General features: G+C 33.2%; 8 protein-coding genes, 1 long non-coding RNA gene, 1 other non-coding gene and 1 pseudogene across 14 annotated transcripts in view; 10 read left to right on the forward strand and 1 right to left on the reverse strand.

Moving 5' to 3' along the window:
- The first annotated feature begins 1,528 nt into the window (after positions 1–1,528).
- On the forward strand, positions 1,529–2,713 carry LOC102666622 (uncharacterized). The gene has a single exon (XM_006597677.4). It carries the CDS (start codon positions 1,529–1,531, stop codon positions 2,711–2,713), a length of 1,185 nt encoding a protein of 394 aa, XP_006597740.2.
- Positions 2,714–7,094: 4,381 nt separating this feature from the next.
- LOC102666739 (uncharacterized) lies at positions 7,095–9,075 on the forward strand. The gene has a single exon (XM_006597678.4). It carries the CDS (start codon positions 7,257–7,259, stop codon positions 8,442–8,444), a length of 1,188 nt encoding a protein of 395 aa, XP_006597741.2. The 5' UTR covers positions 7,095–7,256; the 3' UTR covers positions 8,445–9,075.
- Positions 9,076–14,035: 4,960 nt separating this feature from the next.
- Positions 14,036–15,881, forward strand: LOC102666855 (uncharacterized). Its single transcript, XM_014767425.3, has 2 exons — positions 14,036–14,858; positions 15,787–15,881. The coding sequence occupies exons 1-2, from the start codon at positions 14,036–14,038 to the stop codon at positions 15,879–15,881; spliced, it is 918 nt and encodes a 305-aa protein (XP_014622911.2).
- Positions 15,882–19,589: 3,708 nt separating this feature from the next.
- Positions 19,590–22,971, forward strand: LOC102661928 (uncharacterized). Its single transcript, XM_041010045.1, has 2 exons — positions 19,590–19,695; positions 20,344–22,971. The coding sequence occupies exon 2, from the start codon at positions 20,375–20,377 to the stop codon at positions 20,978–20,980; it is 606 nt and encodes a 201-aa protein (XP_040865979.1). The 5' UTR covers positions 19,590–19,695; positions 20,344–20,374; the 3' UTR covers positions 20,981–22,971.
- Positions 22,972–30,626: 7,655 nt separating this feature from the next.
- Positions 30,627–33,302, forward strand: LOC100792944 (uncharacterized). 5 transcript variants are annotated; one of them, XR_418366.4, is made up of 2 exons: positions 30,627–31,895; positions 32,846–33,302. XR_418366.4 is itself a non-coding variant. In XM_003547348.5 (2 exons), the coding sequence occupies exons 1-2, from the start codon at positions 30,699–30,701 to the stop codon at positions 31,827–31,829; spliced, it is 1,011 nt and encodes a 336-aa protein (XP_003547396.1). In that variant the 5' UTR covers positions 30,627–30,698; the 3' UTR covers positions 31,830–32,131. The 5 variants fall into 5 exon arrangements, 1 of the variants encoding a protein (XP_003547396.1); XR_418367.4 differs by having other exon boundaries at positions 32,849–33,302; XR_418365.4 differs by lacking the exon at positions 32,846–33,302 and adding an exon at positions 32,375–32,711.
- Positions 33,303–34,362: 1,060 nt separating this feature from the next.
- On the reverse strand, positions 34,363–36,447 carry LOC100793987 (berberine bridge enzyme-like 8; annotated as a pseudogene).
- A 4,811-nt stretch (positions 36,448–41,258) lies between these two features.
- On the forward strand, positions 41,259–43,908 carry LOC102662172 (uncharacterized). Its single transcript, XR_005888835.1, has 3 exons — positions 41,259–41,989; positions 42,076–42,134; positions 43,592–43,908. It is a non-coding gene; the product is annotated as an uncharacterized lncRNA (long non-coding RNA).
- Positions 43,909–48,485: 4,577 nt separating this feature from the next.
- LOC106796091 (uncharacterized mitochondrial protein AtMg00810-like) lies at positions 48,486–51,394 on the forward strand. The gene has a single exon (XM_026125898.2). The coding sequence runs from the start codon at positions 50,408–50,410 to the stop codon at positions 51,392–51,394; it is 987 nt and encodes a 328-aa protein (XP_025981683.1). The 5' UTR covers positions 48,486–50,407.
- Positions 51,395–54,932: 3,538 nt separating this feature from the next.
- LOC100794513 (nuclear transcription factor Y subunit B-5) lies at positions 54,933–55,835 on the forward strand. Its single transcript, XM_006598306.3, has one exon. It carries the CDS (start codon positions 54,980–54,982, stop codon positions 55,412–55,414), a length of 435 nt encoding a protein of 144 aa, XP_006598369.1. The 5' UTR covers positions 54,933–54,979; the 3' UTR covers positions 55,415–55,835.
- A 10,013-nt stretch (positions 55,836–65,848) lies between these two features.
- On the forward strand, positions 65,849–65,989 carry MIR4347 (microRNA MIR4347). The gene has a single exon (NR_048667.1). It is a non-coding gene; the product is annotated as a microRNA MIR4347 (primary transcript).
- Positions 65,990–68,715: 2,726 nt separating this feature from the next.
- The window catches only part of LOC100784626 (cullin-1), a 12,495-nt gene continuing 9,498 nt past the window's right edge, over positions 68,716–71,712 (forward strand). Inside the window, exons 1-3 of the mRNA XM_003546328.5 lie at positions 68,716–69,025; positions 69,381–69,556; positions 69,807–69,906. Of these exons, the coding sequence (XP_003546376.1) occupies positions 69,417–69,556; positions 69,807–69,906 (240 nt within the window). The 5' untranslated portion in view covers positions 68,716–69,025; positions 69,381–69,416. The remainder of the gene's footprint in view (positions 69,026–69,380; positions 69,557–69,806; positions 69,907–71,712) is intronic.

The raw sequence follows: 71,712 nt of genomic DNA on the forward strand, positions 1-71,712 counted from the left end.
AAACTATTGATTGTATACTCTCTTGTCGACATTTCCGTGGTTATGATAATGTGCCGAAAAATTTGAGATTGTTGCTTGATGATGGAGTCAAGGACTGCAACATCACCTATATGTTACTTAGAAGGCCTTCCATAATTGTGTATTGTGGCATGAGGGAGGTCGTGGATGAACTCTAGGAAATGGGATTTCAAACCTCAAAGATAAATTTTATGATTGCATTGTTGGCTAAGAGGACCCTTTCGAAAATTCGGTGGGATGCAAAAGTTGATGCCTTACAAAGCTGGGGTTGGTCTGAAGAATTGGTTCTTCATGCGTTTACGAGGTCCCCCCACTTGATGTAGTCGTCCGAGGATAAAATTAATAAGGTGATGAGATTTTGGGTTGATCACTTAAGTTGGGACTCTTTGGCCCTTGCCAAGAGGCCAATGTTTTTTGGATATAGTTTGAAGAAAAGGATCGTTCCAAGGGCTTTTGTTGTCTAGTATTTACTTACAAAAGGCTTCCAGAAAAAGAGTGCCAACTTGCAAATGGAAGGAATCTCTGTAGGGGGCTGCTAACGTTTATAACAGTCTGGTACTGGTGGCACAAAACAATATCCTGGGTTGGGGAGGTTGTTGATCAGTTGATGTATATTTATAATTTATTTTATTACTTATCTACAGTTACCTGGTTTTGTAATTTGCTCACTTCTCATCACAAAAGTCAAATTGAAGCATTTTTTTTTTTCATTTTGTATTTATTTAAAAATTTATCAAAATTCCTCAAAATATACAAATCCAAATCTAGCAAAATGTAAAAAGTTCAAGAAAAATAGAATAGATATAATGTCAAATCATTTCATTAAAATATATCAAAACTTAAATTTCAAATCCAAATTAATTATTAGTTTTACATAAATATTCAAATCCAATGTCCAAACAATAAATTTAAAAAGAAATAAGGTGTAATATCAATAAATTTCTTATATACAATATATTACCAGTATTCTTTTCTAAATAGAAGATGATTTAAAAATTCATAAAAGCTTTTAATTTAAATATAATGACTTAAATTGTAAAAATTAAACCTATATTTGTGTATATATTAAATTCGTTTTATTTCTTATCCTATTTACCAAATCATTTTAATCCAAATATTTCATTTATTTTTTATTTTTTTCTCTTCAATAATAACCTTATTTTTCTATTTTTTTTTTACTTTCTTTCATCAATCATTATGCACATTTTATTCTTTTTTATATCTCTACCAAACAAAATCTTAGCATAAGAGAGAAAAATAAGAAAAATAAATGCTAGAAGAGAAAAAAAAAAGTTGACAATAATTTAAAAATTTGTTAACACCCAAAATTGTCATTACACCAAGGGAGACCTACCCTCCTTTCCGTCCAAACCCTAAAACACATCCCCTTTCATGGTCACTTCGGGTTAATATCCCACTCCCATCAGCAAGGCAAGCTTCGATGCTCCCTTCACCAAGTTGCCTTAATACTCTGAAATCATAGAACACTTCCTTAAACACCTTTCAGATGATGTTTCCTTCCCCACGCTTCAAACCCTTTCTCTATCTGAACTCACTCACAAGAACACCACTGCTTCAACTTCAAACCCCGAAATCGAATCAAACTTTCCCACCATCACTCACTCCGAAACACACCTCAACCACTTCACAGCACCACCCATTCAAGGTTTCCTACCTCGTAAGCACTTGTGGCTTCTCCGTAGAAACCGCTCTCAAGATCTCCAAGTTCACCCAATTCAAAACCCCCGAAAAACCCGATTCAATCATCGCCTTATTCAGAAGCCACAGTTTCTCCAACACCCAGATAATCAGCATTATTAGAAGAGCACCCAATGTTCTCACATGCGACCCCCACAAAAGGATTTTCCCAAAGTTTGAATTTTTACGCTCCAAAGGGGCCTCAGGCTCCGACATTGTGGAACTGGTGACTAAGAGCCCCACAATCCTGTATGCGAACCTCGAGAATAATATTGTTCCTTCCTATGAGTTGGTGCGGAGGTTCCTTGAATCCGATAAGAAAACGATGGATTGCATTCGTGGTTGCGGATATTTCTTTGGTTCCGGTCGTGCGTCGCGGAATGTGATGTTGTTGATTGATGAGGGAGCCACGGACTCCGTCATCGCCTTTTTGTTACAGAAAAGGTTTTCTGTGATCTTGTGTTCTGGTTTTAAGGAGACTTTGGATGAAATTAAGGAAATGGGGTTTGAGCCTTTCAAGAAGAAGTTCGGGCTGGCGCTGCTTGCGAAAAAGATTGTTCCGAAATCGCACTGGGAAGCTAAAGTTGATGTCTTTAAGAGCTGGGGTTGGTCTGAAGAATTGGTTATTGGTATGTTCAAGAGGCAGCCCCTCTTTATGTTAGCGTCCCAAGATAAGATTGATCGGGTAATGAGATTTTGGGTTAAGCAGTTAGGTTGGGATTCTTTGGCCCTTGCCAAAAAGCCAGAGATTTTTGGATTTAGTTTGGAGAGAAGGATCATTCCAAGGGCTCTTGTTGTCCAGTATTTAGTCGCTAAAGGCTTGAGGAAAAAGAGTGCCAGCATGATTGTCCCATTTGCTGTTTCTGATAAGGAGTTTCTTGAAAAGTATGTGATGCGATTTAAGGAGGAAGAAGCGGAACTATTAAAGCTGTACCAGGGAAAAATGAGTGGTCATGGAAATAAGGAGGATGGTGCAGCTCCTTTAACCGTAGTGTAATTTAAAAAATATCTAGGTCCATATTTAATTTATTCCATGTTAGTGGAAATAATGTCAAGTGAAGGCTAAGTTTGAGTGATTGATATGTTTTTCAGACGTTTAGCTGGGAAATATATCATATAACAGCTTTCGGATACAGCATTATAGGCTAGAGCTTTTTACTTTTGTTGTTTGTATGGTCATGGTCACTTGAGATGGATAATTGTGGCTGAGAGGATACTAAGGATTTCCTGCTTCAGTTTTGCAGTTCCTTTATATAAGGTTTGATCTAGAAAATGGTGCTTTGAAGTAAGCTTCTGACCTTTGGGGGAGAAGCTTCAATTATGATTCAATTGAAGTTATGCCCTTATTTGCAGCATAGTGGTCAACTGGTCATGTCAATATGTTAGGGTAGATGTAAGACAAGTTCTTTGGTTGGAGAAACTTGAAAATATGTGAATGTCCAAATGTTGCAATATGATGAAATCATATCAAGCTGCAAGAACTTGTTAATATTTAACTTTATGTGATTAGTTTTTTTCTTTCTTCATGGATTGTATTGGTTTAGTTTATTTATAAAATATAAGCTTTTAGATGTAGGTGGCTGTAAACTGAATTGTATTCAGGTTGAAAAATATTCCCAAGTTAGGTTTTATTCTAGCTTGCTTTTCAGAATTCTGTAATGTATTTAAATAGTTGAAACTGGTAATGCATTCTTTCGTTTACTGCAGAAGTGCTGGCTTGGGGTGAGCCTAGTTGCAATGCCAATGCCAAGGTTCTGCTTCATGACTTGGTGTTCAAATGTTCAAGTCATTGAAACCATGGTTGTTAAACTCATGATTCTACGTAGAATTGTGGAGGCTCTGTAAACTCGACTCGTAGAATCGAATCGTAAACTCATAAGAGTTTACTCAAATAAAAAAATATTAATATTCCTTTCAAATTTGTATCATATTTTTATTTTCTCTTATTCTTTCTTTAATGTTCTTTTGGGGAAAGGTGGGTTGGTTAAAAATTCATGCAGAATTGTTGAAAATTAGAATCAAGTTATTGATTTGATGCACTTCAATTTCTTAAGAACTTTACATCTCAAGATTTGTGAAGTTTGTTGAGACAAAAGTTGTTGCTTATGGCAGGTTGTTCCAAGAATTAACACCTTTATCGACACACATGTCTCTCCAACAACCAAATCAAGAGGTGTTATTGCAAGAACCAGAAGCCACATTTTCTCAACTAAGCAAACAAAACTTAATACTCTCACTCACCCTTGATGAGTTCTATTGCAAGAATTGAAAGAGCTTACGATCTATGAACATGGATGAATTCCTTTCTAGCATTTGGAACTCTGATGATAACAACTAAGTTAACCCACCACTATCCACCCTTGATGAAGCTGCAAAGGGTAAAAGTGTACTAGCAACAAAACCCATTGCTCAAAAGGCAGCAACAAAACTCACTACCCACCCTTGATGAAGCCAGAATTTCAATTAACAAATAATTTGACCATGTTCGGGGGACTACCTTAGCGTTGCCAAAATTCAACACTAAGCATTGTTTCAAACTTTAAATTAACAGAGATTTTAATTAACAAATACTCCTTTAATTTAGCAACAAAACCCAAAACTCAACATTACAATGAAGCTAATAATAGCATTGCCAGAATTTCAATTAACAAATACTCCCTTAATAAGCATCGTTTCAAACTTTCAATTGATAGAAATGAATTAACAAAGAAGCTTTGAGAAAGAAAACACCTTAGCATCATGGAGCAAAGCTTGGAGCTAGGTCATGAAATGAAGGCTTTCGATGAGTGAGGGCTTTCAAGTTTCAAACGATGACGAGGACCACCACGACGCGAGTAGCTCAGCAGTCCAGCACGGCAACGATGACGATGACCACAACGATGCAAGTAACTCAGCGGGAGTCATTTTCGGGGGTGAGTAGCTTGAACAAGGCAGAGTGAGTGAGTAGACAGAGTTGCGAGAGTCATTTTCGAGAGTTGTTGTACGACGCCGTTTCGGGTTTTCATAAACTCGTGGACTCAGAGCAGACTCGTGAGTTTGCACAAAATTGGACGAGTTTAACAACCATGATTGAAACTGCCCCTTTGATCGGGTTCATGTATTTGACTCTCTCCAAACTCCCACAATAGTGAGAGCCTTCTGCAATGGGCCATTCTTTACAATAGAGGTTCAAGCATTACAGTAGGAACCAACCAGGGATAGCTAGTGGGAAATTGAACCCTCAATGCATCATACTCTTGTCTTAGAAATTGAGAGATGAGACTGATAGGAATTAGGATTGTGGTTCTAGTGCAGATGCAGAAAAGGGTGTGAAGGACCATAAAATGGATCAACACAAAAAAGAAGATTTAAGGTTTATTCTAGAAAGAATAAAAGAGAACTTGGATTTAATTAACTGAGGTGGCCGGTGGTTAGCATTTTAGGCAAATACTTCGCTTGATGCAACAGTATATAGGATGCATGGCAGACTGGGAGAGGATATTTTATCTGAAGAGATAGGGTCTATTCTTGGTTACCATTAAAGACCATGCTAGTTGAGTTACTAGCTTTGTTGGCTATTTAGTGCATTTATTAGCATATCTATGCTTTTACTAGTATTAGAATGGCTATGCTTTTACTAGTACTAGTGTTGGTTGTTCATGCGTTTACGAGGTCCCCCCACTTGATGTAGTCGTCCGAGGATAAAATTAATAAGGTGATGAGATTTTGGGTTGATCAGTTAAGTTGGGACTCTTTGGCCCTTACTAAGAGGCCAATGTTTTTTGGATATAGTTTGAAGAAAAGGATCGTTCCAAGGACTTTTGTTGTCTAGTATTTACTTACAAAAGGCTTCCAGAAAAAGAGTGCCACCTTGCTTAGCCAGTTTTGTATTCCTGAAGAGGCGTTTCTTGAAAAGTATGTGAAATGTTTTAAGGAGGAAGAAGCAGAACTATTAAAGCTGTACCGGGAAAAATGAGTAATCCATGTTTTAAATACCTTTCTGTTTCTGTCACAGTCATCCTTTTATTTGAATAAAATCACTCTAAGCCAGATTCTATTCTTGGTCCTATTAGAGATCAATGTCAGTTGAGCTACAAAAGCTTATTGGCAAGTTAGTCCATGTACTAGTCAGTATGCTACTTCAGTTTTGGAACTGAAATCACAGGTTTTGGTTCTTGAAAGTGTATTGTTCATAAACATCTTAAAATTGCACGAAAGCGTGCACGAGCTTGTACCTGGATGCTGTAATCGAACAAGATGTAAATAAGTTGAATTGAATCTTTGTACACTATAAGATAAGGAGGTCTGATATGCTAATTCGAGCTAATGAAGCAGAGTTTCAACGTGTTGTTGGGTAAGTGGCTTGGAAAAGTAAACAACATATGCAAAGGTTGAGCATAACCCGAATGGAAGGATTTTATTGTATCAGGTTCTGGTGGCAAAGAGCTTTGTAGGAGGTTACACAATCTTTTTATGCAGCTAATGCAAATGGAAGGAATCTCTGTAGGGGGCTGCTAATGTTTATAACAGTCTGGTACTGGTGACACAAAAACATATCCTGGGTTGGAAAGGTTGTTGATCAGTTGATGTATTTTTATAATTTATTTTATTACCTATCTACATTTTATCTGGTTTTGTAATTTGTCCACTTCTCGTGACAAAATACAGCTATATATATATATGCAGAGTTATCTTTTCATATCCATTTTTTGAATAGCAAAAAAAAAAAGATAGAAAAGTCGAATTGAACAATTTTTTTTCATTTTGTATTTATTTAACAATTTATCAAAATTCCTCAAAATATACAAATCCAAATCTAGCAAAATGTAAAAAGTTCAAGCAAAATAGAATAGATATAATGTCAAATTATTTCATTAAAATATATCAAAACTTAAATTTCAAATCCAAATTAATTATTGGTTTTACATAAATATTCAAATCCAATGTCCAAACAATAAATTTAAAAAGAAATAAGGTGTAATATCAATAAATTTTTTATATACAATATATTACCAGTAATCTTTTCTAAATAGAAGATGATTTAAAAATTCATAAATTCTTTTAATTTAAATATAATGACTTAAATTGTAAAAATTAAACCTATATTTGTGTATATATTAAATTCGTTTTATTTCTTATCCTATTTACCAAATCATTTTAATCCAAATATTTCATTTATTTTTTATTTTTTTCTCTTCAATAATAACCTTATTTTTCTATTTTTTTTTACTTTCTTTCATCAATCATTATGCACATTTTTATTCTTTTTTATATCTCTACCAAACAAAATCTTAGCATAAGAGAGAAAAATAAGAAAAATAAATTGTAGAAGAGAAAAAAAAAAAAGTTGACAATAATTTAAAAAATTGTTAACACCCAAAATTGTCATTACACCAAGGGAGACCTACCCTCCTTTCCGTCCAAACCCTAAAACACATCCCCTTTCATGGTCACTTCGGGTTAATATCCCACTCCCATCAGCAAGGCAAGCTTCGATGCTCCCTTCACCAAGTTGCCTTAATACTCTGAAATCATAGAACACTTCCTTAAACACCTTTCAGATGATGTTTCCTTCCCCACGCTTCAAACCCTTTCTCTATCTGAACTCACTCACAAGAACACCACTGCTTCAACTTCAAACCCCGAAATCGAATCAAACTTTCCCACCATCACTCACTCCGAAACACACCTCAACCACTTCACAGCACCACCCATTCAAGGTTTCCTACCTCGTAAGCACTTGTGGCTTCTCCGTAGAAACCGCTCTCAAGATCTCCAAGTTCACCCAATTCAAAACCCCCGAAAAACCCGATTCAATCATCGCCTTATTCAGAAGCCACGGTTTCTCCAACACCCAGATAATCAGCATTATTAGAAGAGCACCCAATGTTCTCTCAGGCGACCCCCACAAAAGGATTTTCCCAAAGTTTGAATTTTTACGCTCCAAAGGGGCCTCAGGCTCCGACATTGTGGAACTGGTGACTAAGAACCCCAGAATCCTGTATGCGAACCTCGAGAATAATATTGTTCCTTCCTATGAGTTGGTGCGGAGGTTCCTTGAATCCGATAAGAAAACGATGGATTGCATTCGTGGTTGCGGACATTTCTTTGGTTCCGATCGTGCGTCGCAGAATGTGAAGTTGTTGATTGATGAGGGAGCCACGGACTCCGTCATCGCCTTTTTGTTACAGAGAAGGTTTTCTGTGATCTTGTGTTCTGGTTTTAAGGAGACCTTGGATGAAATTAAGGAAATGGGGTTTGAGCCTTTCAAGAAGAAGTTCGGGCTGGCGCTGCTTGCGAAAAAGATTGTTCCGAAATCGCACTGGGAAGCTAAAGTTGATGTCTTTAAGAGCTGGGGTTGGTCTGAAGAATTGGTTATTGGTATGTTCAAGAGGCAGCCCCTCTTTATGTTAGCGTCCCAAGATAAGATTGATCGGGTAATGAGATTTTGGGTTAAGCAGTTAGGTTGGGATTCTTTGGCCCTTGCCAAAAAGCCAGAGATTTTTGGATTTAGTTTGGAGAGAAGGATCATTCCAAGGGCTCTTGTTGTCCAGTATTTAGTCGCTAAAGGCTTGAGGAAAAAGAGTGCCAGCATGATTGTCCCATTTGCTGTTTCTGATAAGGAGTTTCTTGAAAAGTATGTGATGCGATTTAAGGAGGAAGAAGCGGAACTATTAAAGCTGTACCAGGGAAAAATGAGTGGTCATGGAAATAAGGAGGATGGTGCAGCTCCTTTAACCGTAGTGTAATTTAAAAAATATCTAGGTCCATATTTAATTTATTCCATGTTAGTGGAAATAATGTCAAGTGAAGGCAAAGTTTGAGTGATTGATATGTTTTTCAGACGTTTAGCTGGGAAATATATCATATAACAGCTTTCGGATACAGCATTATAGGCTAGAGCTTTTTACTTTTGTTGTTTGTATGGCCATGGTCACTTGAGATGGATAATTGTGGCTGAGAGGATACTAAGGATTTCCTGCTTCAGTTTTGCAGCTCCTTTATATAAGGTTTGATCTAGAAAATGGTGCTTTGAAGTAAGCTTTTGACCTTTGGGGGAGAAGCTTCAATTATGATTCAATTGAAGTTATGTCCTTATTTGCAGCATAGTGGTCAACTGGTCATGTCAATATGATAGGGCAGATGTAAGACAAGTTCTTTGGTTGGAGAAACTTGAAAATATGTGAATGTCCAAATGTTGCAATATGATGAAATCATATCAAGCTGCAAGAACTTGTTAATATTTAACTTTATGTGATTAGTTTTTTTCTTTCTTCATGGATTGTATTGGTTTAGTTTATTTATAAAATATAAGCTTTTAGATGTAGGTGGCTGTAAACTGAATTGTATTCAGGTTGAAAATATTCCCAAGTTAGGTTTTATTCTAGCTTGCTTTTCAGAATTCTGTAATGTATTTAAATAGTTGAAACTGGTAATGCATTCTTTCGTTTACTGCAGAAGTGCTGGCTTGGGGTGAGCCTAGTTGCAATTCCAATGCCAAGGTTCTGCTTCATGACTTGGTGTTCAAATGTTCAAGTCATTGAAACCATGGTTGTTAAACTCGTGATTCTACGCAGAATTGTGGAGGCTCTATAAACTCGACTCGTAAACTCGTAAGAGTTTATTTAAATAAAAAATATATATTAATATTCTTTTCAAATTTGTATCATATTTTTATTTTCTCTTATTTTTTCTTTAATGTTCTTTTGGGGAAAGGTGGGTTGGTTAAAAATTCATGCAAATTTGTTGAAAATGAGAATCAAGTTATTGATTTGTTGCACTTCAATTTCTTAAGAACTTTACATCTCAGAATTCGTGAAGTTTACTGAGACAAAAGCTATTGCTTATGGTAGGTTGTTCCTAGAATTAGCACCTTTAGCGACACACATGTCTCTCCAACAACCAAATCAAGAGGTGCCAATGCAAGAACCAAAAGCCACATTTTCTCAACTAAGCAAACAAAACTTAATACTCTCACTCACCCTTGATGAGTTCTATTGCAAGAATGGAAAGAGCTTACGATCCATGAACATGGATGAATTCCTTTTTAGCATTTGAAACTCTGATGATAACAACTAAGTTAACCCACCACTACTCACCTTTGATGAAGCTGCAAAGGGTAAAAGTGTACTAGCAACAAAACCCATTACTCAAAAGGCAGCAACAAAACCCACTACCCACCCTTGATGAAGCCAGAATTTCAATCAACAAATAATTTGTCCATTTTTGGGGGGACCACCTTAACGTTGCTAGAATTCAACACTAAGCATTATTTCAAACTTTCAATTAACAGAGATTTCAATTAACAAATACTCTCTTAATTTAGCAACAGAACCCAAAACTCAACACTACAATGAAGTTAACAATAGCTTTGTCAGAATTTCAATTAACAAATACTCCTTTAATAAGCATTGTTTCGAACTTTCAATTGATAGAGATGAATTAACAGAGAAGCTCTGAGCAAGAAAACACCTTAGCATCGTCGAGCAAAGCTTGGAGCTAGGTCATGAAATGAAGGCTTTCGATGAGTGAGGGCTTTCAAGTTTCAAACAATGACGAGGACCACCACGACGCGAGTAGCTCAACAGTCCATCACGACAACGATGACGACGACCACAACGACGCGAGTAACTCAGCGGGAGTCATTTTCGGGGGTGAGTAGCTTGAACAAGGCAGAGTGAGTGAGTAGACAAAGTCATGAGAGTCATTTTCGGGAGTTGTTGTACGACGTTGTTTCGGGTTTTCGTAAACCCGTGGACTCAGAGCAGACTCGGGAGTCTACACAAAATTTGACGAGTCTATGCAAAATCGGACGAGTCTACTCCGGTTTTAATTCTGCTTCCGATTTAACTCGTCAACCCTTAATAGAATCATAAAATCGTATGATTTTACGATTTAAATTGCGAGTTTAACAACCATGATTGAAACTGCCCCTTTGGTCGGGTTCATGTATTTGACTCTCTCCAAACTCCTACTATAGTAAGAGCCTTCTGCAATGGGCCATTCTTTACAATAGAGGTTCAAGCATTACAGTAGGAACCAACCAGGGATAGCTAGTGGGAAATTGAACCCTCAATGCATCATACTCTTGTCTTAGGAATTAGGATTGTGGTTCTAGTGTAGATGCATAAAAGGGTGTGAAGGACCATAAAATGGATCAACACAAAAAAAGAAGATTTAAAGTTTACTCTAGAAAGAACAAAAGAGAACTTGGATTTAATTAGCTGAGGTGGCTGGTGGTTAGCATTTTAGGCAAATACTTCGCTTGATGCAACAATATATATGATGCATGGGAGACTGGGAGAGGATATTTTATCTGAAGAGATAGGGTCTATTCTTGGTTACCATTAAAGACCAAGCTAGTTGAGCTACAAGCTGTGTTGGCAATTTAGTGCATTTATTAGCATATCTATGCTTTTACTAGTATTAGAATGGTTATGCTTTTACTAGTACTAGTGTTGGTTGTTCATTGTTTTCTAATACATTTCTTAAATGCTTGGCTCCCCCCCCCTCCATTTTAACCTTTTACTTCAAGATTTTGTTTTGTCCCATAGTTTGTGGCACTTCATTTGCATTTTTGGGCATCCTTATTGCGTGATTTTAAAATGAGTTGTGGTCATGATTGCATTTGCATTGTAATTATAGTTGTTAGGAGGAATAACGCAGCAGAAATAAAACACGATTGTCTTGAATATGGGGCCTACTTAACCTCAAAATTTAGTTTTTTCTTTAACTAGTGTTAAAAAAATCAATCAACTTTAAGTATAATGTATAATAAGATATTAATAATTTACTATTCGAATGACATTCTTGGTTCGTATCGTAATTGTAAAATAATTTCAAAAGGGATTCGAATTCGGTATAACTTTTAACATTCAAAAATAATTTATTATTCAAAGTAAGATTTTATCAATTAAACTAAATTTTAAAAAATTTCAAAGCAAACATTTCAAATACTTATATTTTTATATTTTAATTTTAATTTTTGCTTGGTAAATATTTTTTATTAGTTATTTTTAAATTTTTCAATTTATTTTTTATCTATATTTAAAAATATGAGTATAGTTCATTAAATACTTGCTAGTAATAAAAAAGGATAATTGCATTTAACATAGTGTTAACACTTCTCCTTTAATCCAATAGTGATTAGTTGCATAAAAAGAATTTTGATTCAAGAGAAATTTCACTTGCAAAATCATCAATTATAATTTAAAAGCGGATTTTTTTTATTCACTACAATCTCATAGTTCTTTTAATATTAAAGATGTCCCTCAATTAATAGTTAAAAATTAATTATTTTAAAGTATAAAATTCATTTAAATAAACTGAGTTTTTCTCGTGTGTGTGATGATTTATTATTAAGGTTAATTATTTCGCAAAGTTGTTGAATTATTTGATAAATTTTAATTAGATTCCTGATTTTTTTTAATTATCACTCCGTTTTAATAACTTTCATTACAGAAAATTAAGTATTTGAGTAAGTTCTGTGAGCTTGTGAAAGAATGCTAGGCTTAAATGAACTTGTGAATAAGTTTTATAGCAGCTATAAGACAGCGTGACTCAATAAAAAATAATTATAAGTTCAACGATATGAAAATAATAATAGTATTATCTTGTTACAAAACCAATAATTTAAAGACATAATTAAATATTTTTAAATAATTCGGAGACTGCCAAGTAATTTAACGCTTTATTTATTGCTTTTGGAAAATTTACTTATTTCAATTTCTGATGTAAATTATCACTCCCTTTAATTTTTCTACCCGTCTAGGACTTTACCTCTCATTTAGAACAAGTTGTTAATATCATTTTTTATCTATTATATTTTATTTAGATATATTAAATTTTATTTTATTTTATAGAAATGTATATTTTAGTTTTTTTTTAATTTTTATTAAAATATAAATATTTTATTAACTTTTAAATTTAAAAATAATTATCTTTTGAGTGATGATTTTTAACGGTTATTGTGTATAAATTTCAAATGATGAAGAACATGTATGTCCAGATCCACCAAACAGCTAAGCACAAACACGAGCGCAATAAACATAAAAACAGAATCGTGAATGTTGCAAAGGATGAGCGTTTGTAGTTCAAATGGGGACTGCGCGGGAGAAAAAGCTCAGATGTGCAAAATAAAAACTCAGATCTCAGATCTTGCGCGTATTGGTCTCATTATTGCTTCATCATGCGGCGTGGTCGGAGTCCGGCGGAGGTTCAACGACGGAGATGGCGACGCGGGGCTGCTAAAGGAGCGGATGAGGGAGGGAGAGACAGAGATGTGGTGGAAGAGAGAAGACATCACAAATTATTATTTTTTTTACTTAACTCAATTCTGTAAAATTAGTTTAATAAGGTAAGGAATACTAATAATTTATATAATTTATTTTGCTATTATCTTTATTTTTTATGTGAGAATTCAATATGTCCAAATAAATATATATATATTTTTTCATGGTATAACTATAAGTAATGTGAGACTTTTAACACATTCGAGATTTGGGTTCTAATAAGGTTGTGATTTTGCTTCAGTGAACCTTCCATCCACTTCTAACAATACCATCTTGGAAGAGAGAAGCCACTTGCAGCATTGGGAATCTAAAATACAAAAGATTTGGCGGAATGCAAAGAATAAGAGTAGTAGTTTTAAAGATAACGATGGCTTTTAGTCGTTATAATATTAAAATTAATTATTTAAAATTTAAATATTAAAAAAACCAGGCTTTAAACATAATTAAAAAAAAAATTAAAATAATATATTTTAAAAACATAAAGAATAGTAATAGAACTTAATCTTTTAAAACAAAAATAATTATAAAATATAATGAATATAACATTAGGTCTTTTTCTTATGTTAAAGAATATAACATTGTTGAATTATTTGATAAATTTTAATTACTTTTTCTTTATGTTAAAGAATATCTTTAATAAAAGATTTTATAAGAAATGATTTTTTTATAAGCATAACATTAGGTCTTTTTATTTGATAAATACAAGTGGGATTTGTAACTATTTTTTTTAAATGATTTTTTTATTACTTCTTCACAACATCCCAATTGTAAATATTAGAAATAAATTCTTTAGACTTAAAGAAATGGTTTAGTTATATCAAAATAAGAATTGTTATTGAAATAAAAAATGAATGATACGTAACATTGGGAGACCTACCCTTTTTACATTACAGGGTACAGCAGAAAAATATCAGGGGAGTAAGGATTGAAGCTGGGACTTGTATTGTATCTGTGTCAATATCCGAGCTCAAGGTAATATCATTCACCTTCACTCCTTTGGTGTTTCAAATTTGAGGCCTTTTCTTCAATTTGAATTTTACCCCATCAACATGTTGAATACCCTTCTCTACAAATGCGTCACTTTCACTGCAGCATCACATTACTCTCTTTTCCCCCACTACCCATTACTATTTTCTCTGCGTCTCTGCACAACAACCACTTCAAATTCACGCTCCTTTTCGGTATCCTACCTCATCCACAATTTTGGGTTCTCCTCTGAATCTGCTTCCAAAGCTTCTGACTCTCACAAAATTTCTTTCCAGACCCCGGAAAAGACTGAGTCAGTTATCAGGTTCTTCAGAGACCACGGTTTCTCTAACTCCCAAATAATCAATATGGTTAGAAAGGTACCATGGTTGCTTTCCTGCGACCCTTGCAAAAGGGTATTGCCCAAGTTTGAATTTTTACTCTCAAAAGGTGTTTCTAGCTCTGAAATTATTGACCTAGTGAGTAAGCACCCTGGATTACTGAGTCCAAGCCTGGAGAATAATATAGTCCCAACCTATGAATTGGTACATGGATTCTTGAAATCTGATGAGCACACTATTAATTGTTTGTTTGGTAATTCCATTTTCTCTGGCGGCCATTATGTCGCGCGCAACATCAGAGTGTTGCTTCAGAATGGAGTGGGAGAAACAAACATTGCACGATTATTGCGGAACCGTTGTAAAGGGGTTTTCTCCTCAACTGATATTCTTAAGGTGGTGAAGGAAGTAAATGATTTGGGGTTTGATCCTTCAAAATCGACTTTTGCTTTAGCATTGGTTGTTAAAAGTAGGAGCCAAACCTCATGGAAGGAGAAAGTTGACGTCTATAAGAAATGGGGTTGGTCCGATGAAGCCTGTCATGAAGCTTTTAGAAGGTGCCCTCACTGTATGTTGACATCGATTGACAAAATAAATACTGTGATGAAATTTTGCGTCAATCAGTTGGGCTAGGATGCTTTGGACCTTGTCCAAGCTCCCAAGCTTTTTGGGTTGAGTATGGAGAAAACTATCATTCCAAGGGCTCTTGTTGTCCAGTATTTACTCGCAAAAGGCTTGAGGAAAAAGAGTGCCAGCTGTTATACCCCGTTTGTTGTTTCTGAAAAGGAGTTTATGGAAAAGTATGTGATACGTTTTAAGGAGGACACACATCAACTGTTAAAGCTGTACCAGGAAAAAAAAAAATTGTTCAAGGAAAAAGGGATGATGGTGCAGCATCTGGGTACTTATCAAACGGTTAAATTATGAGTAAAAATTTCTCTTACTCGAGATCTCCCATTCAAGCACTTGTGTTAACCCTGTCTAAATTCAACTGATTTAGTTTAACTGAGTTATTTCATTTTGACGGGTTGGAATGGAACCCTTGTTGGCTGTTGCACTCTTCAATTTCCATCACATTTGTGATTTATATCAAGTACTTGATGCTTTATAAATGACTGAAGCATTAGAAGTTTAGCACAAACTCTTTAGCATCCAATGCTTGTTTGTAACGTAGCTTACACAGTCATGTTTTTTGTTTCCTTTGTAATGAATAAGTATTTATCATCCTTATATTTTGAGTATGTACCGGCAAGGATCTTTTAGTTATTAATTCTTATAAATCTCAGTTTTTTAGTTGCTTGAAATATTATGACATTTTTGGTAATGGGGCTTATATATAAAGGAGAAATAGGCAAGAAAGATATCATATCAAAGCTCCTTTAACCATTGTGTAATTTAAAAAATATTTAGGTCCATGTTTCATTTATTCCTTGTTGCAGAAATGTCAAGTGAAGTCTAAGTTTGAGTGATTGAACAATTGTTTCTTAAATGTTTAGTTGGGAAGTATGTTGTAAGAGCTTCTGGATACAGCATTGTAGGCTTTGTACAGTTGTTTACTTTTGTAGTCTGTATGATTGCTTGGGATGGATAAGTGCTGATTGCTGAAGGGATACTAACTACGGTACTGAAGGGATACTAACTAGGGACCAGTAGCTTCTTCCTGCTTTAGTTTTGCAGTTCCTTCATCAGGTTGGATCTAGAAAAACTTAGCTGGCTTACTGTGTTGCTTCTCTAAAAATGTTGCTTTGAAAGAAACTTTCGACCTTTGGGGAGCTTCTATATAATTCAATTTATGAGAAGCAAAGTTATGTTATGTCCTTATTTGCTGCACAGTGGCAACTGGTCATGTCAATAAGATAGGGCAGATGTAAGATGAGTTCTTTTGTTGGATAAAGGTGAGGAAAATATATGAATATTAAAAATGTTGCATTACAATAGAATCATGAAGTTGTAAGAACTTGTTAGTTGTTAATATATAACTTTATGTGATTGGATTTTCTTTTTCTTTTTCATGGACTATATTGTGTTGATTTAATTATAATACAAGCTTTTGGATGTAGGTAACTGTGAACCGAGTCATATTTAGGTTGAAAAATTATTGCTAAATCATGTTTAATTCTAGCTTGCTTTTCTGAATTCTATAATTTTATTTAACTGTTTGAAACTGGTAATGCATTCTCTTGCTTACTGTAGAAGAAGTTCTAGCTTCGGGTGAGCCTTGGTACAATGGCAAGGGTCTGCATCATGACTCTGTTCAAATGTTCTTGTCATAGAAACTACCCTTTTGCTCATCGTGATAGGGTTCATACATTTGACTCTCCAAACTCCCACAAGAGTGAGAGCCTTGTGCACTGGGCCATTATTTACAATAGAAGTGCAAGAATTTGAGTAGGGACCAGGGCTTTCTAGTAGGAAATTGAATCCCCTATGCATCATATTCTTGTCTCAGATTGAGTTGAGATGATAGGATAGTGGTTTTAGTGCGGATGAAGAAAAGGGTGTAGTAATGGGATAGGATCATATAATGGATCAATAGCAAAAATATGAAAGGTTTATTAGAAAAAATGAGTGAACTAGGATTTAGTTAGCTGAGATGGCAGGTGGTTAGATTATTTTTGAACAAATGAGATCATCTTTTGTGATATGGGGGTTTGGAATCTTGAGTTTGTTTTGCGTGAAGCAGGACGGACTGGGAGAGGATGTTCACTGAGGAGCCAGGCTCTGTACAGGGAGAAACATTTTTCTGTTTGCCTCAAAGCTGTCTTTTTCATTGAATAAAATCACTTTAAACCAGAATTCTATTATTGGTTCCCATTAGAGACCAATGTCATTGTTGGCATTGGCAAGTTTTGGTTCTTAAATATGTGTTGTTCATAAACACTTTCAAGTTGCATGAAAGCTCATGTGAGCTTGTATTGCATGCAAAATCTCTAGTGATCCATCCATTGATGTTTGAAGAAGTTTAGTGGTGATGATTATTCATTAGATTAGTAAACTAGGCCTGTGTGCTTGCAATGCCATAATACATAGGGGGGAAAGCTAAGGAACTTTTGGGCTTGGCATCTGAATTTCTTTTTTATGGCACTACTAATTGTGAAGTTTTTGCATGATAATGGAATGACGGACTCCGAATTGCCTGATTGCTTCATATGTACATTGTGTTTTTATACATTTCTTAAATGCATGGCTTAATTTCCCTGCATTTTTATAACCTTATAATAAAAAAAATTGTTTTGTCCCATTGAGTAGTTGTTCTTGTAAAATAACATACTAGTTTCTGTAGGTGGCACTGTGGCAAATTGATAGGAGGTTTGGACAACAATATTGAAGGTTCATATTGCTAACAAGGCAATCCAGCACTTCATTTACATTTTTGGACATCCTTATTTCACGATTTTTAAATATTATAAATAACTCATGAACCCCTCATCCTCAAATCAAATCTTAAATCTCAAAAACAAACAAACTAGATGAATCAAATCTTAAATCTCAAAAACAAACAAACTAGATGAAAATTGAAATTTTTAAAGAGAGTTTAATGTCTATACACTGACAATATAAAATAATTTTACATCGTCATCCAATCACTAATTATCTTTTAAATTACTTTAAAATAATTATTTTAAAAGTCAATATACTTATCATATATGATGATGAGTTGTAATTGAATTTTAAAAGTTAATATACTTATCATATATGATGAGTTATGATTGGATGACTATATAATTTTTTTTACATTATGAATATATAATCTTTTTTCTCTTTAAAAAAATTAGTTGACGATGGAGATTTAAAAAAAGGATTTTAAATCTTAAAGAGCTTTGATTTTTTGAAATTATAGGCAAAGGAGATTCTTGACAACAAACTCGTTGGGTTCGTGTCTTTCGTGAAGTAGGTGAAGGTTCATGAGCTAGGATTCTCCGAGATGTATAAGGTTTAGGTGTTCTGCAATAGCAAGGAGATTCCTAAAGATCAAATTTGGAGCTGCGAGGAGGGCCTATCAGAAAGGGGGAATGATGCATGCTCAGCCTTCTAATGCTTTGCCAAGTTCTTGTTGTCTGCTTCTGATTGTGAATACATTCTCAATTCAGTGTGTTCTGTGAAAATCCTTGCAAATTGCAATGTATAATGTAATAATAATAGTAGTAACAACTAAAAATTGATTGTTGACTAATGGGTTAACATTTCAGGTCTTGGATGAATTGCAAACAGAATAGTGGCATGTGTTCATCGTTATGCCACTGCCAGTGTGAGCCATGGCAACGACATTGATGCCAAAAGGTATGAGGGGCATTGTTTGTTTGGGAGATTTAAAATTTAATTTTGAGATTTGAGGATGAAGGTTCATCAGTTTATCTATTTTAAAAATTTCATAAAAGATTATGAGGATTAAAAACCGTCATTATCTTCAAATTAATTATTTTAAAAATGCATTGAATTTGCCTTTAACATGATTTAATTTATGTTTACTTCCAAATCAGGTTCAATGAGATTTGTAGAATAATTTTCACATATTTTGGTGCTTTAATGTGAAGAGAGAGTATTAAATAAAATTTATAAATTATAATTGATTACTTTTTCTTTCTCTTTACAGCAATTATTTAATTTTGTCGAATATAATTTTCAGTTAAGTTTTTCAACTTACTTTATCGAAATAGTCTAACATTAAAATAATTTATGCTTAAATAATATTTCTATGATTATAATATTATCTTTAGATTATTTTTATTTATCGATTTATTCGATAAATCAACCCAACCTTTACCTAGCACGTGTTAGTTAGGTTGAGATTATCAACCCAATCATAAAATGGGTCTAATCTAAGTAATGTTAATTTTTTGGAGAAAACTTAGATGCAATATTATTTGAGATGTTTTGGTTGTTGTTTAATCAGAATTGGAGTTCTAATTTAATATCCGTGTAATAAAGATTTGCGTTAGAGAATTATACATATTATTAAGGTAAAATTTAAATTCTGATTGAATAATAATAAAGTTTGAGTAAATATCCATGAAAGTGTTACAATGACAAATAAGATTAGTTGAAAATTTTAAATTTAGTTTTTAAATATAAAAAAATATGATAAATTAGTTTTACAAATAATTTAATAATAAATTTATTCTTAAACTTTATAATTTAAGGTTAAATTAATTATTACAAAATATAATTTATTTTCAAGTTGATATTTGAACATTATAATTTAAACCAAATAATCTCTCAAATTTACAAATTTAAGAATGTATATCTATCACACTTTTTTTTATCCTTACCTTTTATCCCGCTAGTTAACATTGTTGAACTCGGAGATTAGACTACCGTTTTTTACATTACAGGGTACAGCAGGAAAATACCAGAAAGGGTTTGAAGCTGGGACAAAATCCGAGTTACTCACAACCGAGCTCAAGGTAATATCACTAACCTTCACTACTTTGGTGGTTCATATTTAAGACCTTTTCTTCAATTTGAATTTCAACCGAAAGCTATCTAACCAATAAGCTTGGTCGCTTTAACCCCATCAACATGTTGAATACCCTTCTCTGCAAATGCATCACTTTCGCAGCAACATCACGTTACCCTCTTTTCCACCACTACCCATTACCATTTTCTCTGCGTTTCTACACCACAACCACTTCAAATTCACGCTCCTTTGCGGTATCCTACCTCATCCACAATTTTGGGTTCTCCCCTGAATCTGCTTCCAAAGTTTCTGAAAACCACAAAATTTATTTCCGTACCCCGGAAAAGCCTGAGTCAGTAATCAGGTTCTTCAGAGACCACGGTTTTTCTGACTCCCAAATAAACAATATGGTTAGAAGGGTACCTAGGCTGATTTCCTGCAACCCTTGCAAAAGGGTATTGCCCAAGTTTGAATTTTTACTCTCGAAAGGTGTTTCTAGCTCTGAAATTGTTGACCTAATTAGTAAGTACCCTTTAATGTTGACTCGAAGCCTGAAGAATTTTATAGTGCCAACCTACGAATTGGTATATAGATTCTTGCAATCTGATAAGAACACTGTTGCTTGTATGTTTGCTAATTCATCTGTCTTTGGTAGCGGCTATCTTGTGGCACACAACGTCAGTGTGATGCTTAAGAATGGATTGAGTGAATCAAACATTGCAAGATTGCTTCGGTACCGTAGTAAGGCGGTGTTCCGTGCAACGGATATTCTTAAAGTGGTGAGGGAAGTAAAGGATTTGGGATTTGATCCTTCAAAAGTTGCTTTTGTTATGGCATTGCTAGCCATAAAACGTTACGATCAAAACTTGTGGAAGGAGAAAGTTGACGTCTTCAAGAAATGGGGTTGGTCTGATGAAACCTTTCTTGAAGCATTTAGGAGGCACCCTCACTGTATGTTGACATCCACTGACAAAATAAATATAGTGATGAATTTTTGGGTCAATCAGATGGGGTGGGATGCTTTAGCCCTTGTCAAAGGTCCAAAGATTTTCGGGTTGAGTATGGAGAAAACAATCATTCCAAGAGCCTCAATAGTGCAGTTGCTTCTTGAGAAAGGTTTGCGAAAAAGGAGTGCAAGCATAACTTGCCCCATTATGATACCTGAAAAGAGGTTCCTGAACAGGTTTATAAAATGTTTTAAGGAGGAGTCTTCTGATCTGTTAAAGTTGTATGCGGAAAAGCTGAATCTTGCGTATTCCAGGGAGAAGTCTGGAATGTTGTGCACCAAATAAGTAACTTCTTAATCAATTTTCATATAGTTTCAATGTCTTGTTCCTTCTTCAGTTTAAGTACTTGTTCAATATAGACTACAACTGGAGCTAGTATAGCTAACTGGTTTCATTTGCAAATTTGGTCCACTCTAGTTATTGTTTTCATTATTTGTTTTTTTTCACTATTGCGATGTTTATCAGTCTTTTTGCCAGCAAATAGCAACACTAGCAAAAGTTCAAATCGTCTTGTCTTGCATGTGTGATCATGAAATAATTGTGATAGATTTGTTTCTCTCACATTAGGTTGCTGGACTTGTAATGGTTTTAAATTGCAGTTTTAGTTGTGATTATGATTTCTTTGCAATTGCCAAAATAATGAAAAGTTATGAGCAAATGCAGCCACAAAGGCTGTTATGTAGACCTTCAATCCTCAATATTGTGGCGTTAATAATACCATAATCAGGTCATATACACTGCACTTAATTTTTTCACATATTGGCAAGTTACTCATTATTTTTACCCTTTGGTTAAACTGATTTGGATAATGTGTAGTTAGGTTTAAATAGCAGAGGTATTTATTTATTTTAATTAACTGCCATTTAGTCCTTGTTCTTCAGTTTTTTTCTTTTCTCGAGTGCATGATAACTAAGCAATAAGAATTTCTTGAACAGTTTGTTCCCACGTACTTTTTGAGGAAATATTTTACTTAATTGTTTCTGGGTATTGTGTATTTCCGTTATGCTTTTACATGTTGACACTGAACACTAAAATGAAGCATTCTTACCTTAAGGCTCATGCTTCTGCTTCGTTGAAGCAATATGGTGAAGAAAACTTGGGCCCTTCTATGCCAGAAAATAATTCAGGGTATGCAAATATGATGTGAGAACTGCTTTTCATTAGAAAGGATATGGAAACGTAAAGAAAATAAGAATTTACATGTTAATTCTGATTTAAGGCAAAAAGATTTATAATTATTTAAACTACCTTGATTGAGTCATTTGATTCATTGAACACTCGAGTCTTTTTTATTTTTGTCTTACTGTTCTGAAAAATATCACTCAGTATAAACTCATTGCATGTTTACATTATTTCATGAGTAAGGCATGTGCTTTATTAGAATGGTTAGTCATCCTTCTTCAAAATACCTTTCCTTTTGTTATACACATTGTTTTAAAGGAACTTCTATCTCTTAAAGATTTGTGGTAGTTTCTTTTTAGTGTTCATCGATATTCAATCATGTTTAACATTTTTGTTGCCCTCTTGAGCCACTAAGGCTTACTATTAATATCTTATTCGCCTCGTTAGTGTACTTTCTCTTTTCTTTCTAGCAATATATTCTCCTCTTGAAAAAGAAAGACATTCCCTTTGGCAGACTGCGTGGCAGATTTCACATGTTCCAGATCAAATTTTCACTCATGTATGTGGCAAGAAGTGTGTTCTTATTGTGGACGGGGTAGCCATTCGCTGACTTTGTGCAGAAAGAGTATGAGACATCACCTATTTCCATTGAAGTTTGAAAGATAGCTGATTGTTATGTCAACTAATCTAGGGCAACTGGTATAGCATTATTATGGAATGCTGGGTAGGTATATGCAAATAGAAGGGACATATTAGGGTGTGTTTATTAACCCCTTTGGAGCCTTGTAAACAGAAGTTCCTGCTTTCCAAAGCAGCAAATGTAGAAGGAATGCGGCAGATGGATTGGTGTTCAATTGAACCCAATTGAGTTCCAAACACACACTTAGTCTTAGGGGCTTTCCTGTTTTAGCATTCCTTTGTTATCTGATGTTTGATTGAAGTGTAAAAAGCAATATGTTAAGAACCATCCCTCGTAAGCTAATAGTTGCAGAAGCTGTAGCCTTTAAGCCAAAAACCTTGTGGGTATGAACTTTGATGCCTATCTTTGGACGGGGTGGTCCAGAGATACCATTCTTGAAGCATTGATTAAGCAAGCCATAGTGAATGTTCTTATTGAGAGATAAAATTAATGCTGTGGCGATATTTTGCTTGAATTGTTTTGTTGGAATTCTTCTGCTCATGTCAAAGGATTGGATGCCATGTTTCCTCGATTCATATTTTATATTTGAAGAAATAAAATGGAACAAGGAAAGGTGTATTTACTTTTCATTTTATTTAATTTAAAATACATTGTGATTTTAACTTACTACCTCGAAGTATCTTTTTTTTTTTCTTGTAAAGAAGTTAATAGCAGTGCTGATTTATGAGCTGAGAGTGGTTCTTATAGCATTCAAAGGCTTTGGGTAGCTGTCTTGTTGGGTCTTTGGATGATGATAGAAATATATTTTTTTACCACACTCTTTCTAACACTTTTTATTATTGGTTAAAATTTATTAAAAATTATAAAATGTTGAGGGAGATTTATTAAGTAAATGGGATCTTCAAGATTTTGTGATTTTAATAAATTTCAATCTAACTGATAGGGAATGGATTAGAGAATATGTTCCTAAGACTGGTTCTCATAACATTCAAAGGATAGTAGTTTATCTTCAATCAAATTATAATTGATGATTTATGTTTGGCCTTGGGGACTTTGGGTGATTGGTGAGACTTTTTTCCTCTTCTTTTTCCACGAGATATCTTTATTGAAATTTAGAATTAAAAGCTTCTCTATACGTCAAGAGCATCACATATACATTTTGTTAAATAAAAAAAAAAAGAGCATCATATATACTTTCTATTTTGTTTTTTAGTTTTTGTTTTAAACTCTGGCTAAGTGAATGATGCTGTATATAAATAATTAAGAAAGGATTAGATCCGGAAGTTTTGCGGTGCTTCATTTATCAAAAAGTCTGGTAGTATCTAATATTTGTAGCTTCTTCACACTTACTGTTGATTCTTTTTAGATAAAGGAGGTTACTTTTGTGAAAAATTGACTGACACATGTCTCTCATGAATAAGTTGTAAATGAGTTAAGTTATTCCTGAATTAGTTGAATTTAACTCATTAAATGATCAAGCTTGTTTGTTTAATTAAATAAATAAATTTAAGCTTCAGATTGAATTCGATTATTTAAATAAATCAAACTCAAAGTTTAACATTAATAACTCATGAATTACTCGTTTATATATAAAAAGAAAATTAAAGTTACATAGAATCTACAAAATATATATATATAACAAAAATTACATAAATTTTACAATATCTTAGTGCATGTTTAATACATTTTCATTTGAAGCTCAGTATATATTATTAAAATATGTTTTTTACAGAATTATTAATAAAATAATTTATTAAATACTGCATTAATAAAGTTAAAAAAATAATTAAGTTTTAAATGAACTAAACAAGTCTAGTTCAAGCTTTAGTTTTTTTTTTTTAACAAGTCCAACTTCTAATTAGACTGATTTAAATAAAGGTAAAAATAAATATCTTTAATTTATTTTGAAAAACTGATTCTTATTCTTTGTAGTCAACGTCTGATAAACATGTAAAAATATTTATCTTTAATTGGACGTTGACGGTAGACAGTGAATAACTGATTCAGAGGAGAAATTAAAAATATTTATCTTTAATTGGACGTTGACTACATGTAAAAATATTTATCTTTATTAATAGTACTAATTTCAATGAATAACTGATTCTTATTCTTTAATTTTTTTTTTTAACGTCTTACACTCTTACTCATTAGATAAACCTTTAAATTTATCATCGATTTAATTATTTATTTGGTCCTATAGATATAATAATTTTTTATTTTAACCCCAGAATATTTTCTTTTAATTCTTATAGACACTATTTTTAATTTCTTCTAATTTTCTTCATGAAGACTAACAGGGACTAAAATGATGTGTATAGAAACTAAAATTATGTATTTTTAAGTATAAGGATTAAAAAAGAAATTTTTTTATAACTACAAAGAAGAAACGAATAATTAAATCTTAATCTTCCAAATTCATCTTTGAGATTGTAGGGTTAGCTACTTTAGTTTCTAAGATTCAATTTATTTTGAAGTTAAAAAAGATTTTTTTTTTTTCATGAATCCTTAGTTTTAGAAAAAAGTCATTTTGCTTTATTTTATAATTTAATTAGAATATATTAAGTGTCATCTAATCATAGATTAACATACTATATGATAAGATTGATATATTTTGTAATAATTATTTTAAATTTAAATTTTTTATTTGCAAATATTAAAATAATTATACTATGTAAAAATTAAATTCTTATTTTCTCATTATAGTTTTTTCATTTAAAACAAAAAAAACTAACTGATGATGTTTTGTAGAGTAAAAAGAAAAACTAAGGATGATTTTTAAAAAACTTAATTATTAATTTAGTCTTTAATCATTTTAAAATAATTAGTTCCTTTATTTTCAAACGCTTCCTCTTACATTTTTAAAAAATGCATCAATCCACTCGTCAGCTCCATTAAGTTGATTGATGAAGTTGTCTTACGTGACACTAAGGGCTATTATCACCAACCATCCACCACGCACAACACAACCCTCTCATCTTCCACTTCCGCAACATATCACCCCCTCCTAACTCCTTGGCTTCCAATCACACGAATGACTAATGCTAGGTGCACCTAGCATTTTTTAAAATGTCAAAATTGTTTGTGTGCTTTCTTTGTATTTGTGTTGGGTGTGCGTAAGGGTAGTCCGTAAATCGTACAGATCAAGTTGATCCATAAGATTGATATGGATCAAGTTGATCCGTATGTTGATATTAAGCATACGGATCAAGTTGATCCGTAAAAGACTTACAGATCGACTTAAAAGGCTTACGGATCAAGGATATTTCAGTCTTTTCCCCTTAAGTGTTGGGTGCACCAACAATAATGTTAAGTGCACTTAACATCAGCCCCCACAAATCCTCTGTGCTCAACATCTTCCAATGGGCCTAAAGCCTATACTAATTACTGGGCCCACCCCTTCATCTTGACAATTACTTTGTGCACCCAACAAATTATGTAAAGTGACAAAAATACCATTTACTTAAAATTTAAAAAAGCTTTCCTCTCCCTCTCCCTCTCCCTTTATGTATGTTGCGCGTTCCTCCTCTCTCTTCTTCTTCTCCGCCATTGTATTTATTTAATTACTTAAATTTGTTTTTTTAAGTTGGTTTTTAATAATTAATTAATTCAATAAAAAATTAATTTATTATTTTTGTTTAATCAATTTAATTATATTTGATATTTGAAATAGTTATTTGTAAAATATTTAAATATCATTGATTCCAAATTTGTATAAGTATATATTGTACATATTAGTTTGACAAGAAAATTTATAGTTGTAAATGACAAAAAAAATTTATTGATATAGTGATATAAATATTTTTATACTAATAGTAATAAATATTTATATAAATAGTATTTTAAAGTGTAAAAAATACTCATTTATTGGAAATTAAAAAATTTGTAGTAAGATTTTTATCATATATTTAAGTTTACTAGAATTAGTGATGTGCAGTCGAACGATGACATTAATTGTTATGATTTTTTCAATGTGCAGATTATGGTTAGAACCAGAGGATTGGGTTGGGCTTTAAACAAGATTATAAGAAGAACCTTAGGGAGAAAAGTTAGTGGTGATGCGGATGAAGTCCCTCAACGACGAAGGCCCACAGCATCTGGACGTAGGCAACGGGAAGCTGCACCTATTGCTGAGGATGTTGCGCATGTGGATCCTGTAGTTGACGAGGTCCATGAATAACCTAAAGAGGTAATTGATGATGATGTAGTTGTTGATGCACAGGGTTTTCCAGGTAGACCCCATGATACATCAGTTTTGATGGACTATGATCATCATGTGACAATCATAGTTTGGAATGGAGAGATATTTATATTTTTAAATAAATTATATTTTCATAACTATATCTTATTCTAGTTGAAATGAATTAAATTTTTATTTTCAGGAACGTCTTGAGTTGAAGTTGTCCTCCCATTGAAAGAAGGTAGAGAAATTTGGAGGCCTGCTCCAAAGATTGAAGGTTTAGTGGCTGCCACGAGATTAAGTCCTCTGATCGCTTGTTCCTTGGACACTGGTGACAGGGGACTTATATATACTTTTGCGGAGAGGTGGCATAAGGAAACTAGTAGTTTCCCTCTTCCTGTAGGTGAGGTCATTATCAGCTTGGATGATGTGGTGCCCATTACAGGCGTCTTTCATAGCTTTGAGGCTCTTCATGTGGACGAAGTCGTGGACCTGTTAGTTGACTTGGTTGAAGTTAGTTTAAAAGAAGCAAGAGCTGAAACATTGCAATGTCATGGGTCATATGTTTGGTTTTCCTAGCTGTGAGACATTTATCGTAGCAAATGTGACGCACCATAGTGGACTATAGCAGGTCAAACATATCTTTTGCATCTGATAGGTTACACACTCTTTGTTAACAAGAGTGTCACACACGTGCATGTGGTATTCTTCGATGCATTTCGTGACCTCAGTCAGACTGGAAGTTACGCATGAGAAGCTACTGCACTAGTTCATATGTATGAGAATTTGAATGATGTGTCAAAGAGAAACTCCAGGAAACTTGTAGGATATATCACGGTTTATAGGTATAATTTTTAGTTTTGTAGTATTTTGGTATTGTTTTGAAATTTTTTTGTTTTTTAAATATGTATAGTGTTGGATTTACGAGCATTTTCCTACTATTGTTTCTTCTATTGCTGTTGAAGATTATCATGAAAGGAAATCATATGCTTGTCGTTGGAAGTCTAGGAAGGTGTTACCAATGTCAACATATCATAAGTGGTTGGATAAATTGACGTTTGATGCTATGTGTTGGATTTCTTATGGTGATCATCGCACATTCAGAGAGTTTGAAGTAATCTTTTTATTTTTTGAACATATCAGATGGGGTCCACCTATTGTCAAATACCGACCAAAGAGGGTTGTGCGACAGTTTGGGTATATGCAAACCATTCCTCCTCACCCTGGTGCTCCGTCTCTATGTATACAGGATATTAATGCTAGATGAATTTAGTTTTCTGAATACCTTGCACTAGTGGGTCAGATATGTGTTACGCCTGGACAGTATGCAACAAACTACATGGAGTGATTCTATATGATATCTCATCCCTTCATGAGTCCGACACAACTTAGGGATCCTCCAAGATATTCACCCGTGGTGCACGATGAAACATTTGTTGAACTAGATCCTCCTCAGCAATCGATTGTCGCAACGGCTACGACAAAACCACATGTAAATGAACCTGCTGATGTAGACCAACCTCGACATGTACTGGAATAATATATTTTGAATTGTCATTGTTACTTATTTTATGTGTCACGCATTAAGTGCTTACTTTTTTCGTTATTGTTAATGTCGTAGGAGGCTTGCCAAGCAATAGCAGAAAGGATGGGACGCTTGATCAACCTGAGGGTAGTCACTGAAGGAACATAAACATACACTATGATCGAGAAATGCTTAAGGATCACCAAATGTGTGATTGCGCAACAGAATGTATATGTTCGATCGAGACGAAGGTAGCGTATAAAAGACGCATGAAGACTATTAGGATTTTTTTAGATTTTATATCAATTACGTATGCAATATAACTGAACAATGTTTATTATTTAATATTATTTGATAAGCTTTTTATTTATTTTCATTTATGTGGTATGTGAATATTAAATTAATGACCTATTTAGTCGAGTAACCCTAAACCCTAATTAGTCACGTAACCATAAATACTAATTAGCCACATAACCCTAATCCCTAATTAGTCAAGTAAGACAAAATCATAATTAGTCAAGTAACACTAAACCCTCATTAGTCAAGTAACCCTAAACCCCCATTAGTCAAATAACTCTGTCATAAAAACACTAAAACATAAATAATTATATAATGTTTGATGTTTTTTTTCTAATTTTATTTTTTGCACAGTCAATACTTAAGTCAAATAAATAAATATACAAACGTCCAATGAAACACACTTAATTATCATATTACATGACAACCCCATAAAGTGACTAAATGTTCAATCTTCCCCTAAATCAACAAAGTCTATTTTCAACCTCGTTAAATTTGTATACTGTTGCATTCTACTAATATATGATGTAGGTCACTGCTTTGCTTGATAATGACAATTTGTAGATCATAACAAAACTACTTGCGGTAAGGGACAACGATCTTTTAGAAATACCTGTTATATAGGGACATACACATTCAAATTATCATAACACATTTTATTACATAAACCCTACACAAACAGGATGATCATGCTTTTACATGAACAAAATGATTGTCATACACATGACTGATACATATAATGAGATGTACAAAACAATCTCTTGGGGGTTGACTTCTAAGAAGAAAAAACGTCATACTTTGTTAGAGAGAAAAAAAAATAAGGATGACATTATACCTTGATGTAATCACATATCCCATGTGAGTTATATTTATCCACTTATCCATGGTAATCTGCATGTAACAATTATAATTACATTTATTTAAAGCAAAATTAATCCATCAAAATGTAACAAAAAACTTATATATCATGAATAATCCATCAACAAATAACACTTTAAAAACCAAATTTAAAATAAAACGACTAAAATAAATTAAAAGTCTAAATTATTTTAAAATAAATATCACTTTTAAACTTTAAAAACTAAAATTTTCGAATGAATCATGAAACTATACCTATTTAAAAGTATTTTAATTAATAATACTAATTATATTTAATTAAACAATAAAGCAAATTTAAAGAAAATTTTAAAAAAATTAACTTACGGATTATCAATCTATATGGTACTTACAGATTGCCAATTTATAAGTTATATAAAATCTACGGATTATCAATTTGTAAATTGTATATAACTTACGAATTATCAATCTGTAATTTTTACGCGAAAAAAATAGATCAAAGTTGCAGACCTTACCTCCACCGTTAATGGCCACACCAACCACCACCACAACCATCACTTGCTAGTAACTAAAGAGGACACAATAATGAATGAACACCTCTCACGATAACCTCTCACGAGAATGAAGGTGAAGGCAAAGAAAAAAAAATCACGTGGAGAATGAAAGTGAAAAAGAAGAAGTTATAAGGGAGGAGTAATTTTAGAATTTTCAAAAGTTGTTGGGTGCACAAGAAATTTTCTTGGTGCACAAAGCAACTCCCCTTCATCTTCCACAAATTTTAGGAGTATTCACTTGTTTTAGTTCTATGTGATTCAACCTAACCTAATTCTTAAAATCTAATTATAAATAGGTTGAATGAAAAATTCTATTTCTTAAATCCATCTCAACACATACAATATAATTAAATTTATTATTATATAATTAATTATTAAATACAAGATACTTGAATTTTTATCTCACATAATTTATTAAATGATTCATTTTAAGTTAAGTTAGTATTTTGATCTTTTAATTTATTATTTAGGTTCAATTAAATTTTTTTGGGTTCAATTTGATTTTTAATTTTTTAAATCGATTCAATTTGATCCTTTAGTTTAACTTATAATAAATCTCATTTTGTGACGGTTCAAAACCTTCAATAATTTTAAATTGTCATTATATATATATATATATATATATTTTAAAAATTAAAAAAATTAAATTGAACAAAAAGAACTAAGAAATAAATTAAATAAATTTTAAAAATTAAAATACGAAATTAAACCCAAAAAATTAAATGACCAAAGCCTAAATAATAAATTAGAAAAGCAAGATGCTAATTTAACCTTAAAGGTAAGCCCCCTCCACCGTATGTTTGAACACGCTGATGTTTGAATCATAGAATTCTTCTTTGAACACCGTTCTGATGTTTCGTTCCCAACGCTTCAAACCCCTTCTCTATCTGAAGGGACTCACAACACCACCATCACTTCAAACCCCGAAACCCAATTCTCCTTTTCCCTCAACACTCTTTCCGAAACACATCTCACTCACTTCACAGCAACACTCATTTGCGGCTTCCTACCTCGTAAACACCTTCGGCCTCTCCCCGGAAACCGCTCTCAAGGTCTCCGAGCGCGTTCGCTTCGACACCCCTCAGAAGCCTGACTCAGTGATCGCGTTCTTCACAAGCAATGGATTCACCGTTCCCCAGATAAAAAGCATCGTCAAAAGGGTACCCGACGTGCTCAATTGCAACCCCCACAAGAGGCTCTGGCCAAAGTTCCAATTTTTACTCTCAAAAGGTGCTTCTTATCCCTCTGACATCGTTCACCTCGTGAATAGGTGCCCCAGAATCATCAATTCCAGCCTCGAGAAAAACGTGATCCCCACCTTCGAATTGGTAAAAAGGTTCCTTCAATCTGATAAGAAAACTATTGATTGTGTTTTCGCTAATAGGCATTTCCTTAATTACAACACTGCCTCTGAGAATGTGAATTTATTGCTTGATGTTGGAGTCAAGGACTCCAGCATCACCTATTTGTTCCGTAGGAGGGCTTCTATACTCTTGTCTAAGGACTTGAGGAAGAACATTGATGAAGTTAAGGAATTGGGGTTTGATCCTTCCAAGATGAGTTTTGTGATGGCCTTGCACGCCAAAATGAGTGTCCCGAAATCGAGGTGGGATGCCAAAGTTGATGCCTGCAAGAGCTGGGGATGGTCTGAGGAAATGGTTCTTGATGCCTTCAGGAAGCATCCCATCTTTATGTTAGGGTCCAAAGATAAGATTAATGAGGTGATGAGATTTTGGGTTGATCAGTTAGGTTGGGACCCTTTGGCCCTCGCCAAAATGCCGAAGATTTTTGGATATAGTTTGAAGGGAAGGATCATTCCGAGGGGTTTGGTTGTCCGATATTTGATCGGGAAAGGTTTGAGAAAGAAGAGTGCCAGCTTGTTAACCCCATTTTCTGCTTCTGAAAGGTTGTTTCTTGAAAATTATGTGATGCGTTTTAAGGAGGAAACACATCAACTATCAAAGGTTTATGTGGAAAAATGAGTTTCCAAGAAAACAGGGAGGATGGTGTAGCATCTGGCAGTTAGCAAAACGGAAGAGTACAATTTTGTAAGACTCAACCTTGTTTATGTTTTTTTCATCTTATTTTAGTAGTTTTGTAACTTTGTTAATCCTGTCACAGTTGCAACTGATTTAACTGAGTTGATTCATTTTGATGGGTTGGAACTCTTGTTGATTATTGTAGTCTCCAATTCGCATTGCAGTTGTCATGTAATCAACAACTGTGCTTTATAAATGACTGAAACACTAGCATGGATTCTTTAATATCCAATGCTTATTTGTAACCTTGCTCACACTTGAATCCTGCTGTTGTTGTCTTGTTGCCTGGGTAAGAAATATATATTTTGTATTTTGTTGGTGAATATATATTTTGCATTTGTAACCTAGCTGACATGGGCATGCTATTGTTGTTCCCTTCGTAAGCATATGAGTTCACTGTTCTTTAGTTATTAGTTCTAGTAAATCTCAATTTTTATGTTTGGCTTATCATTTGAAATATTTAAGGTTTTTTTTTTTTTGTCATAAAGCTTAGATGTAAAGGAGAGATAGATGAAGATACAAATCAAAGTTCCTTAATCATTGTGGAATTTAGAAAAAATCAAGGTCCATGTTTCATTTATTCATTGCTGCTGGAAGTTCAATTGAAGACAAAGTTTGAGTGATTGAACAGTTGTTTCTCAGATGTTTAGCAGGGAATATATTAAGTGATAGCTTCTGGTTACAGCATTATACATTAGGTAGAACTATTCACTTTTGTAGTTTGACGAGGAACACAAATGAATATTTAAGTGTTGCATTATGATAGATGCATCAAACGATAAGAATTTACTTTTTAACTTTATATGGTTGAGATGTTGAGTTGAGTTATAATTTAAGCTTTTAGATGTAGGAGCTCATAAACTGAGTTATATGCCAGGGTTAATTCTAGCTTTATTTTCTGAATTCTAAAAATTTATTTAAATATTGATGGAAAGTGGTAATGCATATTTTTGTTATAGTAGAGGTGTAGCTTTGGGGTGAGCCATGGTGCAACGACAAACTTTTGCCTCGTGACTTGGTGTTCAAGATTCTAGTTGTAGCAATAGCCCCTTTGCTTATGGGATTATGGTTTCATACATTTTACTCCTTCCATTCCCTCACAACAGTAGGAGTTTGGTGCAATAGGTCATCATTTACAACGAATGTGCAAACATGAGTAGGAACTAGGGATAAGCCAGTGGGAAATTGAACGCCTTGTCTTAGAGATCAAGACCGATGCCATGATCATAAGATTTTTGTCTTGTGAAAAGTTTGTGAATCTTTTTATGAGGATTTTTTTCATCAATGTAACCTGTTTGAGGAAACAATGTATGAATGTGAATCTAAAAGAGGCATGGAACTGGGAGACCATCGGCTTGTATTGTTCATAAACATTTTCATTGTTTAATAAAAATTTGGTTAGTAACTTCACCCTTATCAAGTAGTTTCTTCATTCCTTCCAAATTATCAGTTATTTGACTGTTTTGGGTTGTCCTATTGTATGATTCTTTTGTAGATGGTTGGTAGGTAATGGGACTTCAATTCAGCTACTCGTACTAATTTGTGGGGCTCAAAACTGCTAAACTTATGGCTTGCTTTCATTAGTGTAACTGCGTATCTGTTGTCTGAAATGGCATTTGTTTGAATTAATGGAAATGGATAGAATGGAAGGAAAATGGGAAAATGGAATGAAATAAAATTTGAGGCTATCTATGATTTTGAATTTTTTAATGTATGGTGGAAATAGAAGGGAGCCTGATGTAATTTATTCCATCCAATACTTTTATTTTTCTACCTTCAGTTTTTGGAATTGCAATTATAGGGAGATGAAACCATGTTGATTGTTTACTAATTTCATTGTTGTTCCATTCACTTTCCAAATAATTGAATCAATCTTTTACCCATAGAAATATCTATACATATGGAAATTTCATTTCATTCGACTCATGATTAGATATTCAAATATACTTATGCTTTCTAATTCTATGATTAAAGAAATATAAAGAAAATTGGGGTCAATCTACGCGAGAAAAGGATCTGTGTGCAGATAAGTTGGAACTAGTGAGATTCCTTGGAAATACATATGGAAAAAAGGGAAAATGAGAGGATTGGATGATTTTTATAAGGTGTAAATGTTATAAACTATATAATCAATACTGGGTTGGTTGATTTTGTACAGTTTGTGAACTGTATGTGTTTACTACTTCCAAGTTACATCATAACCTCTCGAGTTTTGCGTAGTTTCATGTTATGCCTTAGCTGTGCACACTGCACCGATAAGCATAATGGCATCGTACATGAAGTTTACTTCGACTAAATATGCTCAAATTAATATTTAAGCATGTATTTTAGGCAATAAGATTCTGTCATTTGAATAAGTTTTCTTTCTAGAACCAAATTTGTTAAGATCCAAGCCCATCCAAAATACTTGCTAACACAACAATATCGTGTCAGATAAAAAGACACTGAAATAATCACGAGAAAAATCTCGTGCATGTTATTTGAAGGTTCGAATCCAATTTAATGCGAACAACCCGAACAAAATAGGAACTATCGATTTTTCAGTAACCATTCTAACTAATTCCGCATGGCTAAGTACCGGGATGCTTTGTTCAGTCCTAAAGAAATTGGCAGGATCAACCCTGGTCTTTATTTGAACCAACCTTTTGAAGTTATCATGGAAGTACTGAACTCCATAAGAACTCCCTTCAAAGTAGCCATAAACATTGTGGTGGTTGATGCCCAAATCCAAGTCCTTGTAACACATGAAAGCTTGTCTTAGGTTCTGAGAGACAAAAGGAGTCATGTACTTATGAAGATCTCTTACCAAGTTTATGTAGTATTTTGCTACCTCTTGTCCTGTCTCATACCTATCTGCTTTGTATTGGATCATCCACAGGTTCCCGGCTCTATGAGGGAAAGCAGTTTCTGTTGATGGATTCTCAGCCATTCTTCCACCATAAGGGTTGAAATACATTACTGCTTTCTCTAATTCAATCATCTTCTTCCAAATCCCTCCCAACCCTCCTTGGGTATTGGTCTCTTCACATAGTCAGATTTCCTTTTCAAGTACTTGAGAGACCAAGGTTGTCTCTCTAGCAAAATCTCAACTGGGGTTGCAATGTCCATGTTGTACCAAAACAGCACGGATTGAAGCCAGCTTGTTTCGATGCATTCAGATTGCTTCAACCCCAATTAAGGAAACCTCTCCTCCATGACAGAAACAAGAGTTTTGGAGTCGCTGAGGAAGAGAGCTATGAAGGTAGCCCTCACTGTCTTTATGATCTTCTGTTGGAGATAATTCTGTTCGAGACATTGTTGATCACTAAATATGGACACTTCTTCAAATTTAAGTCTTGATTCATCACGTTGCTGGAGACTATTAACCCCTTTTGTTGGTCTCAACTCCGTTGTCTTTGTAGCAATTCACGTAGTGTTCACCACCTCCAAGATTAGCCTAATGAAAAGGTCATTGTTAATGCTAGGTGCAACATGTTACCCATTATAAACTATGTTGGTGGCATCTTGCTCCAAGGTCCTCTCAACTTGGAAAACAGTGGCTCTCTCGGGAACTCGAACTAGCTTTATTTTGTAGACAAGGACCACACCAAAGCTACCTCCACCACCACCTCTAATGGCCCAAAAGAGATCTTCACCCATAGAACTTCTATTTAGCAATCTACCTTGAACATCCACTACTTGTGCATCAACAACATTATCCACTGAAGTGCCATATTTTCTCATGAGATTGCCATAGCCACCACCACTAATGCGACCTCCCACCCCAACAGTGGGACCAACCCCTGCAGGGAAACCATGAACTTCACTCTTCTCAGCAATTCTGTAATAAACTTCACCAAGAGTTGCACCAGCTTCGACCCAAGCAGTCTCGGTGTCCATGTTGACCTCAATGGATCGGAGATTGAACATGTCAAGGAGGAAGAATGGTTGTGCAGCCACATAAGACACCCCTTCATAGCCATGTCCTCCACTGCGGATTTTCATCAACAAGTCGTGTCTTTTAGCACAAATAACGGATGCTTGCACGTGCGAAACGTGAAATGCAGTGACTATAAGGAATGGCTTTTGGGTTGTGGAGGTGTTGAAACGAAGGTTTCTGATGTAGGCTTGGAAGATTGAAGAGAATGAGGAACTGTTCGGTGTGAAAATTGCTTCAACTAATGGGTGAGAGGGCTCATAATGGTTCAAAGGGAATCATGAAAAGTGTTGTTAGCTGAATTTTCAGTAAAGGCTAAGGAAATGAGAGAAAGAAGCAAAACAATTGGAAACAACAATAGCAGTATTCTAGAAGAAGGGACTCCCATTTTCAGTTTGTGCTGTATTTTTTTTTTTTGTATCTTTTTAGGGTTGAGCACTTAAGAAAATGGAAAGTTAGAAGTTAGAACTTAAGACTAACTAGGGAAATGAAAATGGTGCACTTTAGAAGAAGGGTTGATTGGGGCAGAACGGCAAAAACACAAAATAGGGGCACTTTTACATTTTATTTACCAAATAGGGGTTGTTTTGCAATTATTTACCTGGGGGGTCTGTTTTTTTATTACAAAGAGCCTCCCAGACAGGTGCTTCCGCTGAACACGCGACACGTGGCACCGGCGCAGCACACGAGGGGGCAGCAGGTAGCGCCCTTGACGTGGGCGCGTCTGCTAGCGCCTTAGGACTGGGCACGACTGGAGGCGCCCCTGCTGCAGGCGCCTAGGGACCAGGCTCGTCCCTCTCCCCCACCCCCTCCAGCCCGTTAAAGGGCACCTAGTCCCCGCCCCCCCCCCCCCCCCCACCCCACTCCCTCCTTCTCCCCAAGCTCCCCGAGGCTTGTCCCCCCCCTCCCAGCACTCCATTTTTGTTTCCCTTCCCCCTGCGCTAGCAGTAGCGCCTGTAGCAAGGGCACCACCAGTGGCGCCAGACCCCTGGGCGCTACCAGACGCGTCCGCGTCAGGGGCGCTACCTACTGCGCCACGTGTCGCATGCTCAGCGGAAACGCCTGTTTGGGGGGCTCTTTGTAATAAAAAAACAGACCCCCCTGGTAAATAATTGCAGAACAGTCCCTATTTGATAAATAAAATGTAAAAGTGACCCTTTTTGATGTTTTTGCCAGGACAGAACACAAGAAAATGGAAAGTTAGAACTACTAACTATGGTGTTACAAACCTTACCATAAACAGAGTTACAAACCGTAGATGTTGGAAGCTATTGTTGGCTAAAAGGTTTTCACATTGATACTTTCGATCCTGTTACAATTGTATTACAACTGGCTCATGTAAAAATTAGAACCAATGAAACTTCCTTATAAAATAAAATAACTTGGTCCCCTTATCATTTTTTTTCTATATTTTCTTAGTACGAATCTATATAATTTTTTTTTCTTAGTGCGAATGTCGGAATTTTCACTTTCAAAATTAAAAAATTAAATTCCGAATGAATGTAATTGATTTTGAAATGAGTGAGTTTCTATAAAAAAAAAATTAAATAAGTGAGGTCTTTTGTTTTTCTGTTTAATAAAATGGATTTTAGATTTGGAATTCATAATTTTTTTAAAGAATTCATAAAATTTTTAAAGCATACTTGTATTATATTTTTAAAAAATGATTTTATTTTTTTAAAAAAGTAATTATCTAAACTCTTTGTTTTATTATACTACTATTACTTATGAATTATTTTTTTAATATTGTTTATCCCAAAATAAATATTTTCATTATTAACTTTTTCATAACTAGTTTTATAAAAAAAAAATCAGACATACTAAAATAAAGTGTCATCAGGGTTTTCTTTAGTTAATTAAACTTTGTATAAGAAAAGGAATTTAAATGATTTTATAGTTAAAATAGATAAAAAATATTAAAATTTAAAGATTTTTTCTCTGAGAATTTTATTATGTATTTACTTTTAAAAATAGATAAAAATATATATTAAAATTTCATATACTATTAGTTCAAAAATAATAATTAAAAATGTCAAATTTCATAGTAAAAAAAAGGACAAGATGTTTTTAAATTATACCACCACAGAATAAAGTATAACTTTTTTAAGAGAAGGATAAAGTATAACTTATCCTTTATAATAATATATATTTTATAATTAGAAATTCGATGGAAAATATAATAAAGTGGATGGCTAATTTTATACTATAGATTAACAGAAAAAATGTTTTAAATTTTAAAATAAAATTATAATTTTTTTTCAGACTTTATTTATTTTCGATTGAATTCAAAATTAGTTGGAATTTTTTTTAATAAATCGAAGAATCAAGTAAAAAAAATCAAATCATAAGATAAAACGGTCACAAGCCATGTCATATAAATGGGCCTATAAGTGAATGTATTAGGTTGAACGGCCCAGGAGGCCCATATAAACAAAAACCCTAGCGAGAACGCCTTTATAAACACCACAAGCGAGAGTCATTGCTGTCTCTGTGATCCTCCGTTTCTGCGTCTCGTTGCACGATACCTCTTTGTTTTCCTTTTTCTTTTCTTTTTGTTTTGTTTTCTGATACATTCAAGTTTTTGGTGAAAAGCAAGTTCAGCTTCTTGATTGGATCTTGATGCCTCTACGGTTCAGTCAATCGTTTTTTTCAAACTTGCAATATCAGTTTTTGCAGTGTCACTCGTCTGAATTTGAAATTTTCGTGATCTTTCAGGCCCTTTATCACTGCAACATTTTTTATTTTCTTTTGGTATTTTAGTGAATATGGTTTAAGCAAACGCACTCTGTCCCGAAATCGTGTTTGGCACGAATGTTTTGAGGCAATTTCTTCGTTTGCGATATTGACGGAGTTCCTTCCTCTTGTGGAGGTTCCGTTCCAGCAAACTCGCCCGTAAGATCTATATTTCGCTCCTGATCTTAAATTTTGGGTGCATTTGTTGGGCTACAATTTTGAATTATCTCTTTCTTGAATGTTTGAGAATGTTCGATTTCGTTGAGACGCTTGAATATTGATTTGGATCCTGGAAATTTGTCGTTGCGAATGTAATTTATAGATGTATGGATTGAGAATGGTAAGCTTAATTTAGGTTTAAAATTTTAAGAAAAATCTTATCAAAATACCTACTACATTTAAAAACAAATCTTATCAAAATATGCTGTAATCTTAGGGCTGTTAAAAATATGTAAATAAAGATTTTAAGCATATATTTTCAAAATTTTGTCAAAAAATATGCTTAGAGATGAAAGCTGGAATTCTAGTGAAAAGAGACTCTTGTAAAATCAAAATATCAACGACGGAACGGTTAGTATGCTTCATTCTTTGTTATTTTGGAAGGTTATACCGGCAGGATTCGAACCCAGTCATTGTGTAAGTTAATATGCATTAGTTGAACTTAACCTAAATCATAATTCAAAAGAAGGAAATAGGAAGTATATATGGAAGATTAATTTAAGATACAAAATTGTGAAACAATCTTTCAAATGTATTGGGAAGATTGAGACTTGAAAATGGGAGGGAGATTTCTTGAGCCTTATGACCTTAATTGAAACTGAAAAATCGGAGGATGTGCTTGAGATTTAATGGCCAAATGTGAAATTAGATATGTGATAATTGGGGCTTGATATGAAATGTAGCTTTGATGATTTCTGTGTTCTTTTTGTAAAATTGAAATGCATTGTTTGGGTCTTGATGATGCTATCTGTGATTGCAATTTGATGATGCTGGAACTTTGAGAACCTTGAATGCAACTGAAAGATGAATGTTTTGATAACTTTTGGAAAATCGATTAAGAACCTATCAAAGTGTGAGGTGACTTGACTAAAGTGTGAGGAAACGAAGGCAAATGCAGTCTCTTAAGGATCGAAAAAGCAACAATCACATTACAGTAGCATGGGCTTCAGCTTGAATATTGAAAAAAGGATGCATGTGTGTTGTCTCATTTTGGTGATATGGCAGTTCAAGTGAGATTATTATACAGTTGCCCTGGCAAAAGACCTATTTTTCCCTTCACTGTAAAAGAAATTTTTATGAGATTTAAACACAACATGGATCACTTAGACTTTGATCATAATTTTTTTGAAAGAAATTCAGAATATGACTGAAGGCTAAAACCTGCTTTTGATGTCATTTTCTGGCTTTGGAGTACTTGCTGTATTCTATTTTATCAAAAATGATCTCGTCCCAGTAAATAGGTGCACTGTTTAGACAATACTTATTTTCGTCAGCAACCATATAGTGAAAATCAATCATGCTAACAGGGCAGGGATAGTATTTTTTTTCTCAACTATCTCAAGGTGGAATGGACCTCAATGAGTTATACTCTTGGCGAGAAATGTTCTTTCCTATTAAACAAATGAATATTATACCTTCTATATCAAGTTGCTTCAATGAAAATATGAAATGGAGCAGAGAAAAAGAATCCAGTAAGTTGTAACATCTCAACATATTCTCATGAGGCCTCATCTTTTGTTAGAGAATCATAAGTTTTGAAACTTTATTTCACCAGTGTACTTGAGGAGCTTATGGATATGGTCATGAATGTTGGGGCAGGTTATAGAGTTTCTGATACAACTGAGAGTATGGTTTCAATAAAGAGAACTTCCACAATCAAGTGAATGGAGTTGCATCAACTAATGTGTTTGATGTATGTACAAGATGCTACCAGATGAGAATTACAATCCAAGAGCTATTTGCGATACTTATAGTTACATAAAAAACTGAAGCATGTTTCTTGAAGAAAAAAACGGAGGAAGTAATTCCTAAGATTCCAAGACTTTGCAGCAACAAGTGCTTATTGAGTAATCATATTCACTGACATTGAGCAATATAGATACAAACATTCTGTTCATGTTAGAGTTGTGAAGCCAATAATGCAAGTAGGCAAAAATGGTGCAACCATATGATTTCGTCGGTATAGATCATATTTTTTGTGATGAAATGTGAGGTTAAAGGTTTTGAATGCAAGCCACTTGTTGTACAAAGTCTTGTAGTAAATGCAAGATTGGAGCATCTGTAAATAGGAAACCATGCAGGGAATTCACTTGGTTTTGGAGGAACATGTTCGACTACTTTAAAGAGATGTGAAGCTCACTACCACACGTGTACTTTAACAACATTTTTCAATCTAACACTTAGTAAAATTATTGTTAAATTTTTTTTGTAACATTTAAAAAATATTATCAAATATAAATAAATGTTATTAATATATTTTAATAACATAAACTATACGTAATATTTGATAAAATATCACAAAAATATATTAATAACATTTATTTATATTTAATGATATTTTTTAAATGTTATTGAAAGTTTTTAACAACACTTTTAGTAAGTGTTAGATAAAAAAATATATTGTGAAAGGCATGTGTAACAGTGCTGACGCTTTGAGCCTTAAAACTAATAGAGACTAGAAATTTACAAGAAACAGAAAATGTGCTATGAAGATACAGAATTTCGGACAAAGTGGGAAGCGGTTAGATTTTTCTCAATAGGCAGAAATCAAAAGCCTGAACCTTTGAATAATATGCAGGTGGCTGATTTATGTTGCTTTTTTTTTTTGTTTTTATTGGAAAAACATATATTGCTTGATTTATGCTTCTTCTTTTTTGCATATAGGATCTTAGAGTTTCCAAATATTTACAAATTTGTTTTTCATGTTGGTGGGTTAATCAAGAATTTCTTCCTAAACATGGTTTTTCAATAAGAATGGCTTATAACCTCATTAATATAAGGCGCATCAAATTGCGTCAGATGTTTTCTATATCTTTTCTTGATAATTCAAAATTAACATTTTTAGGCCTTCCACGAACATGAGATATTTCTTTCAACTAGCAGTGAGACTCGTGCATTGCACAATTTTTTTTTTTAAAAAAAGAGAAAATAAAAATAATAAAAAGCTGTCCAATTCGGTGACGATTTTATCAAAATCGTCATTGTTAAAAATCATCTACGATGATGGTTTAAAAAACATGACGTTAAAGTCGAAAATTTGAGATACTTCTGGGAGAATCATCGTTGAAATCGTTAATTCAAAGATCGTTTTTGAAAAACCATATTTGAAAGTGTGTTTTGGCTTTGTTTACTCACTGATACTCATCAGGACCTTTCCCTTTCCCGTTTCTTTGTGCGTCTTTGCCTAGCCAGGACCACCACAACTCTTCCCCACCGGTCACCGGCGCCATTTCAGGTAAGGTTTAGCTTAATGTTTGGTTGTTGTCCAAATTACCCATTCCGGTAGATTAATGTTTGGTTCTTGTGATTGTTAATTTCTAGGGCTTTTTTCTTTTCCACTTCAATGTTGACGACTGCGTTTTCAACACCCAAAACCCATGGTAATCTCTTCTCTTAATTCTCTTTCCCTACTTTTCTGCATTCGCTTATTTTAATTTTAGATTAGATCGTTGCTGGAATAATCCAGCCTTTGATCATTCACACTCGTGATTCCAAAATTCACCACCATCTAGTTACGTAAATTTCCTGAGGATAATCGTAATGTAGTTTAATTTTTATTAGTTTGGACTAGGATTCAGCTTATTTTTTTTATTATATTTATTTTGTTAAGTCAGTGGCATTTTCCAATTTGACTAGGTTCTTCTATAGCTAGATCTGTTTCTCAATGAGCTCACTAGCATGTTTGAGAGTAACACTCAGAAGGGCTCTGTTTGGGTTACTCTTAAATGATGTCCGTGTTAATGTTCTCTTCTTTGTTAATATGTCTGGAAACTGATTCTTGCCTCTATGCCTCTTTTTAGCATCTTAGAAATCTAAGGTGCAGAGGAATAAATTGGCCACCGCTGGTGAAGCAATTGAGTATAGATGCCTTATACGTGCCACTAATGGGAAAAAGACAATTTCTACTTCGATATGTATCTTGAGCTTGCTATTTTCAAGTTTGCTGTTAATTAGAACTTATTGTTCATGCTTTGTCTTTTACAAGTATACACATATATTAGAGATAGAGATTATCTCTTCTGATAAGTTAGGAATTAAGTTCCTAATTTGTTTCTGACATGAAATTTTTTTATTCTGTCTGTAATGGTTAAGAGCACTTGATTAGAATAGGCTAATTTCAGCAAAGTGGAATAAGTGAAAAGGAGAGAATTGAAGACATGATACTTGGGTTTAGTCATTTGAATTTTTTCCTCCTCATATTCTTTAGGTGTTTTTTGTGCTATTCTCCAATCAAAATTGGAGTTACATCTTGGTAAAACTCCAATTTTGATCGAAGCATGACACTAAAGGAACCCAAGATGTTGCACTTAAGTTTTCTCTTATAAGTTACCTTGTCTGATATTATAAATTTATAGGGCTGTTTTCCAAACTTTAAAAACAGGATAGCTAGGTAAAAATGGGGTGTTTTTAAAATCTTGTATGTTTTCTAGTTACGGATATTTGAAAACCCAACTCCTATTCTATTGCATTTAATGTGAAAATGAGCTCAAATGTTTCAAATCCAAAATTTGGCCTTAAAGTAATCTTATCAATGTATAGAAATACAAGTTCCTTATTTCGGTCCTCTATTTTTTTGTTTATATTATTTCTAGAAATTCAAAACAGATTCACCAAGATTGACTAAACATAAACAATATTATTAAATTGGTTCGAAAACATGTTGTAGACAACATGATTTCACTAAAACCAATTCCAATGTATATTGTTTTATGAAACTGGTATTAACTTAAATATTGTTTTAGATATGTCAAGCACCTCTTATATATCTTTCTTGTATTAGTTCTAAATTCTAATGAAGTTTACCTGATCTCTTTTATTATTGGATTGGAGAATACAGTTGGAGATGCTATTATTTGGGGGTGGGGGATTTTCTCAGTTGTTAAACTTGTCTAATTGATGCTTGGAAAACTGTGCAGTTTGCTCAGGTTGTGAAATGCGTTACCCTAATTTCTGCAAGAATCTTACTGTTAAATATTTAAGTTGTTTGTGCTACATTCTAGTGATCACTTATTTGGCATGTAATTAGTGGAGTTCATTAATGCAAGTTTTCAAATCTATCAATTAAGGACAAGTTGCTATGTAAAACAGCAGTGAGTGACTGAGTATTATTTTTCATACACTATCATGAATACTAATTTATAGTATTTCATTAAAGATCAAGGCACAAAATTATAATTATAAAAGGATTACCTGCCGACTCTAGTTCATATTGCACTTAGCTGTGCCAATGCCTTCTAAATTATCATATAATATAATCGGATGTGGATTAATAATTTAAGATGGGAGTTATGTCTAAATGATGAATTTTTGTTAGTGTAACTTTTGTAGAAAAATTTTCAAGTGAGGATATCATCTGAGTTCCCGAAGAATATTTTTGCTCTCATTACTTCCCACTAAAGTTATTACCAATTCTAATGTTTTATATTAGTGGGGTTTCATTGGAAAGGTTGGACCCAATGATCACCAATGCTTGGGCTTTGCTAGGTGCACCAGGCTTGTGCACCCAATATTAAAACAGTTTTAAAGATGTCCTTAAGTGTTTTTTATTTTTACAGATTATATAATTCATATACTCCATATGGATTACGTGATCCATATTAGTCATATGGATTAACTCTGGTTTATGTAATCTATATAAATCATATAGATTACGTAATTTGTATGAGTCATGCGGATCACGTAATCCGTTTGAGTTAATCCGTATGACTCATATGAATCTCATATGGATTACATGATTCGTAAGTGTTTTTTTTTTTTAAATAAAAATTTTTATTTTAATTTATTAATAAATTAATTTTTTAATACTAAATATTTTTTATAAATATACAAATTAAATATTTCGTATAAGTTATATTAAAATTAATTATCACAAAATTTATTATTTAAATTTATATGTACATTAAATATATATTAGAAATTTTATTATTATATATAGTAACTTTATTTATTTTATAATATAATTGGTTTATTAACTCGATTGATTAGAGTGTTGTGCTAATAACCTGAAAATCATAAGTTCATCTTATTGATTCTCTTGAGAGGCTTTGGACTCTGCCAACCAGGAGATGGTGCACAACCTTCCTTTGTTGGAGCTCATATGCATCATGTCCTTTGATTAATTACCTGCAAAAGGACATTTTCACCTAATAAAAAAAAAAGGAATTGTTTAATGGATCAATTTGAATGGCCGTAATAAGACTTGCACCACAGATTTCTTACCAGACCATATCACATGATCTACATTTACCCCAACCTTAAAAATAACAAAATGATAAGATGAACAAATAAATCAATATCTTATATAAATGAAATTTAATTTAATTTTATGTACGTATTTTATCATACAACCCATTTTCTCCTCTACTAGCAAGAAAATAATATAATGATAGTTATATCATGCCGAATCAGATTAGTTAATATTCCCATCTGAAGTGTGTCTCCGGAATATATAGTATAGGGATAAATCCTAAAAAAAAAACAAAAAAATAGACAACAAATGCAGCAAGGTATATATATTTGTTGAATTAATTTACATATATAATCCTCATCTATCATCCTATTTTTATGATAAATTTTCCTAAATGCACAAAAAAGAATGAAGTATATGTCATTCCTAAAATCAAAGCTCAAAGGGAAGTAAATAATCTCTCAACATTATTGTGCTATTAATATTTTACAAAAAATGGGGTGTTAAGGTATCACAAGAAACTCTTCCTCCTTTTCATTTTGTATATTTTCATTGATATACAATGCAATGTCTCTTCTACCCCAAATTTTGACCCTATAATGAGCCTTTAAACTCTTCCACCTTGTACTAATAGAGGGCAACCCCCAATTAAGTATGAACACATTCTAAATTGTAAGGTCAAATACCTCATAAACAATTACGTGTCATCCGAAAAGCTGTCCAAGTCATATGTCAATTTTGTATCTCAATTATCTAATGCATTTACTCCTAGTAGTTTGCAGGAAGCTCTAGCAGATTCTAGATGCAAACGATGTGTGTGTTTTGAACACCTCTTTCCTTCTGCAACACCATACCACCCCACATCAGATGTCAACACCTATTATCTAGCTAATGATATCGACTAGTGGAGATTGCCCCAAGATCTTGTTGCTAGATTTAGAAAGTTGATAGAAAGAAATGATTGGTGAAATGATAGACTCTCAGATTACGATCAGTATGAGTATGAGAGAAAGGAAACAAACATCATTCCCTAAAAATCCATGGTTAAAAATGAATGTTGTACCTTCTTCATCAAGTTGCTTGACAAATTCCTTTGCCATTTATGCTACTTCCTATATTTATTGGTAATTGGAATGATAAAATGGGAGGAATGAACACAAAAATACCTCACAGAAGCATAAGGAAAACAATCAAGTGGTTTTGTTTGACTTTGACCTCCTTAACTGCCATTGACAACATTCATAACTTGCTACTATAAGTGGAGTTATTGATATGTAAATTAAGTTCATAACAAATTTCTCAAGGGATTCATGTAATTGTCCTTAAGATTCATGTACCACACACACACAAAAAAAATACTATCATTGCTACACATGTGATCTTTAACAACATTTTTTATCTAATACTTAGTAAAAATATTGTTAAATTTTTTTGGCAACATTTAAAAAATATCATCAAATATAAATAAAATCTTTAGCGACATGAACTAGACACAAAATTTGATAAAATATCACAAAAATAGATTAGTAATATTTATTCATATATAACAATATTTTTTAAATGTTATCAAAAGTTTTTAGCAACATTTTTAATAAATATTAGACAAAAAAATATTACTAAAGATCATATATGTAATAGTGCAATTAGCTATTATTATCCTATGTTGTAGTGTATCAATTACTTCTTCACCTATGCAAAACTCATCTTGCACCCATCATGTAGTTTAATGAAATGGAGCAAAGAAAAAGAATCTAGTTAGTTGTAACATCTCAACATATAATTCTCATGAGGCCTCATCTTGGTCTTGGGTGTCCAATAGAATGAAGGGCTTCTCTTTTTCCTATCATGAATGGTCAACAAATCTAATGGAGTGTCTGAGAAGTCTATATATGGGTTAGTGGTTAGTGTTAGAATATATGATACATATATTCTATATTTATGTATATCTCCTATTTTGATTATGTAATTAATTTTGTGCATATTCTGTCCAGATTCTTAGCTAATTAGTGTCCTACTTTCTAGGCTAATTATGCTCTTGTATATTGTATATATTCTCACGTTACTAATGAGAAAAGGACGGATTCAAACTCTTTCATGATATCAGTTTAGTTTTGATCCTAAAATCCCTAACAACCACCTCTTTTCCATCCTTTTTTATTCTTCTTCCGCTGCAATTCTCCATAGCCGATCAACCCAAATTTCATCCTGCTTTGACTATCACCAATGTTAAGTCCCAAATTCCCATAACGTTGGATGCAGAGCATGGCATGTATCACTCTTAGGCGGAGGCACAAGAGGTAGCTGCCTATGTCGCTGACCCTGCTCTATGGAAGCGTCTCGATGCCGCGGTGCTTCAATGGATATACGGGACTATATCCACCGATCTCCTTCACGCTATCTTGCTCAAAGACGACACGGCTCAAGGGGCGTGGGCTCGTCTTGAATCTATATTTCAGGACAACAAGGCTTCTCGGGCTACTCATCTTGAAGAGGAACTTGCAAACCTTAATTTTGAGAATTTTTCGTCGATTGATAGCTATTGTAATCACATGAAGTCGTTGGCTGATCAACTTGCCAATGTTGATGCCCCTCTCACCAATAGCAAATTGGTTCTCAAACTCACGGCAGGGCTACCTAAGGCCTATGTCGGGACGGTAGATATCATCCAAAATCAAGAACCATTACCCTCATTTGCAAGTTGTCGATCTCGACTCAAGCTTGCGGGGCGGACCATTAAAAACCGCTTGGCAAAGGAAGACAACTCCGGCAACCGCTCTCAAGTCGCTCTCCTTACGAGCACCGACAGCCACCACGACACGGACAACAACATCTCTGCATCCTCTGCTTCATCCCGTCAAAGTTCCAAAGGAAATAAGCAAAAAAAGTTCAACTCCAAGGTTTCTGGGAAAAGTCGTAATAGCAATGGGCAAGTGGCCCCACAACAATCTGGACTCATGCCATTTAATTGGCAGCAATAGCCATGGGCCGCCTGGGCTCCTTGGTTGGCTCAATGGCCAAACCCGCCTCCATGCCCATATCCTGCTTCCTCCTGGGCACTGAAAAATGTTGTTGCTCCTACTGTTGGGCCACGCCAATCTGGGCTAGGGATCTTGGGTTCGCGTCCACAGGCATACAATGCCATAGCACCATCCACTAGCTACACACCTATGGACATTAAAGTAGCAATGCATGCTCTATCTTTTTCTCAGCCGAATGGGAATTTCTATATGGACACTAGCGCTACATCTCATATGTCTGCGGACCAAGGTATTTTTTCTTCTTATTTCAATTCGAGCATTAAAAATAATAACATTGTTGTGGGTAGTGGACATCTGGTTTCCAATTGTTGGTCACGGTAGTACTACGTTGCCATCCCCTTACCCTTCCTTTCACTTGAACAATGTCTTACATGCTCCTAAATTGATTAAAAATTTAATATATGTCCGTAAATTCACCACTGATAATTCGATTTTCGTTGCATTTGATCCCCTTGGTTTTTCTGTGAATGACTTATAGACGGGAGCCAGACTAATGAGATGTGACAGTACCGGTGACCTTTATCCTCTCTTCTCAAACACTCAAGCCACTCCTCCAGTCAATAATTCAGTGTTTATCGCTATTTCATCCGATCTTTGGCATACTCGCCTAGGCCATCCTGGTGATGTTATTCTTAGATCCCTTAATAGCAAAAATTTTATTAATTATAATAAGGCTTGTAAAACCTTTTGTTTCTCATGTCCTCTCGGGAAACATTCTAAGTTACCGTTTTCTAATTCTATGTTGCACATTGCTTCTCCTTTTGATATAATTCATAGTGATCTTTGGACTTCGCCTGTCATAAGTTCTTCTGGCCATTGTTATTATGTTCTATTTCTTGATGATTACCGTAAATTTTTGTGGACTTATCCTATTGCAAAGAAATCCCAAGTTAAACACTTGTTCAAATCTTTTCATAGTCTAATTCATACACAATTTACCCGTGATATTAAGACTTTTCAATGTGACAATGGCGCATAATATATTAATGGCACTTTACAAGAGTTTTTTTTATCAACATGGCATGCTTTTTCGTCTATCCTGCCCCCATACTTCCCATCAAAATGGAAAAGCCGAACGCTATATAAAATCAATAAACAATATCATACAAACTTTACTTGCTCATGCTTCTTTGCCTCTTTCTTTTTTGCATCATGCATTAGAAATGACCACATATCTCCTAAACATTCTCCCAACCAAGGTCCTAGGATTTATGTCTCCCACTCAAATTCTATATCAATGTGATCCAATATACTCGGAATTACATGTCTTCGGTTGCCTATGTTTTCCTCTTTTCCTCTCCACTTCTATTCACAAATTGCAAGAAAGGTCCACTTCTTGTGTCTATCTTGGTCCCGCCCCAAATCAAGAGGTTCAAAATGCAATGGCATGTCAAGTAAAAAAATTATTATTTGTCTTCATGTGAAATTTGTTGAAACTAAATTCCCTATCACTCCCCTCACAAAGATGACTATACTTTTTTGGATTTTAATCTCATTTTTCATCACTTGCACCACCAAAGCAATACTCCTCCAAATTTGGCGCACCAAGCTGACCCTACTTCCCGTCCTAGGCCTGTGGCGTCAACAGACCCACCTCAACCCACTCACTCCTCTACTTCCGGTACTGTCACATTGCACGCTCTTGACCAGCTGCCTGGTTCGCCCTCTTATTTCCCTATGCGAACTAGGCCAGTCCACCAGCAAGCCCATCATCCCTCCCCAGATTGGCCTACAACCATTCCCACACCGTTGCCAAGTCCTACCCCTCATCCCATGACAACTCGAGCTAAAAATGGGATCTACAAACCGAATTCGAAATATTTTTCTAATTTTCATGCCATGACTACCACTACTATATCTCCCTTACCCAAAGATCCAGCTAGTGCTATTCATGACCCAAATTAGAAAAATGCAATGTTAGATGAATTTAATGCTCTTGTTGCTAATAAAACATGGGAATTGGTACTTAGGCCACCGGATGTGAATGTAATAAGGTCTATGTGGATTTTTCACCATAAACGAAAATCTGATGGTTCTTTTGAGCGACATAAAGCCCGTCTTGTAGGTGATGGGAAAACACAACAGTCGGGTGTTGATTGTGATGAGACCTTTAGTCCGGTTGTCAAACCGGTTACTATTCGTATTGTTCTTAGCATTGCTGTTTCTAAATCTTGGCATATTCACCCGTTAGATGTCAAGAATGCTTTCTCACATGGCTATCTCAATGAGACAGTTTATATGCATCGGCCCATGGGTTTCTGCGACAAAGGTCGCCCGGATCATGTGTGTTTTACTAAAGAAATCTCTCTGTGGCCTTAAACAGGCTCCACAGGCCTGGTATCAACGTTTTGTAGATTTTGTTGCCACCATTGGTTTTTCTCACAGTAAATCTGATCACTAATTATTTATTTACAGTCAGGGCTTGGATATGACATATATTTTGTTATATGTTGATGATATTATTCTTACAGCTTCATCAGATCGATTGAGAAAGCATTTTATGGCTCTCTTGGGTGTCGAGTTTTCTATGAAGGATCTAGGTCCTTTAAGCTTCTTTTTGGGGATTGTTGTGTCCTACGATGCTAATGGTATGTTCTTATCTCAGAAACAGTATGCCACAGAGATCATTGAGAGAGCTGGTATGGCTAATTGCAGCTCTTGTCCCACTCCTATTGACACCAAACCAAAACTTAGTGCATTGAAGGATTCACCTTATGAGGATCCTACGAAGTACCATAGTCTGGCTGGTGCCTTACAATATTTTACCTTTACTAGACCTGACATCTCTTATGCAGTTCAACAAATCTGCCTTCACATGCATGATCCCAGGAACGAGCATATGAGTGCTCTTAAGCGTATTTTGCGCTATTTGCAGGGTACTTTGTCTTATGGTCTACACTTGTATAAATCCTCTTTCAACAAGCTCATTTCTTATACTGATGCTGACTGGGGAGGATGCCCGGATACTAGACGTTCTACTTCCAACTATTGTGTTTTTCTAGGTGACAACTTGATATCATGGTCGTCCAAAAGACAACCAACTTTGTCACGTTCCAGTGCTGAGGCTAAATATCGAGGAGTAGCTAATGTTGTTTTTGATTCTTGTTGGATCCGAAATTTATTACTTGAACTACATTGTCATATTCCTAAAGCTACTCTGGTTTATTGTGACAATGTGAGTGCCATTTATTTATCAGGAAATCCGATACAACATCAGCGTACCAAGCATATTGAGATGGACATTCATTTTGTCAGGGAAAAGGTCGCTAAAGGCGACGTACGAGTTCTACATGTTCCTTCCCGTTATCAGATCGTCGGTATTTTTACCAAGGGCCTACCTCATATTTTATTTGAAGATTTTCGAGCCAGTCTCAGTGTTCGTGAACCTCCCGTTTCGACTGCGGGGGTGTGTTAGAATATATGATACATATATTCTATATTTATGTATATCTCCTATTTTGATTATGTAATTAATTTTGTGCATATTCTGTCCAGATTCTTAACTAATTAGTGTCCTACTTTCTAGGTTAATTATGCTCTTGTATATTATATATATTCTCACGTTACTAATGAGAAAAGGACGGATTCAAACTCTTTCACTTAGAATGTCGGTCATGATCATGTGTACAAGGGTTGGAGTATCCATTATCAAATAGACTTTCTTTGGCTAACAAAAAAAAACTTAATTAGCTTAAAATATATTAACAATTTTATAAACAATCTTTCTTCTACATTTTTCAAAAATATTTTTTATTTTTACATCCTGCTATCATATTTTAATTTTAGTTTTCAATAATAAAATTAAAAATAATTTATAAACCGGGTAATTATAAGAATTTTGGATAGTTGATTTTGTAAACTTTATCATCATAAAGAAAAAATCACCTATGAATTTCACGTACTTAGCTTCAAATTCATAAAATGATCGCTAAGTTTGCTTTTGTTAGTTGGCAAAAAATCATGTTTTTTTCAATTTATTCTTTGTTTACATCAAATACAAGATAGGATAAGACAATTATGTTGTCTCGTACACCAAATATTAGATAGGATTAACATTTATCATGTTCTTATTATGTCGTTTTTATTTTGTTCTTATATCATATCTTATATGTTTTTATAATGTTGTAGGTTTTGATGGTGTCAAAAAGCAAATGGCATAAAGACGAAAGCAAAATAACATGAAAAATCTTGAACACAAACAAGTCAAGCAATTAGAAGATTCAAGATTTAGGTTAAATTGTTAGAATGTTTTTCCAATAAGCATATTTGGTCATTTGATTAATTTAAATCAAGTCTTCAAGTTTCTTTTAAAAGCGTTAAAGTTGCTTTTCAAGTTCTAGAATCAATGTAATTGATTATCACATTATGTAATTGATTACCAGTAATTTGAAATTTAAAATTTAAAACTTGAAATTGCACAAAAAAGTGTGTTTTGAAGAGTTACATCTTTTGGGAATAACCCCTAATGATTTATACGAATTTTGCCTATAAATATTCATCATTTTAACCGATGATGAAAAACTTTTAAGAATATATTGTTAACAATCATTCTCATTCATTAAGTTTTTGATCAAAAACTTGACCAAATACACTTATTATTGAGAAACTTTCTAGTGCTTCAATTTGTAATATTTCCTCTAAATCAGATAGTGAATTCTTATATTCTTTGTGTAAATCTTTGAAAAGGATCAAACATCCCTTGTAAGAACAAGAGTGTAATATTTCTTGATTTTTGAGAGACTCAAACGTAAAAGGTGAGGCATCTCTTGTAAGGAGTGTGATATCTCTTGATTCTTGAGAGACTTAAACACAAATGGTGAGGGATTCCAAGGTGTAAGAGTATTTTGTTGTAAATAATTTGAAAGATAATGAAACTCTCAAGTGGATTGCTTGGAGACCGGATGTAGGCACAAAAAGTAACTGAATCAGTATCAATCGAGTTTGCAATTCTCTTTCCTTATATCTTTACTTTTATTGTAAATTTATGGTATTCATTTATATTGGTAGAGATTTTAATTGCTTGTTTTTTCTCTTTTTAATCAAGATTTTGATATATTATCATATTTATCATTTATCATATAAAAAGGAATTAGAGTGTATTAATAGAGAAAAATTATAAACTCAATTCAACCTCCCCCTCTTGAGTTCATTGAAGTCAGTTGGATAACACTATCTTATTTTATCATGAAGGTGAGTCTTTGATGTGATTAATACATAGTAAATTTTGGTACAAATGTATTTAGTTCAAATTATATGTATATTAATCGGTTTAAATTATATTTTTCTTTTGACTCAACCAAATGTGGAATCAGTTGGTAAGGATCATGCTCATATTCTACAATGACATTGGTTTGAGTCCCATGAGAACTTAGTCGGTAAATAATCTAAAAATATCTTTATGCATGTTCTTTTACAAACTTAGTCGGTAAATAATCTATAAATATTTTTGTGCATGATCTTAATAAACTTCTAAAATCCAAATCAACTAAATTTTACAAAAATTCAACCAAACGTGGCTGTGTGATGTCTGCTACTTTTCATTTTCAATGGGCAAATTATAATGAACTACTAGGTGCAAAACAGCCAACAACCTCGGACCTCATCGATTACATGTACAGCTCCAAAATTCAAATTGAACCCACGAACGCTCGACGGGCAGTTATTTACTTATTGAAAGGGTAAATTACTTCGCTGTCGTATGGAATGACGTTAAGTCCATTGAAACATATAAAAACTATATATAAAAAAAATAATAATCACCTGTACCCTATCCCCCAAAAGATATATTATTCCCACTTTCCTCTGCTTTTGCTTTATTTATTTATTTTCTAGTTCAGTTTTTCGTTCAATCTTTTCTTTTCAGAGGTTGAGTTAGAATCAATCCATCTTAATTTGTGGACAAAGTGCAATAATATAACCCTCACACTACAAACTCTTAATCATTTATTAAACCACGTTAGTATAAGCTCATTGGTGATTCACTTTGGTGGGATTGTTCGTTTATAATTCTTTATCATTGATACCCAACACTCATCAACTGATTTGTATCTTGGCTCTTTTAAAGGGCTAATTCTTAATTCTTATTCAGTTTTTACTATTTCCAACAGTCCCGAAAGGCCTTCTGAGCATCGATGAGTAACAGTACTTGCAAGCCAATGAAATCACAGATTCTTGGTTTGGACTTCTTTTAAATTTTGCATCAAAGTAAAATGACCGTGTTCTCAATTGGATTGAGAACAGCATCATCAGACCCCATATAACATAGTCACCGGGTTGGCATTATGTTGCTAAATATTTACTTAATTTGTGGGATTATAGATGATTGTTTTTTCATTATATGATTGGTATAAAGTATTTATTAGTTTTGTTAATAATTAATTTTTGTTAAAAAAATATGATTGACCACTTTTAATAAAAAAAATTCTTTTAAATAATATTTTTTTTATTCACACACTTAAACTCGATATCTCAATTAAGATATCAATTCTACCTAAATTAACGATATGTTGATAGGTTTATAAATGATTAATATAATATAGTCTAAATTATTATAAAATACTAACAAAAGTTGGTAAAGATAGACTCGCATATAGTCCATAAGGACGTAAATTCAATTTTGATATAAGAAAATTTTATTAATAGATAATTTATAAGTATTTTAGTAAGTATTTTTTAAAATTGTAAGCAATAAAATTCTCTTCCTAATTCTTTAACATCCAGCAATTAAATTAAAACAATTTTATGGTAGTTGATCCCATGTTATTTGCCGTTATCTTAAAATTATATCCCTTTCATTCCTAAGAGCATACATTTTCACATGTGACATGTTACATTAAACAATTAACAAGGCACAGGTCACGCAACTTTAACTTTCATGTGTCAAATGAGTGTGCTTAACACATGTAAGTATTTGTCTATATATATGCAGCGGATTCGATCTGGTCCTCGATTCTGAGTGTATATTATAGTCAAAACCAGTTTCTGGGGCATCTCACAATCAATGGAAGATATTGGAGGCAGTTCCTCAAACGACAACAACAACAATGGTGGCATCATCAAGGAACAGGACCGGTTGCTGCCAATAGCCAATGTTGGTCGGCTCATGAAGCGGATTCTTCCTCAGAACGCCAAAATCTCGAAGGAGGCGAAGGAGACGATGCAGGAATGTGTGTCGGAGTTCATAAGCTTCGTGACGAGTGAGGCTTCGGAGAAGTGCAGGAAGGAGAGGAGGAAGACAGTGAATGGTGATGACATTTGTTGGGCCTTGGCAACACTAGGCTTTGATAACTATGCTGAACCAATGAGAAGGTACTTGCATAGATATAGAGAGGTTGAGGTAGATCATAATAAGGTCAATCTTCAAGAAAAAGGGAATAGTCCTGAAGAGAAGGACGATGAATTATTTAAATTGAGCAATAGAGGGGTTGGGCTTTGACCAATTATTATGCTTATAGTAGACAGGAACTCGTTAATCCATTCATACTCATCACTGATTACTGATTAGATGAATTAGTAATTTTAAGGTTTTTGTGAGGATGAGATAATATATGTAATAATTTTCTTGTCTTAATTGGAATTTATCGAGCTTAGAACAAGATTACTTGTTTCGCTTTTCTTTTAAATATGATACATTCCGCAGGTCTTTGAATTCTCAATAAATCTTCGCCATGCTTTCTTCAGAATTCAGTTTTTAAAGTTATTAACGTCTCTCTACAAATCAAACAACGAATTAAATTAAATACTGCTTACTCCGGCAGCTCTCTATTGTAATATTGATGATAAATTCATTCATATATATCATATGTACTTCTGTAAGAGGCCTATTTATTCAAGAATATAATATACGAATATTCATCTTTCAAGCAAAGTTCAGAAGAAGCCTCCCCAGTTCCATCTGATCGAGTTTCATAGAAGAGAATCTTGGGACTGGCTAAACCTTTTCATTTTGGTTGATGAATTCCCGAGATTAATTTACATGAATTTTCCAACATTTCTGTTCTATAGAACCTGTAAGATGTGTGTTCAAGTTTGATTTTATATTTGCTTAGATTCATGGTTATATTAATTGTTTTGTGCTAATCTTATTAGTTAATTTGAAGTCAGCATTGCCGTCGCCAAACACACTAGCACACAAAGTTACTTTTTAGGGTTTCTTCACATAGTGAATATATTAATTAGTATATTCACTGGGTCTTTAATTACTTTTTAAAGCTTTAGACAATTAGACTAAGGTTAGGGTTTCATTAAGTCTTAATTTTTAACAGTTGGGACCACAAATTCTACCCTACTTAATTAATACTATATTTATTATGTCGTGTCTTAACATATAACTCAAAATAAACCTAAAGGGTTAGTGTAAGACCGTAAGATTTTATTACGTTTATATGAGTGAGAATGATTCATTCAATAGAAAAATTTATATTCAATTCTCACTGTATGTAAAATTTTCTTAAACCAATGACAGTTATATACTGCGAGTAAAACTAATATTTAGTCTAGTAGATTGAAGGACACTCATAATCTTTGACCTAAGATCAAAAATACATATAATTAAAAATTACTCTTCTCATCTTTCTTCCTCTTAAAAACCAAAAAAAAGAAAGAATACAGTGAAATTTAATGTTTATGGTATTTAGATATAATGTACCATGTCATATTTTTAAACATGGTAGAGGGGTAACAACCCCTCAATCCACAAAAACAAAAAAAAAAAAATTGTTCTTTCTATTCAAATGTTTTATTGAACCTACAGGAAATCAAGGACGAAAATCCAGGAAGCATCAACCAACCAAAATGATTTGTATGTTGAAAAATGGCAACCTATGAAGAGCATAAAATAACCGTTACTCAATATGGTTATAAAACAAGGATCAAGGTACTCTTTGCCACGGCCAACGACTAATCACCAAGTGTCTAACATGCAATTGGTTGCCTTAGAAAGTATGAAACATATTTAGCACCTTGCTGGTTGGACTAACGTGTGACAATATGCCTAGGTAAAAATTAACTAATAAGTACTAATTGAGATATTGGATTCCAATGAAGACCCCAAACTCCACGCCCATAATTAAGTAACCTTTTGTGAGCCTTATAGTGCATTTTTTTAATTAAAAGCAAAATATAAATAAAAATTGGAAAGTAAATTAACTATGTGTTTGGCGGAGAGAAAGAAAATAGGAGTGAACATAGATAAATGAAGAATTAAGAGAAGAGAAATAGATTAAAAAAAAAAATATTAATTGTTCGGTAAGAGAAATAAAATAAAAAAGAAAAAACCATAATAAAAGAATTTGCTTCCCAACACATTATTTTGCTGTTTTCACACATAAAATGTACATTTTTTTTTATTTTGCATATAAAACATATCATAATTGATCTTTATCGCACACCCTCCATAAGAATACTTTTTGGACCACACTCTCGCCCATTTCTTGGCTATTAATTTCTGCTTCTTTTTGCCAAAACTGTTCTTGTGTAGGATCTGTCACTTTTTTTTTATTTCTCCTCCTCATTGTTTCATCGCTACCAAACAATGAAACGTTCTAATTAATTTCTAGTCTATTGGTTCGTCCTCTCTCCCTACAATTTTCACGCAACCAAATTCACCATAAATTTAATTTGTTCTAGACATTCTCTAATGTTTATGGTAAATCAAGAAATACCAATAAGAGTTGACAGATTTAGTCGAGTCTTCTGTTGGTAGATGTACAATATGTAAATTTTACTATAAATCTTCACTAAGATTAATGGTCTTTCCTAGTCTTGCAAAAAGACGCACGTTTCCTCTAATCTAAACTTTTCTCTAAAAAATGATAAATCAGTACGACATAAAAATATCTATGTACATACCATGCAAAATCACTTGGATTTATTTGCTTTTCTTGAATTAGGATAGGGTTTTTTAATCCTTTCTGATCTATGTATTTTAGGAGATAATTGAACAGTTGGCAAAAATGGTGCAATATTTAATAATAAAAAATTAATTTAAAAGCATTAAGAATGTAAAAAAAAAATTACATTGTCATTCACTCTCATATTGTTATAAAATTTATTAATTTTTATAATAATTATATATCTTAAAAAGTCATCTAACAATTATTTCTATTTATTGATAGTGTAAACTTTTTATAATTAAACTCTTTAATAAATTAGAGTCTTCAAAATCTTCTTTTAATTAGTCGTCTCACTTATTTCAATATTACAAATTTAGCTGTAGTCTGACTCTAACAGGTAGAGAATGATCTTAGTACTATTTTTTTTTTTTTGAAGAAATCATAGTACTAATACTATCACTTATTTATTCAGAATAAGAATAATATCAGCCATGCCAACCTTTGATGAGAAGTCACGGGCAAATATAACAAACAATATGTAAATCAAATAAACTTCCTTTATTTGCTCGCCGGCCACTGATATATTTGTAAACAATTGCATGTAAAGGTTATTGTTAGAGTAGTGTGGTTAATTGCAACTTTCTAAATTCCAATGAGCAATTCTTTTGATGCGTCGCTATATTCTCAAGCATATATTTAGCATTCTGCAGCCCCACTAATTAATACTCCTGTGTCAATCACTTTCATTGCTCTCATTAAATCATTTATCACACTCACAGTTAAAGTTCTAAATCGATTATTTCCTAATAATTATTATACTTCACAACTCACGTTAATTTGTTGATCAACAATATATCCCTATCCTTAACCACCATAGCGTTGTAAATATGTACGCTGCATATATAGTACTGATTTGCATCCTGATGCCGATTATCGTTCTTTATTGAAAGTGATCAAGACTTTTTGTTCCGTATTACATTTGTTTCAGTTACGGCCTCATAAGCACATTTATTAATCACCACCCACATATTACCAACTGGATATTTGACTGCCTATATATAATTATGCAAATATTAACTAGTAATTCTTACGATATTGATTAAAGAATTAAAAGAAGAAATATTTTTATTATAATACATAAAATTATACTATTTATAATTTTTTAATATTTTTTTATTTTCATAATAAATATTTTTTCATTTTAATTCTTTAATCAATATTGTAAGGACATATTAAGAAGATCATTTTAATTAATTCAATAACAAATAGCATATATGCTAATGATACAAACATCGTGATCTTTTCACGGGAGACTAGTACTGCATATTTTGGAGAAGGAGAGAAGAAGAAGAAATAAGATACGCATCAAATCAATTTTGCATGAAGTATTAACTCATTTTCCCCATGCATCATTTATGTCTCTACTAATTTTCTTAGTAGATTGTTTATAATAACAAGTGGTAATAAGAGAGTTAACTGGAGAGCATTTCATATATATAAGCGTTTAATATTATTAATACTAACAGAAACACACGTACATTATTGTGCCTGCATGCGTGTCTATATTATTATTTTGTTATCATATTTTTTGTATTAAAATTAATATATTTTTATAATTTATTTTATTGTGAATTGACATATATAACAATCATATACTTATATAAAAATCACTTTGGAAGTAACATCATCAAAAGTCACTTATTTTGTCCAACTTTTACTCTTTCAATTTCTATGACATCAATTAAACTTTAGATTTTTTTGTTGTAAGATTAAACTAAATAATTTTGAATTGACTTTAAACTCCAAAATTCCTTATCTGTTCACCTTATTATTTTTTTATATTAAATGTGATATACTATATCATTAGTCTTATTATGTTAGTTTTAATTTGTTAATTAATTTTCTACTCTATCTGTTCACATTTATTAAGTTTTTGTTAGTAGGTTTGTTTATAATAACAAGTGGTAATAAGAGAGTTAACTGGAGAGCATTTCATATATATAAGCATTTAGTATTATTAATATATATCTCGCAATCAATTTCATATATATACAATATAATTTTATTTTTTATGTTATAAAATAAAACGTTGTGTTAATTATATGCATTTTTTAAGAATGTAAATATTTGTGATCAACAACAAATGTACACCAATCAACCTGTTGAATGAGGTTGTAGGTTGAGGTAGCAGGATTATTAAAGAGAGTAGCAACCACAAAAATTCCAGCTATAACGGCAACTAGATCAATGTCTTAAACAAACTCAAACCCCCAACTACCCTTGCACTAAAGACACACACACCTAAAGTTGGAACCACCAAAATTTTAAATTGATATGGTCATAATTATAGTTACAAAAGCTTTGATATATATTATGATTTATGACCATACTTATAATTCTAAATCACAATTTAAAACTATGATAACTAACTCATCTCATGAGTCATGAGATTTAGATTGGTGGCTTGACATCAACGTTTGGTGTGATGAGATAGTAGGTGACACGCGTGGCAGAGTTTGGGGTGTGATAGATAATTAGATATGATGTGAGGTGGGTTGTGGCTTCGTTACTGGTGGTTTCATCTGTTTGGAAGGTTTGTGTCGCCGGCTAGTTAGATGTTTATTTTTTACTATTTACTTCAGTTCAAGGCAGTAAGATTTAATTATTTAATTCATTAACATTAAAAAAATTATTCATTTAGTTGATGATAATAAATCTTTCTTAAATTTGTAACTTTTTTAAGGTAAATGTTCCTAATGCCGTAAAGGTATTGATTATGAAACTTAATCAATAAGGTAAAAATATTTTTATTGGAAAACAGAAAATTACAGTGGACATAATCTTTTTCACACTCTTCTGTTATTTGCATAATAAATTATTTCTCTTTTTTTAATTTCTTAATCGATGTCCTAAAAATACTAATTAACCGGCTACTTTTTTTAAAATTATCTTTATTATTAATACTCTTCTCTCTTTTCCTATTGTTAACCAATACATTCTTTTTTTCTTTTAATCAAGGATATTATAGTATAAAAATAATTAATGAAAAGAACATTCTATTATAGATTAGATCTTATATAAAAACAATTAATGTATTCAATTACATTTACTAGACTCTGGCATCATACATAAGACCAAAATGTATCATTTGGCATTTAAAAACTTAAAATACCAAAATGGAACCAATTGAAAAGTATAAAGAATCGAAATTGAACCATTTAAATTTGTTTCAATTAATATATCACATCATCATCTCAATCAATATTAACAAGCACATCACACTTTTTTTGTTAACATATTTAATGTTTCAGCTAAAATGGACTAAAATAAGATTTTTAAAGTTTGATAGATCAAAATGAAAAAAAAAATACTAAAACATAAAATATCAAAATTGACATTATTGACATTTAGCCAGACAACTTTGTAAGTCATATTTATGATATTATCTAATTACTTTACAATATAAAAAAAATATTTACACTTATGTATCCAAATTAAAATCTTAGAATAATCACCAAATGCATTTCTGCTTAATTTTACAAAGAAAAACTATAAGTAACATACTCTTTATAACAAAAGCATTTTTGTAGTACTATGTGAAATTCGTGTGGAATCTATCAAATGATGTGGGTCATATTTTTTATTTTGTGAATGTTATTTTTATTTAATAAATTTATCATATATTTTAATAAATATTAAAAAATAAAGTGTATGTTATTAGCCTTTATGTATGTTTTTGAAAATACTGTCTTTATAGTAATGTGTAGTAATGTGGGCGAAGTGTCCAATCTCAGGGTCAAATGGATATCGATCCAGTTGGTTCTAAAACGATGGCAAGGCTTTCTGAAAAGGCACTTGTTGTTTACAGCCCCCGTTTATACGAAGTGCATCCCTGATCCCTCCCTTCTCTTTATATATTTAATTATCAGTTATAACTTTTTATTTGTTAAAACATAGTTCCAAAATTACAACATATATTAATTTCAAAAAGTAATTTCTAGAACTACTTTTCAGAATTGATACATGTTGTCCTAGAATGTCCTAGAAAGTATTTATTGGTAGTCATAAACAAAATACTAGTACGAAATATCAAACGTAAATTTCCTTGAGAAGCAACAATAATTGCTAATTTATAATTGTTGGACGCATACTTATTTCAATTTCAATGTTAAATGTTGAGAGACAAATAACTCATTTGAAATTCTTAATGGACGAAACATTTTGAAACCCTTGATATATCAACAACTTTAATTTGTGATTATCATCACTCTTATTTTCATTTTATTAAAAAAATTGAAGTATCGTGTATACTATGTCATAAATGAAGTCAAGCATGGTAGTATCTCTAAACATAGTATCACGTGAAGAAAAATGTATAATATCACAACCAAATTATATTAAAAAAATGTAGTATTACATAAACAAAATTTAAAGAATAATAAATCTGAATGAAGAAGGAGATTTAAAATGTAACAGACATGGGACTTATATGTTATTTTAGAAAGTAGTTTCTAAAACTATATGTATTTTGTTAAAATATAGTTGCAGAAATTAATTTTTGAAATTGGTATATGTTGTTCAGAAAATTAATTTTTTGGAACTATGTTTTAACAAATAAAAGGGTATTATATGCAATAAAAAAATTTAGAGAAAAAAATACATACAGTGTACTTAGCAAATATGTTTTGGAGTGTACTTAGCAAATATGAAGTGTAAGTAGCAAGTGTCTACCTATGGCAAAAAAAAAAGCCAGGGAAAGTTAAAGCTTGAGTTCGGCCGAAACTTTAGATACAGAAAAAAATCATTTTGAGTTTTTATTTTTGATAAATTCCAAAAATGGTTGAATTACCTTTTGATCAAGGAAAAAAAAGTAAATATTTCCACAAACCAACTTAAAAGGGGTAAGGCATACAGTTTATTACGTTGGGAATTTCTTTAATAAATCTAATTACCAATTTACTTTAATAAGTTTTGAAACCATTTAGTGATTTACCTTTCTTTTTTTCTTACAGTAAAAAACTTATTTAAATTCATTCTTGAAGTTCTAAGGTATCAAATATATGATTAGCTTTCCTCGTAAGATAACTCACTGATAGTTTAGAATATTTTTTATTAGATTAAAATCTTAAAACTGTGATGTTACAAATTATAAAACTAAACATAGGTTATTAACAAATACGGAAAAACAAAATCAAAATATACCTTTAGTTATTGTCATGAAAGAGTTGTCTTGTTTTGGTTCTTCAAAACTCTCATCCTCTCTCTGCATATGGTATATTAAATAAATAAAAATTAAAGCTCAGGGACCAAACACATATATGTTATATATATGCATTCTATCATCAATAATGCATTTAGTAATCATTATCACTAATCAATAGTTATTATCATCCATTAGTGGTCATTATCACTCATTCAATATTTGGCTTTTCAACTCCAAAATTGATGGAGCATTTTGGATTTTTCAAAACGTACAGATCAAATTATTATATACTCCCATCTGGTACAAATGTTTTGACTCATTGATTAAAATAAAGTCAATGCTCAATCTTCTTAAGAAATAAACATACAAATCATAGCGACAGTTCCTCTTATAATGAGTAATATCATCCATGTATTACAATATGCTCAATTTCTCAAGTAGTATACTCAAGGTGGTAATAAAACTTAATGAATAAACCAATGTTTATTCTTAGTCCAAAACATATTTTTTTCTCAAATAAATCAATGTGCACCTAAATATGAGAAAATATCACAATATAAAAGTTTTAACTCTAACTTGTATGTATACAATCATAAAGTGAAACCAAGTCTCATTCTCTCTACAAGATCCTTGTAAACGGTGACATGTCCTTAGTCAAAGGATCAGTGATCATCAACTCAATGCTTATATGCTCAATGATCACTTTCTTATGTTTTACTCTTTCTCTAATGGCTAAGTACTTAATGTCGATGTGCTTACTTCAACTTCCACTTTTGTTATTCTTAGCCATAAATACAGTAACTGAGTTATCGCATAAAATTTTCAAAGGCCTTGAAATAGTATCAACTATCTTCAGCCCAGAAATGAAACTCTTAAGTCATACACCATGTGATGTAGCCTCAAAGCAAGAGACAAACTCAACTTTCATCGTAGAAGTAGCAATCAAAGTCTGCTTAACACTCATCCACGAAATAGCTCCACCAGCCATCATAAAAATGTACCCAGATGTTGATTTGCGAGAGTCAACACAACCAGCAAAGTCTAAGTCTGAATAACCAATCACATCTAGATTGTTTGTTTGTCTATCTATACATAAGCATGTAATCTTTGGTCCTTTGAAGGTACCTCATCACTTTCTTTGCAGCTCTCCAGTTGTCAATATCTGGATTACTCTGATATCTTCTTAGCATTCCAACTGCAAAAGCAATGTCAGACCTTGTGCATACTTGAGCATACATGAGGCTTCCAACAAATGAAGCATAAAGAATGTTTTTCATTTGTTTCATCTCAAAGTCATTCTTTGGGCATTGGTTCAAATTAAATCTATCACCCTTCACAATGGGAGCGAAACTTGGTGAACAATCTTTCATCTGAAATCTCTCTAAAATTTTGTTAATATAGATTTCCTGTGATAGACCTAAAATACCTCAAGGTCTATCTCTATGAATCTTAATGCCAATGACATAAGATGCATCACCCATATCCTTCATGTTAAAATTCTTAGAGAGAAATTGTTTCACCTTATGTAGCAAACCCCGATCATTAGCTGCAAGTAAACTATCATTTACATATAAAAGAAGAAAACATATTTTACTTCCATTGACCTTGTAGCATATGCATTGATCCATGGGATTTTCATCAAAACCAAATGAAGAAATTATCCCATGAAACTTAAGATACCACTAACGGGAGGCTTGTTTTAAATCATATATAAATTTATTAAGCTTGCAAACCAAATGCTCACCACTATTAGAGAAGAAGCCTTCAGGTTGTTTCGTATAAACCTCCTCCTCTAAATCACCATTAAGAAAGGTTGTTTTTACATCCATTTGTTGCAACTCAAGGTCAAAATGAGCAACTAATGCCAAGATAATACAAAGAGAATCTTTCTTAGATATAGGAGAAAAAGTCTATGTGTAGTCGATTCCTTCTTTTTGAGTAAATCCCTTAGCAACTAATTGCTTCTAAATTTGTTTAAGCGATGAATTAGAAATTAAGATATAAGTATAGTATCCTACTTGTGTCTTGAATAAACACAAAAATGGGAAGCATCATAAGAGGAAAGGTTGTCTAATACACTAAAAAAGGTTCAGTTTTCTCGTTGAATTACCCATAAAGTCTGGCAAATTTAGAGGTAGTAAAGGGAATCCTATCCCCTCCTCACAAAGGGTTTTATGAGGAAGAAACTCATTACTAGGAAGAAGCTCATGGCACAAATTGATTTTGTCTTTCTCTCTCTCATCCACACAAGCATATGGTTACTCTCTCAAGGTGTGTGAGGCATGGGTGCCCTCAAAAGGAAGGAGAGTGAATTGAAATGTAGTCATTGTCTTTGTTCCTTATTGATGGTCTATTGTGAGGGAGAGGAATAACTTTTTGCATACTAGAAAGATTAGGTTTTTTTATCTATAAAAGATGGTCTTTTGAGAGAGTAAATTAAGAGGGAAATAAGCAACACTACTCAAAGCTAGCTTTGTAGTATCATTTTGCTCTTCCTATTTCCATTTCATATATGGATTGATCCTGTCTTTAAATTTTTGCTTAGCTTGCCACATGAAAAGTTGGTTATCGTGGCCTTAGAGATTCTTCAATTTGTTGAAAGACCAATACACTACAAAGTAGTGGAATTAAAATCCTTTTTTGATTCCACCAATTCCATATTTTTTCAAAAGGATTTCGATTAGTAGTATTTCAAACAAATCCACTATTTCATAAATATGTCGTGTAGACATCATATGCATGCACCAAATTTCAAACACATCCATTTTGTAATGGTGGAAACAAATCCACTCATTTTCCACTCATTTTAAATCAGGTTTCGTCATAGATCAACTTGGTTCACAAGCTTCTTACGGATCAAGTTGATCCGTAAGCTTCTTTTGCCGATCAACTTGATTCGTAAGAAGCTTGCGGATCAATTTGATCCGTGAGAAGCTAGCAGATCAACTTGATTCATAAGAAGCTTGCGAATCAATTTGATCAATGAGAAGCTAGCAGATCAACTTGATTCATAAGTGTTCCGAACAGTCTGCACTACTGCGAAATTTATCAGCAAGTGTACTAAGTCACAAGTAATATAAAACGGTAAGAACTGAATATCGAATCACAAGGAGTTTGTTTCACTCTGAGAAGCGTTTATTCAACAAGTAAACATTTGTATAAAACCAGGAAATAGAAATAAGCAAAGATATTTTTTGTAATCCTAAAGTTAACTACAAAATTTGCAACCTAAATGTGAGAGATAAACAGATGATTAAAATGTTGGGTCCTTTTACTGAGTAAAACCTTATGTAATTAGATATTTTTTTCTCTATTTAAGGTTGTTTTTGTGTTCTATGCCGAGGGCAACTACCCCAAGCCATGATTCCTCGCATGAATGGACTAATTCTAATTAAACCACGTTCTCGGATCCCTCGTCGAACTTAGCCTAAACGAATTGCATTAAGATTACAACATATTGAAAACTAAATCCCTGCACTTCGTGTCCAGACATACAGTTCTCTAGCCTACCCTATCAAGTTCTAAGGATTTAAAACACTTTCCAATGTTAAAAATCCTAACTTTACACACACATGGGTGATCAATCCATAAGCATGTAAGAATTGAATGCAGATAGAAGCAATGAACACATAAAAACAACTTTTAATAGATAGTAAAGATTTTTACATCAAGGCTCAGCAGAAATTCCCAACAAGAGCTTTAGCCTTCCATGATAAGTTATCACCTTTCAACTACAATAGGGGGTTTTGGAAGCAAAATTCAGATTACACGGTGGTGGGATGTCTCCTCCACCTCTAGGAACCTAGAAATCACTCTAAAACCTAGAATCCTCTTGAAAGCTGAGATCTTTGGTGCTTTCTTGCCCTGTTTTTCCTTTGCTGTGTCTCTCACGTATTCCTCTATTGCTTTCTTCCAAACGCTCTCTCCTTTTTTTGCCAACTTCAGCTTTTAAGGGCTTTCTGTCCTCGAAGGCTCGCTTAGTGTCATTTTTGTGCTAAGTGCGAGTAAGTGAATTTTGACTTAGCGAGCTGGGCGCGCTAAGCGCCATAAGAGACAGATGACTCGCTGGGCGAGCTGATGGCGCGCTGAGCGCGTGAATGCTTTGTAGATTCTCATCCTAATTCTCCCAATTCGCTAGTGCCTCGCTTAACGGATGTTATTCGCTAAGCGCATATGCCTTGCTTAGCGAGACACCAGCTGCTTCAACCTTCTTATTCTTCATCTTTTCACTTGAAACTGAAGTTGAACCACATTAATTCACAATATAAGGAATATCTACTGAGCAAAAATTAAACTAAACATAAAAATATGTACAAGCCTATAAAAAAAACCATAAATTGGGGAAAAGACAAAATTTTATAAAGCTTTTCAATATAAAAGTTAGTCGTAAATGATGACTAACAGTAAGCTTCTTGCGGATCAAGTTGATCCGTAAGAAGCTTGCGGATCAAGTTGATATGCAATAATCTATTTTAATTTTAAAAAGTGGAAATTGGGTTATAATTTATGAAAAATGGTTTTTAATTAAGGTTTAGGGTTACTTTTGTGGCTTTCAAGCTGAAGTATGATATTGTATAATGCTTGTTTATTTAAGATATTGGTTTGAAAATTGGTTTTAAGGCTTTTTGGTTTGTATTGTGTAATGTATGATATTGTATAATGCTTGTTTAAGATATTTTGATTGGTGTGAATTTATATTTTGAAGGTTTCAGTGGTTCACTTATGCTATGTATTGCTTTATTACTTTATTTATATCCTGTATGCTAGTGAATAACAAGATTGACAACAGGAACATAAACTATTAAGTTGCAGCACTAGTTTGATGTGTCCCTGTCTTCTCTCATTAACCAATGTCTAGTTTTGCTGAAATTTTCTCCTATTTTTGTGTTTGAAGCGAAGTTTGATTTACATGGAGTTTTTTGCTTTCCCTACAATGCTTCTCTTTAATAGACAATTTCAATATTTTAAATAATAATGTATTTACTGTTCTTATTATTCAATGTTGATCTTATAATTAGTAGTTCATTTTATGAATTATGTTATATTTAATTTTATTTTTAATTTTATTTTTCATCTTATGTTAATTGACAAATATTTGAAAAAGACATCCATTTACCATAATCTTAATATTTCTAAATTGGTTGGAGTAACATAATGCTTGCCTAGACTCTCTAAATTTACTAGAATCTTATTTTGTTGTGACCAACTACATCTATAGTCAAGTGTGGCCCAATATTTTAGTAATTATCATGTATATTTCTAGGAAAAAAATATCAAACAAACATATATTTTAATTATTATAAACATAAAAATATTATCAATCATTTCTAATAATTAACTAAACATAATTTTAATAATAGATCAAAGAATACTATTTTTATATTTTATTCTCAAGAATAATATTTAGGGACTAAAAAATTCATTTGTAAAATAAACAACCCCTAGGATATATTTGATATATTCAATAATATTTAGGAACTAAAAAAAATTATTCGTAAAACAAACACTCCTAGAATATATTTGATACATTCCATATATTCAGTATAATTTTTTAATTTTAATTATATTAAAATAAACATTTGCTAATGAAAAGTTAAAATAGTAATTCTCAACAAGTTCACAAAAAGATAGAGAAAAGAAATAAATCAAATAATATTATCAACGATATATATTAGTATAGAATAGAAAAAATAACATTCTATTATTTTAAGAGATATGAGTTCAATTCATGTTATTAATGTGAGACCTTATCAGTGGTGTCAATTCTGAAGAGCCTCGATCCAATTCAGAAAACTTTTTGTTATCTTAAAAAGAAAATATTGTGCTGGACCAATAATACAATTCGGTGCATGATCAATTTTTTTGGTTCTTGATTTCCTTCTTTTCTCTTGGTTTGTGTTGTCGTTGAGAAGTCGCACATAATCTTCTTCCTTCTCGATTTTCCTCTCCTTCGACGATTCTTAGGGTTTCGCTTCGTTCACCAACGCGCGTGGTTTCTCTTCTCTTCACGGTAAAACGCCCCTTCTTCTTTCAATCTTGCTTTCCCGATCTCTCTCTGCTCCTCTTTCCCACCGCTGCGACGTGGTTACGATTCGTCACCCGCGGATTTCGCAATTCGGATGCTGAAGATTGATGGATTGCGTTGTTTCGTGAAATAGGATTGGGCAAATCTGCGGATGATTTCGAAATTAACCTCGTTTTGGAACAGTTTTAGCTTTTAGTTCGGGGGGAATTGTGCGCTGTTTACTGTGATTTCCTTTTATGAGAGCTGAAATTGTTTGGTTTGAATTTGGAATTTTTTAGTTTTTGGTTGAGGTTTGGGGAATTTTTTTTTCTGACGAGGGTTTATGAACATTTGGTTGCAGATTTTGGGGTCGAAATTTGGAGTTTAGTTTGCCGGCATGTCCATGAGTGAGCGCAAGACTATTGACCTAGATCAAGGATGGGATTTTATGCAGAAGGGCATTTTGAAGCTGAAGAACATTCTAGAAGGGCTTCCCGAGCCTCAGTTCAGCTCGGAGGACTATATGATGCTATACACGTATCTATCTCTCTGTGATGCTTTGTCTGTTTGCATGTTCAGTCCTAAGTGCATGTTTGGGAAAAAATAGTTGTTTTTACTTTTTTTAAATCTCTCTTGGGATTCTTTCTTTAAAAGCTTTTTTGGCCTCAAAATTAGATAATCCATAGACTGCTGCACTGAGTGTTTTATGTGTCTAAGTAAAATTGTTTTGCTTGATTTGATTGGCTGTTTCCTTTTATAAGTTAGTTTTCTTTACATTGTATCGCAGGACCATATACAATATGTGCACTCAGAAGCCGCCTCATGACTATTCCCAACAACTGTATGACAAGTACAGGGAATCGTTTGAAGAATACATCGTATCAACGGTGGGTAATTGCAATTATTGATATGATATGGTTATTTGTTAGGATATATTCGAAATTCTTTTTTGGTATGTAATTTAGTGATATCTGGGTTTGCTAATTTCCTTCTGGGTTCTACTTGGTCAGACTACCAGTGTAATTAACTCATGTCTAATATTCTTGACCTTTTCTTTTTTTTTTTTTGGGGGGGGGGGGGGTGGGGGGCTGAAAAGGAGGGCAAGGCCCAGCTACAAACGCATCCTACAGGGGAAAGAAGCCCCTATAAGATCCTGCTAAAGAAGCTTATTACAATTAGCTTTAGGTTCATCCCAAACATGGAGGCCGAAAGTAAGAGCATAGCAAAGTTTGCTAGGCAGTGCATAGATTTAGTGAGCGCAATGTAATTTGTTTTCATTGTGCTGTGTGAAACACAAGATTCCAGGAACACTAGGACATGATACCAGTGACATCTTCTCTTCCTTTTAGGAAAATGTGTATCCTCAATTAGGTAGTTTTCAGAGGGTATATCTGTGTTATATCTAAAATCATGTTCTGGAACATTCAAACCCCAATTTGACCAGATAACAATAATTTTGACTTTTAAGTAGAAACAAAGAGTAAATGTTTTGGAAGTGAAGAATGCAGCACAAAACAAGGAACATAACATAGACAATAAAGGGACAAGAGGTATTTTCTAAAGAATAATAATTGGTAGGTAGCTGCACTAATGGGCAGGCTCAGAATGAGATCCACTGACAATGGTATTAGATTTAGACTGAGGGAGATGAGCAAGAGCATTGTGATTCATAAACTTGAAGAATATAGTAGATAAATCTGATGGACAAAAACAAACTTTCTTCTTGTATGATTGTACTGTTAGGCTAAGTTTCTATGTTTTTGAGAGAATGGGATAAAATGGAAAGGGGTTGTTCACCTGTCTTTCAATCATCAATAAAAGGATAAAATAGAAAGTAAGGGATTATAACTTTAGAATTTCAATATATCCCTTTGTAACTTTTTAAAGTATCTCAGTTAATGGGGAACCCGCCGATGACAAGATCTCAAAGTAACAGCAATGCTATTTTCATTCATCACCTCCAATTTGAAGTGGAATAAAAGGTAGAAATTAGAGAATGGTTCCCTCACATTCCCTTTCCATGCATAACTGTTTATACTTCAAAGCAAGGAAAATAAAAGTAACTTGAGTGGCAAAAAACATTAATCTATAAAATTGAAATTTTAATATGATGTATGGAACTGGCATTTTGTGCGTGTGCACACTCATTAGTTGACAGTGCTAAATAAGCTGTTATGGCGGCACTATAGTGCTATTGCATAGTGGAATCTCTCGGATCTGTTTACAACCCTGTCCTCTATTGCGGCTGCTATCATTGTTGTGGTTGCAGCATGTGTTATACATCCTCTTGCCATCTACAGCCAATTGAACTTTTGAGTTAATATATTCCAATTTTTATGTATTTATTTTTATTTGCATACGACTTAATTTTTTTATACATATATAATTGATAGATCTTATATTTCAACCGTTATGTGACATCCGCTTTATATGCCACGACGCTATCCACTATATGATTTGGATCAATGTTGTTAATGGCGGATGGCGGTTCATGGCGGAAAGCCAAAAATCCGCCATAAAAATATGGCGGATGGCGTAGCGGAAAATGACGGATGTCATGGCGGACAAAAAATACATTTTTGTTCTTAAAAAAACTATGTATCCTTTTCTCATATATTGCTTTTTTTTTACAAGTCGCATGTTACTACTCTTTTTTGTCCGCCGATGAACCTTCAGCAAGCAAGTATCCATTA

The sequence above is a fragment of the Glycine max genome, chromosome 15 (assembly GCF_000004515.6).
Source record: "Glycine max cultivar Williams 82 chromosome 15, Glycine_max_v4.0, whole genome shotgun sequence".
NCBI classification, from domain to species: domain Eukaryota; kingdom Viridiplantae; phylum Streptophyta; class Magnoliopsida; order Fabales; family Fabaceae; genus Glycine; species Glycine max.

What these genes read in the sequence shown, in the direction of transcription:
- LOC106796091 (XM_026125898.2), top strand. Translation starts at nt 50,408, where the DNA reads ATGACATATATTTTGTTATATGTTGATGATATTATTCTTACAGCTTCA.
- LOC102666739 (XM_006597678.4), top strand. Translation starts at nt 7,257, where the DNA reads ATGATGTTTCCTTCCCCACGCTTCAAACCCTTTCTCTATCTGAACTCA.
- LOC102661928 (XM_041010045.1), top strand. Translation starts at nt 20,375, where the DNA reads ATGCTTAAGAATGGATTGAGTGAATCAAACATTGCAAGATTGCTTCGG.
- LOC100792944 (XM_003547348.5), top strand. Translation starts at nt 30,699, where the DNA reads ATGTTTCGTTCCCAACGCTTCAAACCCCTTCTCTATCTGAAGGGACTC. An exon ending in TGATCCCCACCTTCGAATTG is followed by an intron (nt 31,176 to 31,295) that starts GTAAAAAGGTTC and finishes GTTGGAGTCAAG; the next exon opens with GACTCCAGCATCACCTATTT.
- LOC102666855 (XM_014767425.3), top strand. Translation starts at nt 14,036, where the DNA reads ATGTTGAATACCCTTCTCTACAAATGCGTCACTTTCACTGCAGCATCA. An exon ending in TTTTAGAAGGTGCCCTCACT is followed by an intron (nt 14,859 to 15,786) that starts GTATGTTGACAT and finishes TTAAATGTTTAG; the next exon opens with TTGGGAAGTATGTTGTAAGA.
- LOC100794513 (XM_006598306.3), top strand. Translation starts at nt 54,980, where the DNA reads ATGGAAGATATTGGAGGCAGTTCCTCAAACGACAACAACAACAATGGT.
- LOC102666622 (XM_006597677.4), top strand. Translation starts at nt 1,529, where the DNA reads ATGTTTCCTTCCCCACGCTTCAAACCCTTTCTCTATCTGAACTCACTC.